Genomic DNA, 72089 nt, shown 5'->3' with positions numbered 1-72089 from the left:
GTTAGGGTTTTGGTTTTACGTTTTGTTTCGTTTTGTTCTCTGTAACAGTGACCTACTGTCACGTGTTTGGTTATTCAATATAACGTGTTTACCTTATAGCTCGTGTTCATTGTTCGTGTATTCAATATATACAATATCTACGCTCGTATCTATATACGCAGGGATTCCGCACCTGCGTTGTTAGAGATTTCCCGTATACGATCCACGTCCAGGAACCTACAGCAACTATGACAGTGGCTAATTCTCTACTTAATAGAGTCCAAGTTCCTCTCCTCGGTGATAAAGACTGAATGACATGGTGGATTAAATATCTGTACAACAAGGGAACATTCCCTTCTGGAATTGTCCTTCATTTATGCCCCCTTGGTACCCTAGCATGTCTTGAAAGATCCTCAATAATCTTTGAGTGGAATAAAGAAGCTGCTCTTGATGATTGTCGTTTAATTATAGTGCTTCTCTTATTGATGCTTCTGTAACTTCAATATCTTGCTCGAGTACGGATGCTTCAATTCTTCTGCCATTAATGTCATCCATGTACTCCGCAGAACCCCAGAAATTAGTGATGTGATTTCTATATATAATCGGGTTCTTTGTCAGTGCAACCCGTAGATTTGAGTTATTCAAGAAGTTGATTATAAACTCAAGTTCCCTGTTTTCATCATCTACCACCAAATGGGCGCACATATTGTGCTTTGGTTCGAATTTCATCACCATTAGTTCTACAAAATAAAAGAAATTGTAAGTATCTGTAATAGCAGAGTAATAGCAGTTTATAGTTATAGAAGAAAGTCATATTCCGTAACCTGTTCCGTAACAATTTGCAAACCTGCACAATTTAAGTAAACAGTTAGTAACTGTTTATAGAAACCCTAATTCCGACACTCGGAAAGACGATAATCGATAATCAATTTCTTACTAAGTTGGAATCAGAGCTACTGGCTATAATCAAAAAAGTATTCAAGCAGAGTCGAGTGTTCGATAGAGCAAGGGGGGCACGAGCAGAAGGGTTTTTGTTAAGAGAGGGAAAAAGTGTTTGGAAAATTTTCTAAGTCCCCCTTTTATACTTAACGATTGGATAGTACAACCCAGATTTGTCGTTTAGTACTCACCAGATGTCATTTAATTTGAAATTAATGAAAAACCTCTACTCGAGCATACAACCAAAAACAGCTGTCTCCCATTGTGCTCGAATACCCTTTCCAAAGCATGCTCGACTTGCCTTTATAAGAAAATGGTTAAGTATTTGAGAATGTTCATTAATAGGTTTGCTCGAAACCAAGTATACTCGAGGGAAAAACTTAGAATTTCTTAACTTTTTGAGATATTTCAAAACTGTGCTCGATTCCTTGCCTTAACCAAAATGTTAGTTTTAAGTAACACACAAACAATCACTCATGCTCGTTTACAAAACCATACTCGAGAGCATTACTAATAAACACTTAACACAATCAGTTCAAGTAAGATAGTCAATATGCTCGAGAACACTTAGTCAAATTTTCAAACACAACATCACTCTTATATGCTCAACATACTTAGAAAAATACTCAGTCAACAAATCATGCTCGAAACACATTCAAAGCATTAACTCTACTCGAACATACTTATACAAATTATTATTTAGTCACTTATGCTCGTAGAGGAAACTTACGCATCTATCACTCACTCATGCTCTAAACATTTGGTAAAATTTATCATTCCATAACATTGTGCTTGTGAAGTCAAAATCACAAATCATGTAAGAATCTATGCTCGAAAGACTTAAAAAAGTTTTCAATACACATTTTTGTGCTCGAAGAGCATAATCATGTTATCTTTGCTCAAAATACTTAGAAAAAATTTGAAGACATGTCTTTGTGCTCGAAGAGCAACAAAATTAATTTTAAGCATAGATTCATGTTCGAAGCACTTTGAGAGCAGTTCTAATAATAGAATATGCTCGAAAAGACTTGTAACATTTCAGATCACACATTTGAAATAAATCATCACTTGTCTAACAAACTAGACAACTTCACACATAAACTTGTACTCAAATCATCAAAGTTTGTTATTTTAGACACTGCATTGACTCAAGCATAAGCTTAAGGTGAATAAGAGATTAAACTTCAGTTGTTGGTCACTTCAGAACATTTTATAGAGAGATCTCAACATAGGATCATACTACTTAATCACTTCACAACATTTCATGGTTGGCATTATTATGACTTGAGTCAGGTTGATAGCAGGTATTAACACTTAGCTTGATTATCATTACTTTTAGTGATATGCTTAAGGTTCAATTAAGTGCATAAGGTATGAATGGTTAACACTATGGATTTAGGTTGTCCCTAATATATTCTCAAGGCTTATTTAGCTTTCTCCAAGTCACTCCAATTTGACTTCAACCCCTTTATGTATGGTCAAAATAGTTTTGATTATATGAACAGTATTTAGAAAAGGCAGACTTTAAGGTTGAACGTTGGACTTACAAGCCATCCGAACATAATTACATGCCTTACATTTAGGGTGTTAAGGACTTATTTGTATGCCCCACCCCTGTAGTTACCTTGAGGCCCCTTTAAGTCTGATTATTTTTAGAGAATATAATATTTATAATAAGCAGATAGATTTTTTATACTACATTAGCTATTACATATACAACTGTTCAAATATTAATAAAAGAATATTTTTGGTGACCATAGCATCAACAGGCTTGTGTATGACAGGATAATTACCTTTCTGCATATCATTGGGAGAGATGTGTAAGAGAACATACCTTAATCTTCAAATGTACCACCACATCAGACTTAGCAAGATCATTATATTTATATTACTTAGGCAACTACACACCATGAAAAGCTACCATACAGTGTCAATGACTATACTTCAAGCCTTTTAAGCCAATAATCACTGCTAGAAAAAAGGCCTTTTAATGACATGAGTCGATTTATGATGCGCAAATGTGCGTGTCATTAAAAAAACGTCATAAATTTTAAAAATTAGAGGATTTATGACACTTATTTTTGTGCGTCATTAAATCAGTGTGATAATTTAAAAAAATAACCTATGCATGTGCATGTTTGAGTGTCATCTTGCATCCTAGATAAAATACATAAACACCCACCTAAATTCCCATATCAGACTCTGCTTCTCCCTAAATTCTATCTGTCTCCCTTCTCCCCCAAAGCTAGGGTTTCTCCTTCAAGACTATCATATTAGTGATAGTTCAGTCTCCACCACCACCACCACCCATTAGAATACGCTCAGTCTCCACCACCGCCCACGACGAAGACGGCCTTTCTCCACCACAACGCAACACCACAGCTAGGGTTTCGAGTTAATTGAAGGATTATTGGCAAGAGTTCATCTACAGTTAGGTATGTGCCTTCAAATTTACTTTGTTATTCTGCTAATTGTGGATTTCATAATTTGTTAGGGTTTAATGTTGTTAATTAGTTGTTATACTGTTAATTGCTGGTACCATATTCATAAGTCACTATTCACAAAGGCACACACATCAACTGTCGGTAACTTTTTTTTAACTTTTCTATTACATTCTTCGACTTAAAGTGTGTAGCACTGTTGCAGACTTGCAGCACTAACCTTAAAGTGGGATTTAGTGTTTTACTATTTGTGAAAATTAGTACCAACTAGTGCCTAGTTTTTAAACCTCACTAGATTTTAGGACCCCACGCAATGCGCCGGGTGTAAAAAGATCATCAAAATAAACATCAAGTAAAATCAATAGGTCATTTTCCAAAATATAAACGAAAAGATGATCTTATCCACGAAATGGACACATAAAAGCTTGAGATTATCCAGAGTGTAATATGAATCTCAATGTTAATATACTTAAAAAAATGATCTTAGAAAGGTCAAAACTATATATAAATGATCTCCATATTCAGTTGCAGAAATTCATTAGGAAGGTCACTTTAAATCTTATGGACACTTTTACTTCATGTTGTTATTAATTAATTAGGCCTGTAAATAACCGGAACAAACACGAATGGAGCATGTTCGTGTTTGTTTGTTTACCTTTAACAGAATAAATGACCAGGCATGAACAATTAAACTAATTTTTTTTGTTCGTGTTCGTTTATGTCTATCCGTTCGTTAACAATATAAACAAACGGTTCATGAACTTAAACGAACGAACATAACTAATCATAGATAAACGAATATAACTAACCAAAAGTGGATTTATTTTGCCTTTTGGTCATATAATATAATGACTTATTTTGCCTTTCGTTTTATCAATCCTTTTCCAGCAGCTCAAGGTGAGACATCAGTTGTATGGTCATTGTTGTCTGTCCAACTCTTATATTGAAGGGTCAAAAGTGGATTTAAAGTAATGCATGTGTTGCTCAGTATGGTGCACAAGTATGGTGCACAGAACTTTTGTAAGTCATGCAATGCTCAGATAGTTGTGAGAGGATCAAAAACTGTCAAATTAATCATCATGCCATGTATGTTACAATGAGTTATTATTATTTTTTTTTTGGTGAAATTATGTTTTGGGTTATATTTTTTTTGGTCAAATTAATCATTATGTTTTGGGTAACTTGTATTTAAATGTGATTATCCTAATATTTTTAGTATGTATAAATTTTTTAACTATATGAGCTTTGAACTTTGCAGAAGTGATACAAATGAAGAAATTAGGGTGTCCAGAAGTCGTGGAGCAGATTTAGATAGCAACCAACCCGGTGATATTTTTGCTACTACTAAGGTGATTTGAAGCAACACTAAAACTAACTAATTTAGACAGTTTCTTATTTTGTGTATTTAAAGACATGAATTGTTGCAGGTGGCTACTTGGCAATGCTTTCAAATGGAGCAGAAACATAGAAAGATACTTGTAATGGGAGCATTTTTAAACTGCATTGACTCGATATTGACCAATGTAGCTGGCTTTAGTGTAAGGTATCACTCTACCTCATATTAAGGTAATTTGTTTATGCATTTTCTTCATAATTTCCATTGTCTTTGAAAGTCTAAGTTAAGGTTTAGGTCACATGAATCTTTCAGATAAATTTCGCAGTAAAAGAAGCAATAGAGAATTTGTAAAGTGGGAACCTTGAGTTGTAAAAAGACAAGTCACTAAATTTTGGTTAGTTAATGGTAACAAGTATTGTTGAATAACAAAGTAAACCATGTATAGGTGGTAGGGCACAAGATGATCTTCTAAAATGTATATTTTACTTTTAAAATAAATATATTAACAGTAAAATCCAAAGTCTTCAATTAAGTTTGGGTTGGGTGGGTTAGGCAAAGGGTTGAATTGAGTTGAAACAAGCCAAATTGGACACATGATCTGAATGCATTTAGAGTACTTTCTAAAACGAGGTTACTTGCCATTTTGTACAAGGTAAGTTGATAAGATGTTTTCAATTATTTTCTTTCAAGGTGAAAGAATAATGTACTTTTCTATATTACTTTACCAAAAACGGGTTTCGGTTAGTTTTATATTTAATGATTATTATTTATTTAATTATATGTTGGAACATGCTTCAGAAAGTGTTTAATTTATGTTTTCTATTGTAGGGTGTAACTGGAGTAACCTGACACGACACAAGCTTAACACGAAAATCGCAGCTTCGGGTTTGCTATAAATAGGTTCGGGTTAGTTTTCGGATTGAACCAGCAAACCCGTTTAACTAAACAGATCATGTTTCATTGAATTTGGCGGGTTTGCGGGTTGACTGGTTTAACCCATTTATTTTTTTATTTTTTATTTTTTCTACAATGTGTTTTATGTAATCAACTAAATCGCTTGGGTGCGTTATGGTAAAATTTATAGCTCAAAAGGAAATCAACAAAAGATTTTATAATTAAAATTATTTTTTTATATAAAATTATACTTTTTGTTGTAAAAATGTAAAATTAAAGTATTATTAATAAAAAATTAATAAAAAGTAAAGAACTTTCGGATCAACCTGTGAATGTGGATGCCGTCTTCGGTTCACGTGTCTGACACGACTTTCGGGTTTAGTTTGCGTATGGGTTCTAGTCAAATCTTTTGTATTCTCATATTGCCCCTTGATACAATCATCTTTTATTGTCAAATTGAAATATAGATAGGATTGGAAGGGCTGTTTAACCATCGTAACTATCTGTAACTTTTTTTAACCATCGGAAACCAAAATAATTAATTTATGAACATAACCGTTATTAATGGTTTACTTTAGGTGCGTAACAGTTTTATAATTAAAAATGAAAAGATGCACAAGTCGGTTCCTGATGCCTATGAATCTGGTTCCTGAATCCTGATGCCTATGAATCTTAGTAAATTCTACTTTTCTTTAAGATTTAAAAAAGTTTGTTTATTATGTATGGTTTCACGTTTAAAAATTTTAAATTTGCAGGCGATAATGAAAAGTTTTGTGGCGGGCACTTCGAATTAAGCTAAACCGGTCAAATTTTTAGCTTATATGGTTGTTTCAGTTAGTGAGGTAAATTACATACAATTTTATTTTGTTTAGATGTAGCTTATGTGGTTATTATACCTTAAATTTCATGAAAGAGATCGTTCATGAAAGACTTCAAACACTCGTCAATAACAATGTAAGTATAATTTAGATGTTTAATTATGCTTAATAACTCGACCAAATTTTGAAGCTTTTTGTTTGTTTAATTTTCTTAGGTTGGGGGGAGGCAAAACCGAGTACACGGATGCGGATATTGATGTTGTTTGAGAGGAATGGTCAAGTCATACCTCATAGTTTATTTTCTGGTAGTGATATATGTGTATGCTTTTGAATATTAACAAATATATTTGTTAATTAACTTCGGAATATTTGTAACATTTTGACTTACGGTGTCTAATATACATATAATTTTGATGCTATATTTGTGTAGTTGTGTAATTAATGTGAAAATTAGTAATTATGTAATATATATATATATATATATAATAAGTTTTTTTTAAAAAAAAGTATACGATGACATGTATAAATGCTTGTCGTAAATTGGTGTCATAAGTGTGAATACCGAAAGCGTGTTATACATGTACGTCATAAACGTGTGTCATAAATGAGTGTCATTAAAGCGTGTCATATAATATGACACGCAGGTGCATGTCATATTTCGTTTTTGACAAGGGCTTCAACGACGCGCATTGCCTGTCATCTGTACCCGTCATGACACGCAATGCGTGTCATTAAAGGCCTTTTTTCTGGTGGTGAATTCATGTGTTAGGAGACTAAACAATTTTCTATCATTTCCCATAGGTTGGATACTATCTCTATCTCAAAAAAATTTTAAGCTTCTTTAAAGTTTATAACTGAATAATCTTATCATTTCTCTAATGAGATCACCAAAAACAGTTTACTTAGTCAAAAACCATTTACAAATGATCTGTTTTAACTTACAAACTTTTTCAAAACTTCATATATGATTCATTCAAGCAGATACATTCATCCAAGATTAATGATTGTTCACTCAAGCACATATTAATCAAAGATTACATGAATCAGATGACATCAGCATGTATCATTTCAAAGCAATTTATTCAATCAGTTTTCAATTTCAAACAGCAAATTAATCATGCAGATACTTTCTAGTAGATAATCACAACAAGCAAAGCAAAGTATAATCAGTAAGCACGTTTCAGACATTCATGCATTCAGAAATAGTGAGCAATAATCAGATAGTCAATTAAGCATCTCAACTAAGCACATTTCATCAATCAAACTTCATCAGCAATTATCATTCCTAGCCATTTTTAACAGAAAGTGAAACCTGGTTTTATCTAAAGGTTTGGTGAATAAATCAGTCAAATTGTCAGTAGTTTCAACCCTTTTCATTTCTATCAGCCCTTTTTCATTGCATTCCCTAAAGAAATGATGCCTAATTTATATGTGCTTAGTTTTAGAATGATGAACTGAATTTTTCACAATAAACATAGCAGCAGTCTTATCTATGAAAATAGAAGCGAGTAAGAAATTCAGACCATAATCCAGCAACTAATTTTGGATCCATAAAACCTATGCACAACAAGCAGATGCAGCAATGTACTCAGCTTCAGCAGTTGGGATTGACACTATGGTTTGTTTCTTGCATTGCCATGACACCAGCCTATTTCCTAGAAATTGGCATCCTCTTGAGGTTGACTTTCTGCTCATGTTGCAACCATCACAGTCACTGTCTGTGTAAGCTGTCAAGTCAAATGAGCTGTTCTTTGGATACCAGATGCCCAAATTTGGTTTACCCTTTATGTATATGAAAATCCTCTTCACTGCAAGCACGTGGGACATCTTCGGATTTTCCTGAAATCTTATGCGCGCACAAACACACACACACACACACTGCAAACATGATATCTGGCATTGATGCTGCCAAATACATGAGTGATCCAATCTTGGCCCTATATTCATGCTGTTCCACTGACTCTCCCTTTTCATCAGCTACCATTTTCTTATGTGTGTCCATTGGTGTGGACACTGTCTTTAAGTCATGGCACTTGAATTTGGTGAGAATCTCTTGCACATACTTGGATTGATTTATGAATATTCCTTCACTCTTCTACTGCACTTGCAATCCAAGAAAGAAATTCATCTCACCCATGGAGCTCATCTTATACTTTGATTTCATCACAGTTTCAAAGTCCTTGCACATTTGCTCATCGGTTGAACCAAAAATAATGTCATCTGCATACACTTGTACCAACAGCAGATCCTTCTTCATTCTTTTATAAAACAGAGTCTTGTCAATTGCACCTCTGTAGAATCTATTATCCAGAAGGTGATTTGAGAGCTCATCATACCAAGCTCTAGGAGCTTGATGTAGTCCATACAAAGCTTTACCCAATTTGTGCACTCTCTTTGGATAATTTGGATCTTCAAAGCCAGGAGGCTGTGTGACATATACCTCTTTTATCAATCCTTCCATTTAAGAATGCAGATTTGACATCCAATTGATATACTCTTATTTTCATTGATGCTTCATAGGCTAAGAAAATTCTGATGGCTTCCAATCTGGCAACTGAAGCAAAGACTTCTTTAAAATCCACTCCTTCTTTCTGTAAGCATCCCAAAGCCACCAGTCTTACCTTATTCTTGATCACAATTCCCCTTTCATCCTTCTTATTCCTGAAAACCCATTTGGTGCCACATGCATACTTTCCCCTGGGCTTATCCACTAAGTCCCATACTTGTAAGTCTCTGAATTGAGCTAACTCTTCTTGCATTGCTTCTACCCAACTGTTGTCCTTTAGTGCTTGATTGATGTTCTTTGGTTCAATTTGAGAGAGAAAGCAAGCATAAAGACAAATATTTGCCCTTTCAGATGAACTTCTAGTCACTTTTCATGCAAGTCCCCAATGATGTTTTTAGCAGGATAATTTCTTTGAACTGAGGAAGTCTGAACAATCTGATCTGTCACAATTTCAGCATCTAAGTTTGAAACGTTTACATCAAGAAAATCAACCTATGTTTCTTTTTCATTCTCAGCAGGCTCTTGGTTGTTGGCATGTCCAGATGTAGATGCTTCATTACTTCCAATTTGCAATGACTCAAATAGTAATTGGAACCTGTCTTCATTCATATTTGTCTTTTTAGATTGACTTTGCACTGGTTCACTCTCCACTACACTTGGACCATCATTTTGAGCTTCAACTTAAGTTTCAAGTCAGTAGACCCAATTTCATCTGATCTTCTCTCATTCTTCACAAACTCAAATTCTCTTTCACCAGCAGCTACCTTTGACCATAATCTGTCAGATCAATTTTTTTATGTTTTCACTTTTCTTCCACACTTGTTCTGAACAGACTTTTTATCCATGCCTTCACTGTAGATCTTGAAGGATTTGATCAACTTCTATAGGTCAAATAACCAAGTTGGACCATCAACATCATTGAAATGATTCTCATTGAAAACAATGTCTGATGATTCAATGACACACATATGCTCATTGACATAAACTCTATAAGCTTTTGACTGTGATGAATAGCCCACAAAGAAGCATTCCAATGACTTGGATTGGAACTTGTTCAGATAGTCTTTTGTGTTCAAGAGTGAGGCTTTACATCTAAAGGGCTTCAAGAACTTCACATAAGGCTTTCTTTTGAAAAGAATTTCATATTGTGTCTTGTTTTAAGCCTTGTTCAAGTGGACCCTGTTCTGCACATAGCATGCAGTGTTGATAGCTTCTGCCCGAAATGCAACTGGTAGGTATGCATTTACTGTCATGGTTCTTGCAGCCTCTATAAATGTTATATTTCTTCTCTCTGCAACACCATTTTGTTCAGGAGTCCGTGGAGCACTAAACTGCTGAAATATTTCATTAGATGCAGAATTCATACATCATTCCATCCTTAAATTCTGTCCCATTATCACTTCTAATAACTTTCACCTTCTTGTTAAGCATATTTTCCATTCTTAGCACACAACCTTTGATTAATTCAGTAGTTTCATCCTTGGTTCCCAAAAAGAACACCCATGTGAATCTTGAAAAGTCATCAGTAATCACAAGATAGAATCTTTTCTTTCCAATACTTGGAACACTCACAGGACCAAAAAGATCCATGTGAAACAATTCCAGCACCTCCATCACTTGTGTTAATTAGTTTGTTCTTGTGAGAGGACTTGTGTTACTTCCTTTTGATACATGAAGAGCATTTTTCTTCCATCTTAAATTCTTTTGTGGGAAGTCCAATGACATGCTCTCCCTTCACAAGTCTATTCATACTCTTCAGATTCACATGAAACATCTTTTTATAACACATCTTTGTCTCATTTTCAGTAGCTCTTGACACAAAGCATGATCCACTTCTAGAAGTTCCATTCTTCATTCTTAGCTCATAGAGGTTTCCATTCCTTGGAGCCATCATCATGATCATTTTAGGTGGGATCACAAATTTAGGCTTCAGGATAAAACAGTGTGCATAATCAATCCAATCTTGTATCCTTTGTCACAGACTACAGAAATGCTTAGAAAATGGTATTGAAGACCTTCAACATGCAGTAAATTCTCAAAGGATACCTTGCCATTTGTCAGTGTGCCTCTTCCAACAATCTTCCCTCCATTTTCATCACTTCCAAATGCAATAGGTCCTTCATATTTTTGTTCATAATTGACAAGTGAATCTTTGTCACATGTCATGTGCCTGGAACACCCACTGTCCATATATCATATACCATATATCATTTCCATCAGTGGACTGTCCCTTAGAATTTGAGGATTCTCCAGCTTCTTTCACTATGACCATGTATGCAACATTAGCCTTCTCCATTTCAGCTGCATGGTTGCTCCAGTCAAAGTCACCATCCTGTGGAACCATGGTTACAACGACATTCCCTTGATCCCTGTTTTGATTTGCTGCATTAACAACTCCCCTATTTTGATTCCCCTGCATTTGCAATTGGTTATTTCTTTGCTGAGGTTGGATTTGTTGTTGGGCCCTGTTTTATTGTTAGAGATTTTGGTTCATAGGTTGAATTCTCTGCTGATAACCTTGTTGATTTTGATTATGGTAAAACTGAGTTTGGTTCACTTGATTTCCATATTGCTTGGGAAGATTACATTCTCTTGCAAAATGACTAGGTTGCTGACAATTGTAACATATAGCCTTGGATTTATCAAATCCAATTATGTCATTTGGACCCGCAAATGTCGACCTTCCAGTCCTGTTAAACAATATTTTGCTACTCACAGCTAACAGGCAGCTTGCCACTTCAAATCCATATCTTCCAACTCATCAGCATCTATTTGTTCCAAGTCTTCTTGAACCACACTGGTATGAATGATGTTCTGGGCAACAAATGCATTATATGACTCTGTAAACATTGAAAACAGTGCTTGGTACTCATTCCCCTGACTAGGAGATTGAACATATGGTGCATGTCCACTAGCAGTTGATGTATTATCATCTTTAGTCATTGAATATTAAACCTTGACTGACTTGCTCCAAAAATTGAACCAGTATCAGATGGTTCTTCTACAATTGGGTGCATTTGCTGAGAGATTTCCCATGGGTGCAACTAGTGCATTTGTCACTAGGAAACTTGACTTTTCTTCCTTCAACATATGATTCTCAATCATTTAATGCTCTGCTGCTTGTAAGAATGAAATCACATCATCCAACTTTAAGTTGGGAAAATTCACTTTCTCTCTGATCAATTTGCTGGCTGTATACCATTCACCAGATAGTGAAGTGAGTAGTTTCTTGTTCAAATCGAAATATGAGATCTGAAGATCAGTGGTTCTGATTTCATTGACAATTGCCATGAATCTTTGCAAAACATATTTTAATCTCTCTTCATCCTTGAACTTGAACCTGTCAAGTTGTTGTTTCAAACGATCCTTCTTTATGTCCCTTAACTCGATATTTCCTTCAAACATTTCGACAACCGCATCATACATATCTTTAGCATTAGTGTGATGATTCACACTTGTCAAGATCTCCCATGATAGTCCCAATTTCAGCACGGACAGGGCTTTGTCATCTCTTCTTCTCATTTGCCTTTCCAAAGTAGCATTATTGTTTGGAGATGCAGTTGGAACATAGGGTCCATTTCTGATGGAATTCCATAGTTTTGTGTCATTGTAGTTAACGGCAGCCTCAAACAGTACCTTCCACTTTATATAGTTTTCTTGACCAAGCAACCTTGGTATTTTGTTTGTCGACACCTCTTGTTCATCCATCTTTTCAGATCTGAACTCAGTCACACGTTAACCCTTCCAAGCTTCAACCTTTGACTCTAAACCTTCAATCCCGTGGCCTTCAGAGAGCTAACACAGCTCTGATACCACTTGTCAGGACCGAACCTGGTGCAAACCTTTGTAGGTTGACAAGAACACACCAGATCTAATAACCCAAAGGCCTCTTGAATACCCGACGGAAGTAGTATATTCAAGGGTTGGGAATGAAGGTTTGAATGACAATAAATATTCAGTAATAATGATAGAAGACAAAGATTCACTATTATTGAATAATTGTTAATGGAACAGTGATTTAACGCAAGGAATGTCTAGGGTTTCGTGACGGCGGATGTACGAGGTTACACAAAGAGAATATTCGCTCAGGTGATTGTGCTCTCATATTCCGTAAAATGCTCTTCCTATTCATTGTAAACCTAGGGCTCTATTTATAGGCCCAGACATTCCTTCTAGAAACCCTAATGATTACATTATGAGTGACATAAATAAATACAAGTGTATACAAGTCTTCGAGTATGATATATCTTAGTCGAGCAGACTTGATATGCATAGCATGCTCGATACAAGTCTTCGAGCAGACTTTACTTAGAATATTTTCAGATAGAAAATATTCTCTTCAAGCAAACTTCAATCTTCATGACATACTCTTGCTTTGCTCGAATAAGTCCTACGAGCAAGCATGTTCTTTTAGATCTCTTCAATCCTGCATTGTGACTTTTGTGAACAACCTTCAGCATATTCGGGTGTGAAGCTTGCTCGGGACTGAACCATGCTCGAAGTCTATACTTAGAACATTTGAGATCTATCTTTATTGTATCCATGATCGACCCACCAATGTGCTCGAAACACTTGGTTTAAGCTGGATAGATCAAGTTGTTTGCTCAATTGGCAATTTATACTCGATGAAGAACATCCTTGCTTGATGAAGTGTAGCTTGCTCGAAGCCTTCAACACTTAGAATAAATTCCAGAAGATAGTCTTATAGCCATAAGACATCATGCTCAAGGTAGTGAAACCATGCTCGAACGTCCATAATTAGCTATTTCTTTGAGGAGGTTGAGAAGATTCCAATCTTCCTTGTAAAATTCCGGCTCAATAACCTGCATATGCGTAGAAAATACAATAGAATTTGTCAACATAAAGTTGAGTGAGATTATCACCAGTTTTGCAATGATACAATATAGTATGAAAAATAAGCATAACGTAGTAAATTGCGGTAAACGAATCAAACCATAAGCAAGTAATGAGACCGTTGCCAAGCGAATCGGGTGTTGGTCAATAGCATGAGCACCCAATACATGGGAATATGTTGGACCCCTCCAAATAATACGAATGAATGAATATTAGCACAAATAAGCATGTAACACGTATATTTGATTAATTTACACATAATTATACGTTTGCTATTGTTTGAGATATATATATATACATACATACATACACACACACATATATATATAATATGAAATACAAATAGTATGCATATGTCCCCAAACGTTTAGAAAACTTAGTAAAATATGGGAATGATAAAACTCACCTTTGATTAAAGGCAAGTGAATACAAATATGAATAAACGAGTTAATGATTAAGCGAGTCGTCCACTATGCGTCAAACGAAACAAACCAACAGAACCTGAAACTTTGAGATATGATAATATAAGTAAAAACAAACTCTTTTCCGCTGGAATCAATCCAAACGAACGTTTAGAACTCAAGTTATGTTAGATTTAAGATTTAAGCGAGCTGGTACTGACCAGAATCCAAACAGCGAATCGGAAGTTGGGTTTGGTTAGTAACCTTAAAATTTCGTTACGAGAATAAAAGTCTTCTGGACCAAACGTTGAATCCGACCAGAAGTATGAGAAAACGTAAAGTCAAACTTGTTGACTGTTTTGCCCTTTAACGAGTTTTAAACGAATTGACCAGTCAACACCTTTCAACCACCGAAATTAATCGAAGTTTATTGACTAGGGAATATGTATGAACAATTTCTTAGTTTACAACTTACTCAAAAAGTGAAAGAATCAACCACAACAAAGAGTCAAAGGTCTATTATAAGCAAAGTCAAACGAACAAACTTGCATCTTCAACAAATAAGCAAAAACCAAAGAGTTTACGATGAACAGAGGCAAGTGACGGCTGGGGAATGATTATTTAGGGTTTAGGGAAGTTTGTGGCAGAGATTAGATAATTTGTTTATATAGAAAACACTAAAACAAACTAAATATAGTTAATTCACTCGTTTAGGAAACCGAATATATATTTAATGACTAAATCAATGAAATAAGCTGTGGATTTCGTGTTTACTCAAGGGGTTATGTATATGGACACGTATTTTAGTTATATTACTTTTCTTGGACCTTAATTTATTGCATTTATACCAAAAATAAGCGATTTGCATGCCAAAAACGAACTAGGAAAAGGATAATACTTAAACGACCTGATTAGGGACTCCACGGCGGCGCGTGCTGGCCAAGGTGTTCTCGGGCCGCGCGGCGCTCCAGTACAAAAAGGGACAATTTGACTTTTGACATGCTTAGTCCTTATACTTCCATAAATGTTTAAAAATTGATTATTTTAAAGTTAAGAAAAAGAATTAAGAACTTTAAAACATAAAGGGTATTAAATGAAAAATCTAAATCTTAAATACTTATAATTACTTGATTTTTGTAAATAATAAAGATCTAACAATGTTCCCGAGTCGGTTTAAACGTAAACGAATACGAGTTCGAAAAATCCGAGATGTTACACTAAATTACAAGTATTAATCACTAGGGGGTGGGGGGGAGGGGGTTTAAAAATATAGGGGTGTCGGAGTTAGTCAGAGAATGTAAGAACTCCCTTCCATTGTTAATAGAGGGACTGCAAAAGTATCTTCATTCCCTTTCTAATGGAGAGGAGTCTGGAAAAGTTATCTCCCCTCCATTTTGTAACGGCAGGGAGTCTACAAAATGTTTTTATATATTTGTAGAAAAGTTTTGGGGATTGACACTACTTTGTCATTTGAAGTTCTACAAAACTATTTTGTAACATTGTTTTTAAATTGCAGCCATCAAAATCTTGAACCACCTACTTTGAAGACAAATATATCTCATGTACGAGCCTCATTTTAAACCTCGTTTCATGCGTTGCAAAGTACTCTTGTAAAAGAAATTAGTCAAGAAAAAAGTAAGTTAAGAAAATCACGTATGGCGATTAAAGAAATACACACGAAGTTTACAAAAAACTGATTTGTAATATTATTTTTAAATTTTTATCTTTTAAAATCTTAAACCACAAACTTTGAAAGATTAATTTTAAGTTGACATTAAAAATCCTTTTGCAAACTCCCTGCCGTTACAAATTATCTCTCATTCGTTAGAATGGGAGGGGAGATACTTTTGTAGTCCCCGCCGTTAAAAATGGAGGAGAGATGCATCGTACATGTAAAAGTTCTTAAATTCTCTGACTAATTTTATATTTTTAAAACTCCCCGCCATTACAAATGAAGGTAACCCCCCTTTTAAAAAAAATATTTTTCCAAGCCCCCAAGTAATTAACCCTTGTAACTTAGCCCTCTCTTTCCAAAAAAAAAAAAATTGTATAAAACATCGAATCTTGCAAAACTCCAAGGGACGGTAATCAAATTTGTACATTAACATGCAATACAATTTAATCTTTGATTATACCAATATCAGGCAACAAATACGTCAAAATTATATGAGCTCCACATATGTATAAAACTTGTGAGGGGAAACAAAGAGGAAATTAAGGAATTCAGGTAATTGTAGAGATAAATCATTTACTGATGTTTGAGCTTCGACGTCTAAGATGATTCATCATTGAAAGTATTTTACGATAAATCATTATCAAATAATAAAATCAACCACGTTGCATCAATCTGTTGATATTTTTTTATGTGGTGAGGCCGTGAGTGTTCAATTCCCTAGTGATAAAAGAAAATGTGTAATTTAAGTTGTTAAAAAGAGAAAAATCACACATAAGGTAAACCAACACGATGAGATCTTGAAGGAATTAATATTTGATATAATTATTAACTTCTAACACGGAGAATAAATTGAAAATGTCATTGTTTGATGCTGATGTCATTTGACAAGTTGGCGAATCAAACGTCGATGGTCTACAACAACCACCTAGACCTACTGTTTCAAAGACAACGATATAACAGCAAGTTGACTTTCTTTTATTACGTTAGCCCGCGTCTAACAATTATCCTCTTGATATAAGCATTTAGATATTATTATTAACTTCGTATTTTAATTGGTGCTTGCTTTCATGGTTGCCACTTAGTTGCATTAAAGAATGTCTCAAACATCATTTTCTTACCCCCTTCTTCTCTGGTCCTTTGAGTTTGAAAACTTCTCATTGAATGTCAACTTGGAAGCATGTGCCTATTGGCAACTTTAATATTTATCCCATGCAATTGAAACATATATATAATGCACACACATACATGGTTGCAATTCAAATCGTGGTTTCTTTTTAGCTTGTCATCAGCATCGAAATGTCTAACTCTAAGGTAATACTAGGAGATTCGCTCAAATCAGGTTTGTCGGAAAATTGTGGCTATAAACTATTTCCCATAATTTTGCTACAACAACTAACGTCGCAAATTGAGCTGTGTTTCTAGAAGCGTCATTAATAGTGTCATGGGCAAGTTTTTTATATTTTTATTTGTCTCATATTAGTTTTATAACTTATAACTTCGATATCTGGTATGAGAATATCATTCTTAGCTAGCAGAAACAATACATTCTATTTACAAAATATGGATATTATGTCGTGAATCCCCACATCTTCGGTCGTTCATTTAGATTATACTGATCATCAAATGCAATTAACGCATGCTGGCGTTATTGCTTCTAGATGAGACCAAAACTCCACAGTTTAAACATGTTAATTAAGTAACACCAACTTCGAAAATGGATGACCTCATATATAAGTTAATATTACAGTTGAGATGTCACATTGCAAGCACCATATGTGCTTTCATATTATAAATACTCAAGTTATAGTAAAAATGCCAGCATACAAAAGAAATACATGTTTAAAATATCATGGTAATTACTAATTAGCACATCTAATTCACACTAAAGTTTGTTGTTATTTCTTCTTCTTCTTCTTCTTTTATTTATTTATTTTTTTCTTACAAACAGCTAATAAAACCTTACTTTAATGTATCAGCAAATTGAGATATATGTGAATGTGCACTGCGAAAAGTGCAGGACCGAAGTTCTAAAGTCCGTGACAAATCTTTCAGGCATCGATAAAATATCACTTGATCTCGAAAAACAGACGTTGGTCGTTGTTGGAGATGTTGATCCGGTGAGTGTCGTAAAACGTGTTATGAAAATTGGAAAAATAGCTAAAATGGTTTACGTTGGATCACCCAAAAATCAAGATCCAGCCAGTAGTTCTACATCTGAAGGTATCAAGATAGAGTACCCTTCTCCCGTCTGGCCAGATGTATATTGTCCGAATGTATGTCCTGTCTGTCCGAATGTAAGTCCTGCAGTTGTTGTCGAATATTCACACCCATGTGAAACTGGAGGGTGCGTGATTCTTTGAAACGATACTGAAGCTGTATGTGTGTTGGATCATGTCTTTACTTTTTAACCTGTTTGAAGTATTGAGTTTGTAGTATTATATATACTTGAAAAATGTGTTATAATATTTGAAGATTTTAAAACCCTATATTAATAAGTAAATAATAACTTATTTGAGTGTTTATATGAACTTGAAATAACAATTTGTTAGAAGTTCGATAAATGAAACTTCAGTATTTTCAAGTTAAAAAGGGAAACGTAGGAAAAATTTTAGTGAAAATGAGTTTCCATTAATTCTGAATATTCAAAATATTAGGGGTGCAAACGAGCCGAGCCGAGCCAAGCCCGAGTTCGACTAGGCTCGAGCTCGGCTCGTTTAACTTGTACAGGGCTCGAGCTCGAGCTCGGCTCGTTTCGAGCTCTATTTTCAAAGCTCGAGCTCGGCTCGTGAATAGATTTTCAAGCTCGAGCTCGGCTCGTTTACTATATATCATTTATTTTTTATATAATTTATATATAAATTTTTATTATAAATTTATGTATAAAATAATATATATTATTTAGTTATTTCTAATTATTTTTTCATAACCTTATGTATATTAATTAATAATTATTAAATATATATTTTAAAAAATTACATAAATGGCAAGCTCGTTTAGACTCGCGAGCCGACCTCCGACATGTCAAGATCAAAATTCGAAAGGTAGATCATTTCCGTAACGTTTTCGCAGAAAGGTTTGGTCTTTAATCTATATTAATAGCAAACCAAACGAATCGCTGCCTTTAAGGGGGGGTACTGCTTATGGCTTTGTATAGGTAAAAGGCAGTATTCCAGTCATGAGGGCTAAGCTTGTCATAATGTATCGAATTGGGTATTTCAGGGGATGGTGAGTAATCTAAGGGATTTGGCATTTGAACAAGAACCTTTGAGCATTTCCCTATCAATAGAAGTTCATATTTGAGTATTTGCTGACTGAATGCCTTATTAAGGTGACAGGATTCGAACCTATGGCCCTCTGTACCCAAAACAGATGCGTTGACCAGACTGCGCTACATCTCGTCTCACCACCCTGGAGCATATAGATCCACCCGATCGATGAACACTCAAACCGAACTCACCCTTCCTTTTGGGCACAGGGACGCAAGAACCTAAGAAACCTTTTTTATTTTCTTTCTATTCATTTTCTTTCTTTTTCTTTTTTGATATATTTTCTAGAATTTCATTTTAAATATATAAATATTTTGAAAACGCCTCCAGCAAGATAGGGCGACGCGGACGCAAGCAGAGTGGGACCTTCTCCGATAGTCTCTTTCATCATAATATTGAAAGCTTCCCCGCCCGATGCTTTGTTAATGTTAGAGTTGATACCAATTGTAGGTTCCCTGGACGGATCACACGAGATATCCCGATATACACAGGTGCGGAATCCCTATGTAGATCGTTACGGACGTAGAACACAATCACACGAACACACGAATACGATACGAACAAACTCACGTTATATTAATAACTCAAACCGTGATACTTACAGACTCTCGACCTCACGTCACTTGACTCACTGAATTACACGTAACTTGACCAACCTCAACTCTTACGTAAACAGTAACCGTAACCTATATAAATACACGACAACTTCGCCTCAGCCGAAGTTGTCCATAACTTCGCTTGTTCAACAAGTTCGCCTAGGCGAACTTGTCAACAACTTCGCTTGGTTAACAAGTTCGCCTAAGCGAACTTGTCAACAATTTCGCTTTAAACAAACAAATACATAAACAATATTACAGACTCGATTACAGACATTAGACATATGAACTACTGACATTTATGCACCAATAGACTCCCCCTTGGCAGTAGCTTCATATCTTTGATCTTTCAGCTCTTGTCTCGTAATCCTGTATCTTCACGCGTGCACTCCTTCTCTAACACACACCGTGACTACTCGCTGATATTTCCTTGCTTCATCCTTCCAAGCAGGAATATAGAATATCTTCTTTTCATTCAACACTTGCAGATCAGCTTTCGATAAGTTAACAAGATGCATCGGATCATACACCCTCAGCACTTCTTGTTTGTCTTCGTCTTCCATCACGGCTTCAGCAGTCTGGCAATCAACGTACCACCATTTTAGATTCTTCAACACATCTTGAGGCATAGTCTTCATAGGAACCTCCTTGATGCATCGGATCGGTTTGTACTTCATCACCATCCATGGCTTGCCATCTACTCTCATTCCCCTTTCTGTATCCTCCATGAGCTTTCCCTTCTGTGGCTTTAATAATTCAAACTTCTTCTCTTTTATGCTTTCTTTCCACACTATCTTCCCAATCACTCTTGCCATGTTGTCGTCACTTCTATTTATCAGGCCCAACCTGGCCAAATCCTTCACCTCACATTCCGGCAACGTATTGAGAGATCTCAGGGTTCTTTTGAAGTATTGAATACCATCATAACGCTTCACCACAAACAACTTCATCTGTTCATCATATATCCAACAGATAATTCCCTTCTTCGACTCAGCATAGCCTTTGATGTTATAACTCTTCTTGAACATGGCTGGAACAGCAGGCTTCTTGGTCTTAATAAACCAATGAGCACAGCCTTCCTTCCACCTAGGCTGCTCCTCCCACTCAGTCTCATCCATCTCAGTACCCATGTCGACTTTCTCAACATCAGGGATCTCGTGTTCAACGTCTTCTACTACTATCTCTCCTTCCTCAATCTCACTCTCAATCTCAATCTGCTCACCGATCTTCTCAATCACATCACTCGGCAGCACATCTTCATCAAACAACACATCATCGCTGAACATATCATCGTCAAGTTCCTTCAACGCATCAATCACGTCATCCTCAACCAACACCACATCATCACCACCAGAACCACCAGCCGCGTCGGCAGACTCCCCCTCAGCTGTGGAAGTACCAAGAGCTTGAGAAGTTCTTGGCAGCTCACCACCTGCATCTTTCGATGCATTGGGATAATCGTCTCGGTCATTTCTTCTTTTCGTCCTGAGCTCGTCGCCCTTACAGCTCATCTCCCCTTGAGATGCCAAGAACTCCTTCAAGGCATCTATGATTTTCCCATGCTCAACCAGGAGGGATGACTGTAGTTGATTTGCTTCCACTATGCGTTGAATAGTCTTCGATTGCTCTGCCACGATCCGCTCTAGTGAAGCTATTCTCTCTGAGTCTGACATAGGCGTAGGCGAGACATCAGAAGCAGGCGTAACCGCAGGTGGTACCATACCTGATAACCCTGCAGCAGTGATGACCGTTGACTCTACAAATCGTGCAGCTACCACCGACTGAGTAAGCGTTGGAGGTGGTAGAGACACAATCTCCGGAGTCGACGTCTGGATAGCAGTGATGGATGGAATGCCAGCAGATGATGTAGCCACCACGGGAACATCCGCAGCGCTTGTACTTGTAACCTGTACAGAAGAAGGAACGATAGACATACCAGACAGTGCGGCCGGAGCAAAACGTACCATCCTTGAAGTCTCTCCAGCTCCCATGCCAGCACCTGTCCTTTCCCGTCTTGATCTTCTTATCAGCTTATGTATATCTTCTTCCTCTTCTGACTCTTCATCATCCTCCGTTCTTTTTCTCTTCCCAAAAGTTCTCTCTCGAGACACCATCAACCGTCTCCCCTCATTCATGATCTCATCCAAATCTGAGTCAGCCATCGATGTAGCTGCTCTAGTAGCACTCACACCCGAACCTTGTGCAGCAGAGACCTGCACCTCTTCCACTTGATCCATATCAAAATAGCCTTGACCTCCAAAAATAGCATCAAGATCTATATCCTCTGCAGCCGACACAACAGGCACAGCAGGAGCAGGAACAACTTGAGTTGCTCTTGCCTGTCGCGGTTGAGGATCTCTGAACTCGTCCCCACCAGCAGGAACATACTCTGGGTTAATTAAAAACCCAAACAGTGGAGTATGCCTGGGACGACGTTCAGGGTTGCTCCTCGCACTTGAAGTGCGGCATTGAGCAAAGATACGTTTGCTCACAGATTCCACGTATCTTATCGGGCGTCTCTGAGGTAGATTCGGAGCCACATGGTTCAATATCATCTGGATAAAACGTGGGTACATAATGAACCGCTCCCGAGACATCTCCCTTCTTTGTCTGTCTATCTCGTAAAAGACCATCTGACTGAAACTGTAGCGTTTATTGTAAGTCAGTGCAGTCATTACAGACTGCATGGTCGCACCCATACCGTCAGTGCCCGCCTTCCTCCCAGACATGCAAACTATCATAACGTGCATGAGGAAGCGCCACTGATCTAGAAGGAAACCCTTCCTCCTCTGGGTATCACCTAATGGACCAGAGTAGCCCATTCGGAGAAACGCTCCATCACGGAACGGAGCCACAAACTCTGTAGGGTCATCCCTAGTCTCTTCACCGAATCGTAAAGCCACCCGTATCTGTTCAGAATTGAACTGAACTTGCTGATTGTTCACAGTCGCTCGCATGACCGGGGGCTCAACACGACAATCATATTCTACCGTCTGCCAAAAGTCTTCGATATTTGGTAGAGATATCGGCAGAGTGTTTGTGATGGCATGAAAAATCCTCGAGCGTAGGAGGAAAGTTATGATCTCGCGATAATCGTCCACACCGCTCGCCTCCGGGTCAAGGGTGATGTACATATTGTGACCCGGGAAAAATTGACGTTGGTTATCACCATCGTCTCCTCCTGCACCTCCAGCACCAGCTACCGCAGCCATATCTGCAACAAACTAACCAAGTTAGATAAACGTTAATGAATAACACAATTTCGCTGGTTACCATGAGCGAAGTTGTGATAAACTCTGTATAGGCGAAGTTAAAGTTGAGGCGAAGTTGGGAACAACTTCGCTTCAGCTTTAAGTTCGTCTAATTAATATTAAGTAAAAATGATCTAGGCGAAGTTAATGTTAACTTCGCCTCATCACAACATCGCCTCGGGCGAATTTAAGTTTCAGGCGAAGTTACGGATAACTTCGCCTCAGGCGAACTTAAGCTTCAGGCGAAGTTACGGATAACTTCGCCTCAGGCGAACTTAAGCTTCAGGCGAAGTTACGGATAACTTCGCCTAAACCCTAACTTCGCTTGAATATGAAACAGCGACAGTAAGGTTAATGCAAACATCGAAAATCCGATGTTTCGGCTAGTTTAGACGATTAAGGACCCTTAAACCAAGCTTTTTAAGGACATGTTGACGATCAGTATGGTTATTAACACGTAACAACGAGTTTTGAAAAAACCGATTGTTAAAGGTCGATCGACCGAGGACACGAAACAGGTCGAAACGACCTCAGATTAACATCTATGAACATCGAATATCAGATATAGGAACCCAAACAACCTTTAAATCGGTTTGAAATCGAAGAACAAGTGAACAAGTATGGATACGTAATGACAAGTTCGCTGTGAAAATTCGATGGGTATAAGTTCGCTGAATAATGAGCTGTTTGACTCTAAGAATTCCTATATAGGGGAGAAGTTATACAGGCGAAGTTACAGAATTAAACCTTATAATTTGAACATTTTTCAATTAACTCTTTAAAACTTCCCTTTAAGAAATAAATGACATGATCAATTCTAAGTAACCAGTTAAAAAATCATAAAACTATCTAAGTACAAAAACTTAAAAAATTTAAAGTATAAGGGATCAAATTTCAGTCTCGATAGGGACTGCTACGTTTTAGAAAAGATCCGAACAGGAATCATACTAATTACGTGACTGTCACATAGATCCGTGTTTAGCTGTATTATGACATATAGAGACAGGTTGTAAGCAGGTATAACTTAAAGTGGTTTTCATCGTTTCTGTGATACGAGTTAGGTTCGATTAAGCCTCAAAATTTAAGTGGGCAACAACTCAGAAATATTGATGCCTCCTATCTATCCTCAAAGCGTATTTGACTTTCCCCAAGTCACCCCGAATTGACCTTGACCCATAGTGTCTGATTAAGTTGTAAGTATTCTTGATCTGCTTCCCGTTCTTCTCTCTTACTCAATGATTGTGAAGTCTTGATTTTGTCATCACTAATATGTTTCAATAACTCCAAATAAAAATTTATTTATTTATTTATTTTTTTTTTATTTTTTTTTAACATAGACTTCAAAGTAGAAATTTAGCTGAAAGTCCCGAATCTGGATCACTGCAGTATCTTGAGACGCTATCTTCACGGGAATCAGAACACACATGGGCTCGTGTATGACTGTGTAATCGCTTTTCTGCCTATCATTCGGAAAGATATATATGAAGACATGCAAAACTCTTAAAGAGTTTCCACGTAAAATCAAGTAGATTTAGTTTGTATCACGTTTACTTTTACGCACCATAAAAAGTTACCATGATATACAATGACTGTCCTAAAGCCTTTTAAGCCTAATAACTTCACTAGTTAAGCACACAAAGTTAGTATATCTATTATTTTCCAAGGTTGGATCAATTTTCTGTTAAACATAGCTAACGAACTTCTTACGAAGTAACAAACTTGAAAAATAATTTCATTTCCCTCTTTCTTTCAAAATTTTAACATTAATCGCCCCGACAAAACAAAGTCTTCAGGTAAACGGCTATCCCGAAGATCCAATGGATCAGCTGGACCGACCACATACTAGTATGAGTCCTTCTAACTAAGTATGATCGACTAATTTTAAGCGAAAGAATGAAAAACCCATCATAAACCGCCCCGGTCACTATCAGTAATCTGGTTAATGGCTACCCTCAAAATCTACAAGTAGAAAATGAGGACCAAAACATATCCGAAGACAAGTCCTTCTAACTGATGTAACCGACATATTTTTAAGCGATTAGTGACGGTTTTTTTTTTTTTTTTTTTCGAAATCACAAGAAAAGCATGGTTACTCGGGATTGATCATCCCATTCAGTTCAATAAGGTTTTGAAATCTGGATTTGTCAAACGCTTTAGTGTATAAATCAGCGAAATTATCAAGCGTATCCACCTTTTCAAGCACTATCAGTTTCTTCTCAGCACAATCCCGTATGAAATGATGACGTATGTCAATGTGTTTGGTTTTACTATGTTTCACGGGATTGTTAGTTACTGAGATAGCAGCTGTGTTATCAATGCAAATAGGAGTAAGTAAGAAATTCAGACCATAATCGCGCAACTGTTGTTGTATCCAAAGAACCTGAGAGTAGCAGTTGGATGCTGCCATGTATTCTGCCTCACAGGTTGAAATTGCGACTGAAGTCTGCTTCTTGCATTGCCACGACACCAATCTGCCACCAAGAAACTGACATCCTCCAGTTGTTGACTTCCGACTCTGATTGCACCCTCCATAATCAGAATCTGTGTAAGCGACCAACTCCAAGTCTCCTCCTCTTTGGTACCACAACCCCAGCTTCGGCTTGCCCTTGAGATACCGCAGTATCCTCTTTGCACCTTTCAAATGAGATTCTTTTGGATTTGCCTGAAAACGTGCACAAAGACAAACATCAAACATTATATCAGGCCTAGATGCAGTTAAGTACATTAAAGAACCTATTATTGCCCGATATTGAGTTGGGTCCACATCTGCATCACCGTCTACTTCAGCACCCAATTTGTGATTGACGCAGATTGGAGTTTCATATGGAGAACTGTCCTCCATCTTGAAGCGCTTGAGCACATCATGAACATACTTCGTCTGATGAATGAACATCCCGTCATTCTTCTGATCAACCTGCAATCCTAGAAAGAAAGTTAGTTCACCCATAGCACTCATTTCAAACCTTTTCTTCATGACAGCTTCAAACTCCTGACACATGGAGACTTTTGACGCAGCAAATATAATGTCATCCACGTAGACTTGTACCAGCAGGAAGTCGCTTCCATCTCTTTTGAAGAACAACGTGCTATCAATTTTCTCTCTTTCAAAACCATTCTCGAGCAAGTAATCCGATAAAGTTGAATACCAGGCACGAGGTGCCTGATGTAATCCATACAACGCCTTGCTCAACCTGTACACGTGATCTGGAAAGTCTGGGTCAGGAAAACCCGGAGGTTGCTCAACATACACAACCTCATCAACTTTTCCATTCAAAAACGCACTCTTAACATCTAGCTGAAACACCTTCATCTTTTCATAAGCAGCAAACGCTAAAAACAATCTTATGGCTTCCAACCTGGCGACAGGAGCGAACACTTCGTTATAATCAATCCCCTCTTGTTGATTAAAACCTTTAACGACTAGCCTCGCCTTGTTTCTTATAATAATCCCCTTATCATCTCTCTTGTACTTAAACACCCATTTTGTGCCTATCGCATGCACATTCTTTGGTTTTTCAACCAAAGTCCAAACTTCCATCTTCTCGAATTGAGCCAACTCTTCTTGCATGCCTTCGACCCACGAGCTGTCCTTTAAAGCCATTTGATAATTCTTCGGTTCAATCTGGCTTATAAAGCAGGTATACAGGCATTCATTGATTATTCCTGTCTCCTTAATGCTTGTATAAACACAGGTGTGTTCATTCAAGCTACTTCTCGTTTGTACACCTGAGGACACATCACCAATCACATTATCCAAAGGGTAATCTTTATGAATTCTCGTGGTCGGAACAGAACCGACATGCAAATTATCTTCCAAATTAGAAGAGATCTCGTCAATGGTTGTTTCTGGCTGAGAGTGAAATGGATTGATAAATTCTTCTTCAGTTGAGGCAGCAGGGGTACCGATAGTGTTTGATGAGGAAAGTTGACATTTATCAATCAGCTGTCTTTGCAATAGATTTTCTTCCTCATCGAGTATCATCTTCGTCGCAACTCTTTCTTCTTCTTCAGAAATTTCCAAATCCGGTATGTTAAACGACTTAAAAAGCTTAACATAGTCGAAAAGCTCAGCAGGTCCATTGCTTGGTTTTGGCGGTTGGTAACTTGTGATGTCGGTCTTACATACCACCTCCACCTTGCAAGTCGAAGTATTGAAGACACGTCTGTTGGGAGTACCAACAACATAACCGACTAATATTCCTTCATCGGCTACTTCGCCAAATTTAGAATTTGTCTTCAAGATCGAACAAGGGGACCCGAATGGTTCAAGACCACTCAAGTTGGGCTTCCTTCCATGCATAAGCTCGTAACACGTTTTACCAAGTCTCTTAACGGTTAACACTCTATTCAGAACATAGCAGGCTGTAGCAACTGCTTCAGCCCAGAACATCACAGGAAGCTTCGAATCTGCCAGCATAGTTCTGGCTCCTTCAATTAAAGTTTGGTTCTTCCTTTCAGCCACTCCATTCTGTTGCGGAGTATACGGAGCGCTGTATTGATGTTCAATTCCTTTCTGAAGACAGAAGATCTCCATTTCAAAATTCTTGAACTCCGTCCCATTGTCACTTCTGATGAACTTAACTGTTTTACTCATGACGTTCTCAACTTTGGTAATCAAATTCTTCACCATTTGAGCCGTCTCATCTTTCGATTTCAGAAAATATACCCACTAATATCGCGAGTAGTCATCAGTGATCACCAAGCAGTAAGAAGTACCTCCTAGACTTTTTACATTCACGGGACCGAAGAGATTCATGTGAAGCAGTTCTAGAGTACTGGCAATAGAGTTGACCTTCTTGGTGAGATGGGATTTCTTGTGTTGCTTTCCCTTCTTGCATGCAATACATTTGTCTACAAAGTTAAAACTTTTCAAGGGAACGCCCATCACAAGTCCATTCCTGACAATGTGGTTCATCTTCCGAAGATGAATGTGCCCCATCCTCCTGTGCCACAGTTCGGATTTCGATTCGCTTGCTTTCGTCATTAAACATGATTCTTCCGTGGCCATTTCAGTAGACCTCATATCCATCACATAAGTATTTGTATCACGTGGAGCTTTCATCACTATCCACTCGTCTGGTATCTGAAAACCAGGCTTCAACACGATCGCCTCATTCTTCGTGAAATGAACAGTGTACTCCTTATCACAAATCTGCGACACACTCAGCAGATTGTGCTTCAACTCTTCTACAAAGTTCACATTCTCAAGAGTCATTTTCCCATTTGACACCGTTCCTCTTCCAGTAATTCTTCCTCCACTTTCACCGGCAAAGCTAACTCTCGCTCCTTGAACAGGTTTTAAGTCATGCAACAAGTATTTGTTACCCGTCATGTGCCGGGAACAGCCGCTATCTACAATCCAAAGACTGTGGGCAGCCCTGTTCAACTGTTCCTGCACAATAAAGCAAAGGATTAGAATCTAGGGACCCAAGACCAATTGGTCTTGGATCTATACATCCCGTACTTCTGTTTTCCAAAGTTAGCATCTGGATAATTCCTGTCAGTCCTATTAGGAAATCTCCTTGGAAATTGAGTGTGAGGCCTTACAAACCTATGTATATTGAAAGTATTATATCTTGTGGTTTGGTTATTAGCATTTTTAAACTGAGGTTTGTTTCTGTGAAAACCTGAATTAGTTACATTTCGAAACTTTGAAGGGTTTTCATTTTTAGCAGTATTAAAATTACCATTAGCCTTACTCTCAGTTTTAATAGGCCTCACACCTCTGAATTTCGGCGTCAGAGGGCAATCTGCAACAAGATGTCCTAACTTATTACACCTAAAACAACACCTATGCTCCATTTTCTTTTCAAAGGTTGTTTTGGATGTCGAGGCTGTGTTACCGGCCGTTCGTCTCACATAAGGTGGAACGTACGGGTTGAGTGGAGTACTCTTTTTATAAGTTTTATCTTTTTCTCCACCAGTGGGTAACACTACCTTCTCTTTTGTCTTACCCGATTCGGACATCTTATCCGAATCTGATGAGATTGGACTTGTAACAGAAATTTTCACACTTGAAACAGGCGAACTCGTTTCGCCACTACTAACACTTGGTTCTTTACTCGTAACCTTGATTGGAACTGTCTGAGGAACTTCAAAATCAACAGATTTCTGAACACTAGGGTTAAAAGTGTAATTGTGGTTATAAAGTGGTGGAACCTCGTGATAACCAATTCCTCCTCTCTTTGTAGAGGTACCTTGATCACTAACAAGGTGATCAAGAATAGCTGAGGAATTTCTGAACTGTTCAAGTTTTCGGTTCAGTTCCACCACTTTCACCTGGTGGTCAGCAATCTGCTTTTCTCGTTCAGCAATCAGTTTAGTCTTTTCTTCTAAAACCTCATAACTTAGATCAATTACTTCAATTTTTTCAGCAAGTTTTGTTTTTAAGCTTTTAACATCTTTTTCACACGCTTTTATTTTAACTTTGTAACTGTTTTCTCTTGCTTTCACAAAGTGATGATCTTCTTTAAGAGTTTTAAATTCAGCATCTAAACGAACATACTGATCAGTTATGGTAGCAAGTTGCTCAGACAAATTCTCACATTTAGTACAAATAGATTTAGAACTTACCTCGGAGAGTTGATCCTTGTTATCTGCCATGAAAGCTTTTTCCTTACCAGTAGCTTTCTCTTCTCCGGTAATCTTCTCACATTCTTCATTCTCAACCTTAGCCATATTTGCCTGTTCACTAGTTTCATTCGAATGCAGGTTCCAGTTGTATTCACCTGCTTCTCTGGACATCATGGCATTGACTTCTTTACTACTCCCAGTGTGTTGTGTAGACCGGCCATGACCACGTTCAACTCGCTCGTTTCTGCACTCTTTGGCAAAGTGCCCGTTTTGTTGACAGTTATAGCACCTCACCTTAGTGTCGAACCCTGGCCTGCCACCAACAAACTTTCTCCCCGTCTTTCTCATAAACTTCTTCACTCTCCTCACTATCATGGCCATCTGCCATTGTAAATCCATTTCCTCCAGATCATCAGCATCGATCTGGTCATAGTCTTCATCCAGCATCGCTGGATCAACAACCTTTCCTTGAATATAGTTTTCATATGAAGCAATAAACGAAGCATAGAGGCCAAACTGCTCTTCAGCAGATTTGACGCTCATTGGCATCTTAGTGTAATTATTGCTTGAGGAACTTGAAGATCCACTACTCTTGCTTGCTGTCTGTTGAGTACCACTTGATCCACCCGCAACAAAGCAGACATCCCCATTTGAGTTTACTGACACATGCCCCTCCTGTGAAGAATTGGCACCCGACTCACCCTTCGAGTAGTAGGCGGCAGAATCAGTCTTTGAACTTGTATTGGAGTTTACTTTAGCACCGTACATGCCTGGATCTTCAACCTGATCCATAGATGTTTCTTTTCTTACCATATTAAGCTCAAAAGATCTGAGCTTGTTGACAGTGGTTTCAAGATCATAAGTAGGGAAGTCCTTGTCTTCCCTCATTAGCACAGTATACATCTCCCATTTTGGTGGGAGGGCATCGAGAAGCTTTTCCACAATCTCTTCTTCTCAGTAGGAAATGGAGTAGTTACTCAATTCAGTCATTAGATGATAATATCGAGTGATAATATCATCAAGAGATTCGTTCTTTAAGTGCTTAAAGACTGAAAATTGAGTTTTAAGTAGCTTTATCTTTGAGGCCCGAATGCCTACATTTCCTTCGAATCTGCTCTCAAGAGCTTCCCAAAGCTCTCTAGCTTATGTATACTTTCTGAAAGTATGGAGGATCTCCTGTGGAAGAGCCATTGTGATTGCAGCATGAGCCTTGCTTTCGGCTTCATACATCTTTTTCTCCTCCTCCTCCATTTTACTGTATTTCTTGATTTGGTCTCGACCCTCATACTCCATGACTGGTGGAATATATCCATCTTGGATGCATACCCACATTTTCGCATCCTGGTACTTAACGTATTGTATGAACCGATCCTTCCACGCGACAAAATCGGTTCCCTTCAGCAACCTTGGGGCCTTTGTAGCTGACCCCGCTTCAACTTCCATCTTTACAAGCTCCGAAATGTTGATCGAAGACATTCTTCTTGAAGACTAAGAAACCCGAAAAAATTCTGAGTAGGCGAAGTTAAACAAAAATTCCTCTGAACAGTACTGTAGGCGAAGTTAAGGATAACTTCGCTTAAGTAATAACTTCGCTGGATTCTTCTTAAATTCGCGTGACTGGGCGAAGTTGAGAATAACTTCGCTTAGGGTAAGCGAACTTAGAGAGTAGGCGAACTTGATGAGAACTTCGCTGAGCTAGGCGAAGTTGATGAGAACTTCGCTGAGTTAGGCGAAGTTAAGGAGGTAGGCGAAGTTGTAAATAACTTCGCTTCTCCTTATATCTTCGCTGAAACCCTACGTATCCTGACGGCAACTTCGCCTGTTGAACAGCAACTTCGCCTGACGAACTTAAACTTTCTGCAGATCTGAAAATCGGATTTTAACGACGTTTTTAACGGTTTAAAGGCTTGAATACACTGGTAGGAGGCTAGAATGAGCAAAAACACCAAAAACTCGTCCCGTGAATAGTCGAAACGGGACAAATTCTACACCCGCGTGAATATCCCGAACCACACAATCAAGCAAAAGCTCTGATACCAATTGTAGGTTCCCTGGACGGATCACACGAGATATCCCGATATACACAGTTGCGGAATCCCTGTGTAGATCGTTACGGACGTAAAACACAATCACACGAACACACGAATACGATACGAACAAACTCACGTTATATTAATAACTCAAACCGTGATACTTACAGACTCTCGACCTCACGTCACTTGACTCACTGAATTACACGTAACTTGACCAACCTCAACTCTTACGTAAACAGTAACCGTAACCTATATAAATACACGACAACTTCGCCTCAGGCGAAGTTGTCCATAACTTCGCTTGTTCAACAAGTTCGCCTAGGCGAACTTGTCAACAACTTCGCTTGGTTAACAAGTTCGCCTAAGCGAACTTGTCAACAACTTCGCTTTAAACAAACAAATACATAAACAATATTACAGACTCGATTACAGACATTAGACATATGAACTACTGACATTTATGCACCAACACTTGTAACTCTTGATGTAGCCACGTATAGTTGTCCGTGTGACAAATAAGGTTCGTTCAAGTGCATGCCAACCCTAAATAATGATAAATATATACATGAAACTAACAAAAAAAAATATTCATACACATAAAATATCATATCTTTTAAACACTTTAATTATATACTAACCAACATAACCCCAATTCGTTGTATTTATATAAAAATAAAATTAATAAGTTAATATAATATTGAAATTATGTAAAAATCTAACGAAAACGATATTATATGAATCTAGGTTTCAATATCCTAAATGATTTTTGGAAAACGAAAATAGTGGGTGGGATTGAAATAGATTTTTTGGTATAAAATTTTGAATTTGAATGCTTTTAATTAAGTAATTTATCTTATAACGCATTTTAAATTAAATATATAAAAAAGTTATAAATCAAGTCATAAAATATATGTTTTGAAGCATTTTGGTCTGAGCTATAGAAGAAAATATTGAAAACTGAATATTGATCTTCTTATTACTAAAATCCTTCATATTACATAAAAAGTTAAGTAAACAAATGACATGTAGTTCATATAGTAAATCGTTATGCATATGGATTGTAATTAATGCTTAAATGAATTAATTAAAGCTAAATATCAAGATTTATGTAATAGGTATTCTCCATATTTGTAATATTTATACAAAATGTTTATAGAAAACTAAGAAAATACACATTTTCCTGAGTTCAAATGCATATGAGAAAATTACATTACACTGGGTGAGTTCTAGTTAATCAATTAACATACATTACATTCATACCATACTCATACGTGTCCAGAGATACGTATTTATACCTTATTTACTATCACTTCTTTCGTACATACTTTACATATATGCATAAGTTCTTACATACTTTCTTTCATGAAACCCTATGGTATACCATAAGCTATTCTATCTTAAACATCACATATATTATAAGGGTCTGGTCCCTAACATCACAGATATTATAAGGGTCTGGTCCCTTCTGTCTCGAATAACCATACCTTTATCATGCGTGCATACTTTACATATCTTCTATTTATAAATATATATGCGTACTCGTTCATACAATCATTATGTAACAATACATTCAATACACAATCATACACGTATCATACACTTACCAATCAAGTAAGTGTATTATCTACTACATAGGAGTATGCACACAGCCCCGGAAATATAACAGATATAGGGGGGGCTAGAACTCACCTGGAGTTGGTTTCTCTCGCTGTTAATGGTAATGCCCTTCCTTAGTTGCGCATGGCTTACTTTACAACACATTACGCATGTCAATTATCCATTACTACTACTTCCTACATCTAAGTTAGTGAAACCCTCAACTAATGGGGGTCTAGGGGCAGCGCCCCTGGTAGCGAGGTCTAGGGGCAGCAGACCCTAGCAGGGTCCAAGGGGCAGAGCCCCTGGCTGGGGTCGAGCTGCCAGGTCAACTTGGAAAAATTTTATTTTCACTAACAGTCCTTCAACAAAAATGCATCAGAAAATGAATTTCATGAAATTTTGCATGGAAGAATTTCGCTTCGCATGGAATTTCGCTTCGCATGACTTTTTCGCTTCGCATGGAATTTCGCTTCGCATGACTTTTTCGCTTCGCATGGCTGTGCGATGCGAAATTATTGATTTCGCTTCGCATGGCTGTGCGATGCGAAATTCCTGCTTTTCGTCGTTTTTACCATTTTAAAGCCATTTTTCTCCTTATTTCCTCCTTAGGACCCGATTCTACTCTTTTTATGGGTTTTGGGTTGTACCAACTTTGTATACCGTGTTTCTCATAGTCCAGACGTCACCTTTTTTGTTCTATAATACACCCGTGAGGCTAAAACTCACCAAGTTCATGTTTTCTTACATTTCACAACCCGATCTATCATTACATCGGTTTGCATGTCGATTCTAACCATAAAACTTAACCCTTTGGCCGAAGCTTACCTATTTGCTCCGGGTTCGGTTCAAATCTGGACAACCCCGAAGATCTGGACGTTTTCTTGATGTTTGAGATACTCGAACACCAAGATCTTCCTTGCTTTAGCCCGGATTCGGATTCGGGTCTTGAGAGAAAATGTGTGTGTTCTTGAGTGTGTGTGTGTGTGGTGGAAGGGAAGAAAGTGATGAAAGGAAGGAGGGGTTGGGTTTATATAGGGGACTATGGGCCCCACAACCCACTCACACTTCTAATTCCATTTATTATCCAAACATTAACACACCCAATTAAGTTAACGACACACAGTTAATTATAGAACTTTCTGTTATTTATAATTCTCAGAAAAGCGGATGTTACATGAAAAATTTATTCTAATACGCCTGCAACTTCAATGTTGAAATTTCCTTATTTTCTTATTTCACCATTAATGTTAATTAGTGAATGAATTGGTTAGGATTTATCTTTAATAAAAGTAAACTTGAATTCATATATTGAAATGGCTTAAAGATAAGGAGCCATATATTAAAATAGGTTGAAAGAAAAAGATTAGGAGGGCTATGAGATTGACAAGTGGCAAAATTAAGTATTCTTTTATAAGAATAGTTAGATGAGGCTCCTTTCTAATAGGTAAAATTACCAAAGTACAAGGAGGAGCGTATGATCATACTTATTGAGGATAACGATGAGGCCAACCAACAAAAGCAATAAATATTTAGCAATTATTCACATAAGACATATAACACACAATCGGACAATTATTCTAAGTAACACATAAACTAGAGTTTGTGAAGGATCCAAGTCATCTTTTTTTTAGTAAGTATGCAAGCTACCCCCCCCCCCCCCCAAATATAAAAGAGAAAACGAGGATTAAATTACTCACTTAGAATAAGTGACTTTCATGAATAAATACTTAGCATAAAAACATCAAGAAAACGAGTCTAACAGTTTAACGTGCACGCCCTAGATTGAAAGATCTTGAGTTAATATTGAGTCTTGAAGATGGAATATAAATGGTAAAATAGTTCATACAAACAAGGCTTGGGTTTACGGGATTTTAAGTTATATTTTACAAAATGCGGTTAATAAATTATGCATAAAATAATATGAGTTTGACATGAAACCGGGTCTTTGTTAACTTTTACATAGTGGAGTTGGTTTAGTGCTAGTGTGCACGATCCCTCTAATGTAAGCATCAAGATCCGACTTTTAAAGATTTGTTTAGTTTAGTCGGTTCGGGACTTGATAAAGCACCAAATCCTAATCCAACTTACCAAACTATTTAAACATATGAATTACTTCAATAAAATCAGTATCTTCAAAAAGTTTGAGAATTTATTAATTAAAGTCTCAAACTCGGTTTTAAGCAAGTGTAACTCAGCCCGATCTTAGTATAATACAAAGTTTGGTTCCGATATACCATGATCTTAAAATATAAATAATTTAAAGCGAGACATAAGTTAAAAAGGTTAGGAATTATTTTTGGTGGTTTGAACGAAGACTAGCTTGTTAAGGTGAGTAGTTCGGTTTTTACTCGGTTTTTACCTGAAACTTGGTTTAAGCCATTTGTTCCAACCCTTCCAAAATCTGAAGTAATATGAGAAATATAAAATAAAACATAACTAAAAAGGTAGGTTGAACTTTTGGTGGTTTGGACATTGCCTAACTTGTTAAAACAAGTGTTCGGTTTTACTTGATTTTTACCCGAAACTTGGATTCAAGACAAGATTTGCTCTACACTTCAATAACAACCATATAATAACTAAAATATAAATAACAGTTCAGGTCTAAAGTGTTTGATGCAACATGGTAGATAAAAGTTAATTAAAATGCTTAAACCAGTGTTTGGTTTGGTTCGGTCCTTGACTCGGTATGAACCCAAGGATGGTTACCACATGTCCAACGCCATAGAAATAAAATATAAAGGAAAACTCAGATCTAGAATGTTTCATGCAACATGGTTCCTTAAAATTTAATTAAAGTGTTCAAACGAGTGTTCGGTTTTGGGTAGGTCCTTGACTCGGTATGAGACAAAGGATGGTTACCACATGTCCAAAACCATAGAACTAAAATACCGTAACATTTCTAGATCTAAACTCAAACAAGAAAGTTAAGCGAGTAAACTCCCCAAAAACGACCCAAACGGGCCTAAAATGCATAAATATGTGGAGGGTTTCTTTCGATGCCTTCTTTCTAACTCACCAAATAATCTTTTGATTTCTTCCCCTTCTTTTAGTATCAAGTCTCCAATTCTTGCACCTCTTCTGCAAAATACACTGATCATGTCAGCCTTTTGTTGTTCAGTGACTGTCTTGTATGGCCGATCAGTTCTACTTTCAGTCATCATTTTCTCTTTTCTTTTCTGTTCTTCCAACATCTTTCTTTCTTCCTCCAAGTACATCCTCTGCCCTCTATGATATATCTCTAATAGTTCTTCATGAGACGGAGTGGTGAACTCACTTTCTTTCATCCCTTTCTTCAGTAAGATGTCTATCAAGGTTTTCACCCTTTCTGGGTCATTGAACCATTCAACGGCTTCATTCTTCTTTCTTTCAGCCTCTAGCCTCTCCTTCTTTTCCCTTTCCTTTTTTTTTCTCTCTTATTTTCCATTTCAATTCTCTCCCGTTTGTGTGATTCTTTAACCATTTTAACTTTTCTGAGCAATTCTTCTTTTGATAAGTTTTTAATTGAATCATTATTATATCCATTTACTTCCAAGAATTTTATTTCTTTGTTCTTCTTTTTCATTTCTTCATACTCTTCCTTTCCTCTTCACTTCCTTTACATATTGAGCAGCATCATCAACTCTTGTCTAAACATTCTGTCAAATTCGATGAATGGTTGATGGTTCAGATAGGAAGCCACATGACCAGCTCGTAGTAGGAAACTTCTTTGTGTTTCTCTCCTTCTCCATTCCTCTGTAGCCTCTGATCTCCCTTCTCTAGTCATATGATTAATATGTCTCTGTTCGTACCCCAGACTTAGGAGATATGCATTATCTTCCTTTTCTTTCTTTTCATTCTTTTCTTTCCTTTCTTTAGTCTCTTTTGCCTTCAATTATGCTAATTGTTCAATTTCGTTTTCAGTCATCTTTTTCAACTTTTCAAACTCATACCCATATTGTAAAAAAAAGATGATCTTTGGATCAGTCTTCAATCTGTCCTCATCTTCTTCAACTTCTATATTTTCATCCGGACCATGTAAAGCTTCTATTATTGGTTCTTCAGCCTCAATAATCTTTGGTTTCTCTCTCATTGTATAAACTTTCTTGGCCGTTTTTTGCCTTTTGGCACTAGGAGTCTTTGTCTCTAAAGTTTCTTTTCTCCTTTCATACTCTTTGGCCGCAGGCTCTTCTACTTCAATAGGTTCTGTCACCACTGGATTAACCAAGTTTTCTGTTTGAGGTTCATCAACAATTTCTTCTACCCTTGGTTCTAAGACATTCTTTGTTTGAGGCACACTGCTTTTCTTTTGTATTTCTCTTTGAAGTGCTTGTGGTTTCTTTGTAGCAGCTACAACATCATGTGAGCGTTTCTCCGGATTTTGCAAGATGTTATTATAGATTCTCATTACAGCCAATTTTGCAAGAAATCCAAAACTAAGTCCTTCACCATGATGTTCCTTTTATGTTGTTGGACTAGATTCGGTTTGAGGCTGTTCATATTGATTCTTTTTCAGCTCCTCCATGGCAGCCCTTATGCTTTCATCAGCCATCTTTTTCATCCTTTCATCTTCCTTTTCTTTCCTCTTTAAGTTTATCAGTGTTTCTAACACTTCCTAAGGTATTTCTTCTTCTTCTTCAGCTGTAGCCATTTCCGCATTCATCATCTCCATAACAGTCTTGACCGACTCCACCTCAGTCACATCTGTATCATTCACTTCATTCCTTTCTAGTATCTCATCCCCAGACACTATTCTTTGAGCAGCTTTAGGATGTAGATCCTTTTCAGAATGAGCTATCCCCTTACCTTTTAATTTTCTCCTTTGAACTTGCTCAGGGGTCTCTTCTTCCATTTCAAGCTCCCCCTCATGAAGTGCTTGTCTCCTGTTAACGTTTTCATCCACATCTTCTTCATCATATTCTTCATTGATCAAGTTCAAAGCATTTGATGTTCTTACTTCTACACTCACACTGCTGGTATCATCATAATACTTGCTAATCATATCAAGAGCATCTTCATCATCATGATTCTCCCCTGTTTTGGTGCATCTGAGGTCTTCTCAACCTCAATCTGCTCCAGGGCTTGAATTTTTTTTAGAGTGTGTTGAAGAGCATCTTCAAATGCCTTTTTCTTCAACTCTAAGAATGCATTTCTCTCTTTTAGCATTATATTTTCAAACTCCGAATCTGCATTTTCTGGCAGAATGTCCTCATTTATGTATGTAAGAGAGGATTAGGGTGTTTTCTGAGAAGGTTTGAATTCTGGGACAGATTCTGGTTGGCTGGATGAGATCTCAGGTGATGGTAGTTTGTATGCTTCAGATTAGCCTTGAATGTCTTGGGTTATGGGTGTGAATGTAACTTGAATAGGTTCTTGGATTGGTGATGTTGGAGATGTTGGGATTGTTGTGTCTTGCATTGGTGTAGGGCTTGTGTGTAAAGGTTCAGTATTGGCCAGGGATTCTTGAGCAGGACCCAAACCAGGTGATAATGGTTCTGTGCCTATTGAAGATTTATCATCTTGGTCTTCATTTGGATCAGGGGATTCAGGTTGTGTGATCTTGTGTATATTTTCAGTTACTTAAGTAATCACATTAGCAACAAAATCATCATCATCTATATGCTCATTTGCTTCTCCACTTATTCCCAAACCAGGTTCTTCAAATGTCTCATCACCTTGCACTACTGGTTCGACATGACCTTCAACAATTTCATCTTGCACATCTATCTCTGGATTTTCGAATAGCACCATTTCATGACCAATGGGTTCCACAACCGGTTCAACAACTTGCTTCATGACCAATTTGTGCAACAACAGGTTCAATCACCTCCCTGTTCTGCCTGTGGTTCAACAACTACAATCTCATCTCCTGCATCATGATCACCATCATTGTTTTCATCATCACTATCTTTAGAATCTTCATCACTTTCACTTTCTTCATAATCATCAACACTTTGCTCTGGGAAGGAGGTTCCATGATTTCAATGTTTGCATTTAACAACCAAGTCAGAATATCCCATTCTGCATTTTCATTAAACATACTCCTTGCTCCTTTAATTCTTGTAGATATTTGGATCTTGCAAGTGTAGATGCTCTCCAGCTAAGTTTAATCCGTGCAGTGCTCTATTAATCAAGACTTGTAAAAATCTTGGGTACATCAAAAATTTCTCATTGCAGCCTTCTGAGCATTACTGACCAAACCATTGAAAATGAATCTTGAAAAGTTGAATGGTTGGTTGAACAGTATGGCAACTATGACAGTGGCTAATTCTCTACTTAATAGAGTCCAAGTTCCTCTCCTCGGTGATAAAGACTGAATGACATGGTGGATTAAATATCTGTATAACAAGGGAACATTCCCTTCTAGAATTGTCCTTCATTTATGCCCCCTTGGTACCCTAGCATGTCTTGAAAGATCCTCAATAATCTTTGAGTGGAATAAAGAAGCTGCTCTTGATGATTGTCGTTTAATTATAGTGCTTCTCTTATTGATGCTTCTGTAACTTCAATATCTTGCTCGAGTACAGATGCTTCAATTCTTCTGCCATTAATGTCATCCATGTACTCCGCAGAACCCCAGAAATTAGTGATGTGATTTCTATATATAATCGGGTTCTTTGTCAGTGCAACCCGTAGATTTGAGTTATTCAAGAAGTTGATTATAAACTCAAGTTCCCTGTTTTCATCATCTACCACCAAATGGGTGCACATATTGTGCTTTGGTTCGAATTTCATCACCATTAGTTCTACAAAATAAAAGAAATTGTAAGTATCTGTAATAGCAGAGTAATAGCAGTTTATAGTTATAGAAGAAAGTCATATTCCGTAACCTGTTCCGTAACAATTTGCAAACCTGCACAATTTAAGTAAACAGTTAGTAACTGTTTATAGAAACCCTAATTCCGACACTCGGAAAGACGATAATCGATAATCAATTTCTTACTAAGTTGGAATCAGAGCTACTGGCTATAATCAAAAAAGTATTCAAGCAGAGTCGAGTGTTCGATAGAGCAAGGGGGGCACGAGCAGAAGGGTTTTTGTTAAGAGAGGGAAAAAGTGTTTGGAAAATTTTCTAAGTCCCCCTTTTATACTTAACGATTGGATAGTACAACCCAGATTTGTCGTTTAGTACTCACCAGATGTCATTTAATTTGAAATTAATGAAAAACCTCTACTCGAGCATACAACCAAAAACAGTTGTCTCCCATTGTGCTCGAATACCCTTTCCAAAGCATGCTCGACTTGCTTTTATAAGAAAATGGTTAAGTATTTGAGAATGTTCATTAATAGGTTTGCTCGAAACCAAGTATACTCGAGGGAAAAACTTAGAATTTCTTAACTTTTTGAGATATTTCAAAACTGTGCTCGATTCCTTGCCTTAACCAAAATGTCAGTTTTAAGTAACACACAAACAATCACTCATGCTCGTTTACAAAACCATACTCGAGAGCATTACTAATAAACACTTAACACAATCAGTTCAAGTAAGATAGTCAATATGCTCGAGAACACTTAGTCAAATTTTCAAACACAACATCACTCTTATATGCTCAACATACTTAGAAAAATACTCAGTCAACAAATCATGCTCGAAACACATTCAAAGCATTAACTCTACTCGAACATACTTATACAAATTATTATTTAGTCACTTATGCTCGTAGAGGAAACTTACGCATCTATCACTCACTCATGCTCTAAACATTTGGTAAAATTTATCATTCCATAACATTGTGCTTGTGAAGTCAAAATCACAAATCATGCAAGAATCTATGCTCGAAAGACTTAAAAAAGTTTTCAATACACATTTTTGTGCTCGAAGAGCATAATCATGTTATCTTTGCTCAAAATACTTAGAAAAAATTTGAAGACATGTCTTTGTGCTCGAAGAGCAACAAAATTAATTTTAAGCATAGATTCATGTTCGAAGCACTTTGAGAGCAGTTCTAATAATAGAATATGCTCGAAAAGACTTGTAACATTTCAGATCACACATTTGAAATAAATCATCACTTGTCTAACAAACTAGACAACTTCACACATAAACTTGTACTCAAATCATCAAAGTTTGTTATTTTAGACACTGCATTGACTCAAGCATAAGCTTAAGGTGAATAAGAGATTAAACTTCAGTTGTTGGTCACTTCAGAACATTTTATAGAGAGATCTCAACATAGGATCATACTACTTAATCACTTCACAACATTTCATGGTTGGCATTATTATGACTTGAGTCAGGTTGATAGCAGGTATTAACACTTAGCTTGATTATCATTACTTTTAGTGATATGCTTAAGGTTCAATTAAGTGCATAAGGTATGAATGGTTAACACTATGGATTTAGGTTGTCCCTAATATATTCTCAAGGCTTATTTAGCTTTCTCCAAGTCACTCCAATTTGACTTCAACCCCTTTATGTATGGTCAAAATAGTTTTGATTATATGAACAGTATTTAGAAAAGGCAGACTTTAAGGTTGAACGTTGGACTTACAAGCCATCCGAACATAATTACATGCCTAACATTTAGGGTGTTAAGGACTTATTTGTATGCCCCACCCCTGTAGTTACCTTGAGGCCCCTTTAAGTCTGATTATTTTTAGAGAATATAATATTTATAATAAGCAGATAGATTTTTTATACTACATTAGCTATTACATATACAACTGTTCAAATATTAATAAAAGAATATTTTTGGTGACCATAGCATCAACAGGCTTGTGTATGACAGGATAATTACCTTTCTGCATATCATTGGGAGAGATGTGTAAAAGAACATACCTTAATCTTCAAATGTACCACCACATCAGACTTAGCAAGATCATTATATTTATATTACTTAGGCAACTACACACCATGAAAAGCTACCATACAGTGTCAATGACTATACTTCAAGCCTTTTAAGCCAATAATCACTGCTAGAAAAAAGGCCTTTTAATGACATGCGTCGATTTATGATGCGCAAATGTGCGTGTTATTAAAAAAACGTCATAAATTTTAAAAATTAGAGGATTTATGACACTTATTTTTGTGCGTCATTAAATCAGTGTGATAATTTAAAAAAATAACCTATGCATGTGCATGTTTGAGTGTCATCTTGCATCCTAGATAAAATACATAAACACCCACCTAAATTCCCATATCAGACTCTGCTTCTCCCTAAATTCTATCTGTCTCCCTTCTCCCCCAAAGCTAGGGTTTCTCCTTCAAGACTATCATATTAGTGATAGTTCAGTCTCCACCACCACCACCACCCATTAGAATACGCTCAGTCTCCACCACCGCCCACGACGACGACGGCCTTTCTCCACCACAACGCAACACCACAGCTAGGGTTTCGAGTTAATCGAAGGATTATTGGCAAGAGTTCATCTACAGTTAGGTATGTGCCTTCAAATTTACTTTGTTATTCTGCTAATTGTGGGTTTCATAATTTGTTAGGGTTTAATGTTGTTAATTAGTTGTTATACTGTTAATTGCTGGTACCATATTCATAAGTCACTATTCACAAAGGCACACACATCAACTGTCTGTAACTTTTTTTTAACTTTTCTATTACATTCTTCGACTTAAAGTGTGTAGCACTGTTGCAGACTTGCAGCACTAACCTTAAAGTGGGATTTAGTGTTTTACTATTTGTGAAAATTAGTACCAACTAGTGCCTAGTTTTTAAACCTCACTAGATTTTAGGACCCCACGCAATGCGCCGGGTGTAAAAAGATCATCAAAATAAACATCAAGTAAAATCAATAGGTCATTTTCCAAAATATAAACGAAAAGATGATCTTATCCACGAAATGGACACATAAAAGCTTGAGATTATCCAGAGTGTAATATGAATCTCAATGTTAATATACTTAAAAAAATGATCTTAGAAAGGTCAAAACTATATATAAATGATCTCCATATTCAGTTGCAGAAATTCATTAGGAAGGTCACTTTAAATCTTATGGACACTTTTACTTCATGTTGTTATTAATTAATTAGGCCTGTAAATAACCGGAACAAACACGAATGGAGCATGTTCGTGTTTGTTTGTTTACCTTTAACAGAATAAATGACCAGGCATGAACAATTAAACTAATTTTTTTTGTTCGTGTTCGTTTATGTCTATCCGTTCGTTAACAATATAAACAAACGGTTCATGAACTTAAACGAACGAACATAACTAATCATAGATAAACGAATATAACTAACCAAAAGTGGATTTATTTTGCCTTTTGGTCATATAATATAATGACTTATTTTGCCTTTCGTTTTATCAATCCTTTTCCAGCAGCTCAAGGTGAGACATCAGTTGTATGGTCATTGTTGTCTGTCCAACTCTTATATTGAAGGGTCAAAAGTGGATTTAAAGTAATGCATGTGTTGCTCAGTATGGTGCACAAGTATGGTGCACAGAACTTTTGTAAGTCATGCAATGCTCAGATAGTTGTGAGAGGATCAAAAACTGTCAAATTAATCATCATGCCATGTATGTTACAATGAGTTATTATTATTTTTTTTTTGGTGAAATTATGTTTTGGGTTATATTTTTTTTGGTCAAATTAATCATTATGTTTTGGGTAACTTGTATTTAAATGTGATTATCCTAATATTTTTAGTATGTATAAATTTTTTAACTATATGAGCTTTGAACTTTGCAGAAGTGATACAAATGAAGAAATTAGGGTGTCCAGAAGTCGTGGAGCAGATTTAGATAGCAACCAACCCGGTGATATTTTTGCTACTACTAAGGTGATTTGAAGCAACACTAAAACTAACTAATTTAGACAGTTTCTTATTTTGTGTATTTAAAGACATGAATTGTTGCAGGTGGCTACTTGGCAATGCTTTCAAATGGAGCAGAAACATAGAAAGATACTTGTAATGGGAGCATTTTTAAACTGCATTGACTCGATATTGACCAATGTAGCTGGCTTTAGTGTAAGGTATCACTCTACCTCATATTAAGGTAATTTGTTTATGCATTTTCTTCATAATTTCCATTGTCTTTGAAAGTCTAAGTTAAGGTTTAGGTCACATGAATCTTTCAGATAAATTTCGCAGTAAAAGAAGCAATAGAGAATTTGTAAAGTGGGAACCTTGCGTTGTAAAAAGACAAGTCACTAAATTTTGGTTAGTTAATGGTAACAAGTATTGTTGAATAACAAAGTAAACCATGTATAGGTGGTAGGGCACAAGATGATCTTCTAAAATGTATATTTTACTTTTAAAATAAATATATTAACAGTAAAATCCAAAGTCTTCAATTAAGTTTGGGTTGGGTGGGTTAGGCAAAGGGTTGAATTGAGTTGAAACAAGCCAAATTGGACACATGATCTGAATGCATTTAGAGTACTTTCTAAAACGAGGTTACTTGCCATTTTGTACAAGGTAAGTTGATAAGATGTTTTCAATTATTTTCTTTCAAGGTGAAAGAATAATGTACTTTTCTATATTACTTTACCAAAAACGGGTTTCGGTTAGTTTTATATTTAATGATTATTATTTATTTAATTATATGTTGGAACATGCTTCAGAAAGTGTTTAATTTATGTTTTCTATTGTAGGGTGTAACTGGAGTAACCTGACATGACACAAGCGTAACACGAAAATCGCAGCTTCGGGTTTGCTATAAATAGGTTCGGGTTAGTTTTCGGATTGAACCAGCAAACCCGTTTAACTAAACAGATCATGTTTCATTGAATTTGGCGGGTTTGCGGGTTGACTGATTTAACCCATTTATTTTTTTATTTTTTATTTTTTCTACAATGTGTTTTATGTAATCAACTAAATCGCTTGGGTGCGTTATGGTAAAATTTATAGCTCAAAAGGAAATCAACAAAAGATTTTATAATTAAAATTATTTTTTTATATAAAATTATACTTTTTGTTGTAAAAATGTAAAATTAAAGTATTATTAATAAAAAATTAATAAAAAGTAAAGAACTTTCGGATCAACCTGTGAATGTGGATGCCGTCTTCGGTTCACGTGTCTGACACGACTTTCGGGTTTAGTTTGCGTATGGGTTCTAGTCAAATCTTTTGTATTCTCATATTGCCCCTTGATACAATCATCTTTTATTGTCAAATTGAAATATAGATAGGATTGGAAGGGCTGTTTAACCATCGTAACTATCTGTAACTTTTTTTAACCATCGGAAACCAAAATAATTAATTTATGAACAAAACCGTTATTAATGGTTTACTTTAGGTGCGTAACAGTTTTATAATTAAAAATGAAAAGATGCACAAGTCGGTTCCTGATGCCTATGAATCTGGTTCCTGAATCCTGATGCCTATGAATCTTAGTAAATTCTACTTTTCTTTAAGATTTAAAAAAGTTTGTTTATTATGTATGGTTTCACGTTTAAAAATTTTAAATTTGCAGGCGATAATGAAAAGTTTTGTGGCGGGCACTTCGAATTAAGCTAAACCGGTCAAATTTTTAGCTTATATGGTTGTTTCAGTTAGTGAGGTAAATTACATACAATTTTATTTTGTTTAGATGTAGCTTATGTGGTTATTATACCTTAAATTTCATGAAAGAGATCGTTCATGAAAGACTTCAAACACTCGTCAATAACAATGTAAGTATAATTTAGATGTTTAATTATGCTTAATAACTCGACAAAATTTTGAAGCGTTTTGTTTGTTTAATTTTCTTATAGGTTGGGGGGAGGCAAAACCGAGTACACGGATGCGGATATTGATGTTGTTTGAGAGGAATGGTCAAGTCATACCTCATAGTTTATTTTCTGGTAGTGATATATGTGTATGCTTTTGAATATTAACAAATATATTTGTTAATTAACTTCGGAATATTTGTAACATTTTGACTTACGGTGTCTAATATACATATAATTTTGATGCTATATTTGTGTAGTTGTGTAATTAATGTGAAAATTAGTAATTATGTAATATATATATATAATAAGTTTTTTTTAAAAAAAAGTATACGATGACATGTATAAATGCTTGTCGTAAATTGGTGTCATAAATGTGAATACCGAAAGCGTGTTATACATGTACGTCATAAACGTGTGTCATAAATGAGTGTCATTAAAGCGTGTCATATAATATGACACGCAGGTGCATGTCATATTTCGTTTTTGACAAGGGCTTCAATGACGCGCATTGCGTGTCATCTGTACCCGTCATGACACGCAATGCGTGTCATTAAAGGCCTTTTTTCTGGTGGTGAATTCATGTGTTAGGAGACTAAACAATTTTCTATCATTTCCCATAGGTTGGATACTATCTCTATCTCAAAAAAATTTTAAGCTTCTTTAAAGTTTATAACTGAATAATCTTATCATTTCTCTAATGAGATCACCAAAAACAGTTTACTTAGTCAAAAACCATTTACAAATGATCTGTTTTAACTTACAAACTTTTTCAAAACTTCATATATGATTCATTCAAGCAGATACATTCATCCAAGATTAATGATTGTTCACTCAAGCACATATTAATCAAAGATTACATGAATCAGATGACATCAGCATGTATCATTTCAAAGCAATTGATTCAATCAGTTTTCAATTTCAAACAGCAAATTAATCATGCAGATACTTTCTAGTAGATAATCACAACAAGCAAAGCAAAGTATAATCAGTAAGCACGTTTCAGACATTCATGCATTCAGAAATCGTGAGCAATAATCAGATAGTCAATTAAGCATCTCAACTAAGCACATTTCATCAATCAAACTTCATCAGCAATTATCATTCCTAGCCATTTTTAACATAAAGTGAAACCTGGTTTTGTCTAAAGGTTTGGTGAATAAATCAGCCAAATTGTCAGTAGTTTCAACCCTTTTCATTTCTATCAGCCCTTTTTCATTGCATTCCCTAAAGAAATGATGCCTAATTTATATGTGCTTAGTTTTAGAATGATGAACTGAATTTTTCACAATAAACATAGCAGCAGTATTATCTATGAAAATAGAAGGGAGTAAGAAATTCAGACCATAATCCAGCAACTAATTTTGGATCCATAAAACCTATGCACAACAAGCAGATGCAGCAATGTACTCAGCTTCAGCAGTTGGGATTGACACTATGGTTTGTTTCTTGCATTGCCATGACACCAGCCTATTTCCTAGAAATTGGCATCCTCTTGAGGTTGACTTTCTGCTCATGTTGCAACCATCACAGTCACTGTCTGTGTAAGCTGTCAAGTCAAAGGAGCTGTTCTTTGGATACCAGATGCCCAAATTTGGTTTACCCTTTATGTATATGAAAATCCTCTTCACTGCAAGCACGTGGGACATCTTCGGATTTTCCTGAAATCTTATGCGCGCACAAACACACACACACACACACACTGCAAACATGATATCTGGCCTTGATGCTGCCAAATACATGAGTGATCCAATCTTGGCCCTATATTCATGCTGTTCCACTGACTCTCCCTTTTCATCAGCTACCATTTTCTTATGTGTGTCCATTGGTGTGGACACTGTCTTTAAGTCATGGCACTTGAATTTGGTGAGAATCTCTTGCACATACTTGGATTGATTTATGAATATTCCTTCACTCTTCTACTGCACTTGCAATCCAAGAAAGAAATTCATCTCACCCATGGAGCTCATCTTATACTTTGATTTCATCACAGTTTCAAAGTCCTTGCACATTTGCTCATCGGTTGAACCAAAAATAATGTCATCTGCATGCACTTGTACCAACAGCAGATCCTTCTTCATTCTTTTATAAAACAGAGTCTTGTCAATTGCACCTCTGTAGAATCTATTATCCAGAAGGTGATTTGAGAGCTCATCATACCAAGCTCTAGGAGCTTGATGTAGTCCATACAAAGCTTTACCCAATTTGTGCACTCTCTTTGGATAATTTGGATCTTCAAAGCCAGGAGGCTGTGTGACATATACCTCTTCTATCAATCCTTCCATTTAAGAATGCAGATTTGACATCCAATTGATATACTCTTATTTTCATTGATGCTTCATAGGCTAAGAAAATTCTGATGGCTTCCAATCTGGCAACTGAAGCAAAGACTTCTTTAAAATCCACTCCTTCTTTCTGTAAGCATCCCAAAGCCACCAGTTTTACCTTATTCTTGATCACAATTCCCCTTTCATCCTTCTTATTCCTGAAAACCCATTTGGTGCCACATGCATACTTTCCCCTGGGCTTATCCACTAAGTCCCATACTTGTAAGTCTCTGAATTGAGCTAACTCTTCTTGCATTGCTTCTACCCAACTGTTGTCCTTTAGTGCTTGATTGATGTTCTTTGGTTCAATTTGAGAGAGAAAGCAAGCATAAAGACAAATATTTGCCCTTTCAGATGAACTTATAGTCACTTTTCATGCAAGTCCCCAATGATGTTTTTAGCAGGATAATTTCTTTGAACTGAGGAAGTCTGAACAATCTGATCTGTCACAATTTCAGCATCTAAGTTTGAAACGTTTACATCAAGAAAATCAACCTATGTTTCTTTTTCATTCTCAGCAGGCTCTTGGTTGTTGGCATGTCCAGATGTAGATGCTTCATTACTTCCAATTTGCAATGACTCAAATAGTAATTGGAACCTGTCTTCATTCATATTTGTCTTTTTAGATTGACTTTGCACTGGTTCACTCTCCACTACACTTGGACCATCATTTTGAGCTTCAACTTAAGTTTCAAGTCAGTAGACCCAATTTCATCTGATCTTCTCTCATTCTTCACAAACTCAAATTCTCTTTCACCAGCAGCTACCTTTGACCATAATCTGTCCAGATCAATTTTTTTATGTTTTCACTTTTCTTCCACACTTGTTCTGAACAGACTTTTTATCCATGTCTTCACTGTAGATCTTGAAGGATTTGATCAACTTCTATAGGTCAAATAACCAAGTTGGACCATCAACATCATTGAAATGATTCTCATTGAAAACAATGTCTGATGATTCAATGACACACATATGCTCCTTGACATAAACTCTATAAGCTTTTGACTGTGATGAATAGCCCACAAAGAAGCATTCCAATGACTTGGATTGGAACTTGTTCAGATAGTCTTTTGTGTTCAAGAGTGAGGCTTTACATCCAAAGGGCTTCAAGAACTTCACATAAGGCTTTCTTTTGAAAAGAATTTCATATTGTGTCTTGTTTTGAGCCTTGTTCAAGTGGACCCTGTTCTGCACATAGCATGCAGTGTTGATAGCTTCTGCCCGAAATGCAACTGGTAGGTATGCATTTACTGTCATGGTTCTTGCAGCCTCTATAAATGTTATATTTCTTCTCTCTGCAACACCATTTTGTTCAGGAGTCCGTGGAGCACTAAACTGCTGAAATATTTCATTAGAAGTGCAGAATTCATACATCATTCCATCCTTAAATTCTGTCCCATTATCACTTCTAATAACTTTCACCTTCTTGTTAAGCATATTTTCCATTCTTAGCACACAACCTTTGATTAATTCAGTAGTTTCATCCTTGGTTCCCAAAAAGAACACCCATGTGAATCTTGAAAAGTCATCAGTAATCACAAGATAGAATCTTTTCTTTCCAATACTTGGAACACTCACAGGACCAAAAAGATCCATGTGAAACAATTCCAGCACCTCCATCACTTGTGTTAATTAGTTTGTTCTTGTGAGAGGACTTGTGTTACTTCCTTTTGATACATGAAGAGCATTTTTCTTCCATCTTAAATTCTTTTGTGGGAAGTCCAATGACATGCTCTCCCTTCACAAGTCTATTCATATTCTTCAGATTCACATGAAACATCTTTTTATAACACATCTTTGTCTCATTTTCAGTAGCTCTTGACACAAAGCATGATCCACCTCTAGAAGTTCCATTCTTCATTCTTAGCTCATAGAGGTTTCCATTCCTTGGAGCCATCATCATGATCATTTTAGGTGGGATCACAAATTTAGGCTTCAGGATAAAACAGTGTGCATAATCAATCCAATCTTGTATCCTTTGTCACAGACTTCAGAAATGCTTAGAAAATGGTATTGAAGACCTTCAACATGCAGTAAATTCTCAAAGGATACCTTGCCATTTGTCAGTGTGCCTCTTCCAACAATCTTCCCTCCATTTTCATCACTTCCAAATGCAACAGGTCCTTCATATTTTTGTTCATAATTGACAAGTGAATCTCTGTCACATGTCATGTGCCTAGAACACCCACTGTCCATATACCATATACCATATATCATTTCCATCAGTGGACTGTCCCTTAGAATTTGAGGATTCTCCAGCTTCTTTCACTATGACCATGTATGCAACATTAGCCTTCTCCATTTCAGCTGCATGGTTGCTCCAGTCAAAGTCACCATCCTGTGGAACCATGGTTACAGCGACATTCCCTTGATCCCTGTTTTGATTTGCTGCATTGACAACTCCCCTATTTTGATTCCCCTGCATTTGCAATTGGTTATTTCTTTGCTGAGGCTGGATTTGTTGTGGGGCCTGTTTTGTTGTTAGAGATTTTGGTTCATAGGTTGAATTCTCTGCTGATAACCTTGTTGATTTTGATTATGGTAAAACTGAGTTTGGTTCACTTGATTTCCATATTGCTTGGGAAGATTACATTCTCTTGCAAAATGACTAGGTTGCTGACAATTGTAACATATAGCCTTGGATTTATCAAATCCAATTATGTCATTTGGACCCGCAAATGTCGACCTTCCAGTCCTGTTAAACAATATTTTGCTACTCACAGCTAACATGGCAGCTTGCCACTTCAAATCCATATCTTCCAACTCATCAGCATCTATTTGTTCCAAGTCTTCTTGAACCACACTGGTATGAATGATGTTCTGGGCAACAAATGCATTATATGACTCTGTAAACATTGAAAACAGTGCTTGGTACTCATTCCCCTGACTAGGAGATTGAACATATGATGCATGTCCACTAGCAGTTGATGTATTATCAACTTTAGTCATTGAATATTAAACCTTGACTGACTTGCTCCAAAAATTGAACCAGTATCAGATGGTTCTTCTACAATTGGGTGCATTTGCTGAGAGATTTCCCATGGGTGCAACTAGTGCATTTGTCACTAGGAAACTTGACTTTTCTTCCTTCAACATATGATTCTCAATCATTTAATGCTCTGCTGCTTGTAAGAATGAAATCACATCATCCAACTTTAAGTTGGGAAAATTCACTTTCTCTCTGATCAATTTGCTGGCTGTATACCATTCACCAGATAGTGAAGTGAGTAGTTTCTTGTTCAAATCGAAATATGAGATCTGAAGATCAGTGGTTCTGATTTCATTGACAATTGCCATGAATCTTTGCAAAACATATTTTAATCTCTCTTCATCCTTGAACTTGAACCTGTCAAGTTGTTGTTTCAAACGATCCTTCTTTATGTCCCTTAACTCGACATTTCCTTCAAACATTTCGACAACCGCATCATACATATCTTTAGCATTAGTGTGATGATTCACACTTGTCAAGATCTCCCATGATAGTCCCAATTTCAGCACGGACAGGGCTTTGTCATCTCTTCTTCTCATTTGCCTTTCCAAAGTAGGATTATTGTTTGGAGATGCAGTTGGAACATAGGGTCCATTTCTGATGGAATTCCATAGTTTTGTGTCATTGTAGTTAACGGCAGCCTCAAACAGTACCTTCCACTTTATATAGTTTTCTTGACCAAGCAACCTTGGTATTTTGTTTGTCGACACCTCTTGTTCATCCATCTTTTCAGATCTGAACTCAGTCACACGTTAACCCTTCCAAGCTTCAACCTTTGACTCTAAACCTTCAATCCCGTGGCCTTCAGAGAGCTAACACAGCTCTGATACCACTTGTCAGGACCGAACCTGGTGCAAACCTTTGTAGGTTGACAAGAACACACCAGATCTAATAACCCAAAGGCCTCTTGAATATCCCGACGGAAGTAGTATATTCAAGGGTTGGGAATGAAGGTTTGAATGACAATAAATATTCAGTAATAATGATAGAAGACAAAGATTCACTATTATTGAATAATTGTTAATGGAACAGTGATTTAACGCAAGGAATGTCTAGGGTTTCGTGACGGCGGATGTACGAGGTTACACAAAGAGAATATTCGCTCAGGTGATTGTGCTCTCATATTCCGTAAAATGCTCTTCCTATTCATTGTAAACCTAGGACTCTATTTATAGGCCCAGACATTCCTTCTAGAAACCCTAATGATTACATTATGAGTGACATAAATAAATACAAGTGTATACAAGTCTTCGAGTATGATATATCTTAGTCGAGCAGACTTGATATGCATAGCATGCTCGATACAAGTCTTCGAGCAGACTTTACTTAGAATATTTTCAGATAGAAAATATTCTCTTCAAGCAAACTTCAATCTTCATGACATACTCTTGCTTTGCTCGAATAAGTCCTACGAGCAAGCATGTTCTTTTAGATCTCTTCAATCCTGCATTGTGACTTTTGTGAACAACCTTCAGCATATTCGGGTGTGAAGCTTGCTCGGGACTGAACCATGCTCGAAGTCTATACTTAGAACATTTGAGATCTATCTTTATTGCATCCATGATCAACCCACCAATGTGCTCGAAACACTTGGTTTAAGCTGGATAGATCAAGTTGTTTGCTCAATTGGCAATTTATACTCGATGAAGAACATCCTTGCTTGATGAAGTGTAGCTTGCTCGAAGCCTTCAACACTTAGAATAAATTCCAGAAGATAGTCTTATAGCCATAAGACATCATGCTCAAGGTAGTGAAACCATGCTCGAACGTCCATAATTAGCTATTTCTTTGAGGAGGTTGAGAAGATTCCAATCTTCCTTGTAAAATTCCGACTCAATAACCTGCATATGCGTAGAAAATACAATAGAATTTGTCAACATAAAGTTGAGTGAGATTATCACCAGTTTTGCAATGATACAATATAGTATGAAAAATAAGCATAACGTAGTAAATTGCGGTAAACGAATCAAACCATAAGCAAGTAATGACACCGTTGCCAAGCGAATCGGGTGTTGGTCAATAGCATGAGCACCCAATACATGGGAATATGTTGGACCCCTCCAAATAATACGAATGAATGAATATTAGCACAAATAAGCATGTAACACGTATATTTGATTAATTTACACATAATTATACGTTTGCTATTGTTTGAGATATATATATATACATACATACATACACACACACACATATATATATAATATGAAATACAAATAGTACGCATATGTCCCCAAACGTTTAGAAAACTTAGTAAAATATGGGAATGATAAAACTCACCTTTGATTAAAGGCAAGTGAATACAAATATGAATAAACGAGTTAATGATTAAGCGAGTCGTCCACTATGCGTCAAACGAAACAAACCAACAGAACCTGAAACTTTGAGATATGATAATATAAGTAAAAACAAACTCTTTTCCGCTGGAATCAATCCAAACGAACGTTTAGAACTCAAGTTATGTTAGATTTAAGATTTAAGCGAGCTGGTACTGACCAGAATCCAAACAGCGAATCGGAAGTTGGGTTTGGTTAGTAACCTTAAAATTTCGTTACAAGAATAAAAGTCTTCTGGACCAAACGTTGAATCCGACCAGAAGTATGAGAAAACGTAAAGTCAAACTTGTTGACTGTTTTGCCCTTTAACGAGTTTTAAACGAATTGACCAGTCAACACCTTTCAACCACCGAAATTAATCGAAGTTTATTGACTAGGGAATATGTATGAACAATTTCTTAGTTTACAACTTACTCAAAAAGTGAAAGAATCAACCACAACAAAGAGTCAAAGGTCTATTATAAGCAAAGTCAAACGAACAAACTTGGATCTTCAACAAATAAGCAAAAACCAAAGAGTTTACGATGAACAGAGGCAAGTGACGGCTGGGGAATGATTATTTAGGGTTTAGGGAAGTTTGTGGCAGAGATTAGATAATTTGTTTATATAGAAAACACTAAAACAAACTAAATATAGTTAATTCACTCGTTTAGGAAACCGAATATATATTTAATGACTAAATCAATGAAATAAGCTGTGGATTTCGTGTTTACTCAAGGGGTTATGTATATGGACACGTATTTTAGTTATATTACTTTTCTTGGACCTTAATTTATTGCATTTATACCAAAAATAAGCGATTTGCATGCCAAAAACGAACTAGGAAAAGGATAATACTTAAACGACCTGATTAGGGACTCCACGGCGGCGCGTGCTGGCCAAGGTGTTCTCGGGCCGCGCGGCGCTCCAGTACAAAAAGGGACAATTTGACTTTTGACATGCTTAGGCCTTATACTTCCATAAATGTTTAAAAATTGATTATTTTAAAGTTAAGACAAAGAATTAAGAACTTTAAAACATAAAGGGTATTAAATGAAAAATCTAAATCTTAAATACTTATAATTACTTGATTTTTGTAAATAATAAAGATCTAACAATGTTCCCGAGTCGGTTTAAACGTAAACGAATACGAGTTCGAAAAATCCGAGATGTTACACTAAATTACAAGTATTAATCACTAGGGGGTGGGGGGGAGGGGGTTTAAAAATATAGGGGTGTCGGAGTTAGTCAGAGAATGTAAGAACTCCCTTCCATTGTTAATAGAGGGACTGCAAAAGTATCTTCATTCCCTTTCTAACGGAGAGGAGTCTGGAAAAGTTATCTCCCCTCCATTTTGTAACGGCAGGGAGTCTACAAAATGTTTTTATATATTTGTAGAAAAGTTTTGGGGATTGACACTACTTTGTCATTTGAAGTTCTACAAAACTATTTTGTAACATTGTTTTTAAATTGCAGCCATCAAAATCTTGAACCACCTACTTTGAAGACAAATATATCTCATGTACGAGCCTCATTTTAAACCTCGTTTCATGCGTTGCAAAGTACTCTTGTAAAAGAAATTAGTCAAGAAAAAAGTAAGTTAAGAAAATCACGTATGGCGATTAAAGAAATACACACGAAGTTTACAAAAAACTGATTTGTAATATTATTTTTAAATTTTTATCTTTTAAAATCTTAAACCACAAACTTTGAAAGATTAATTTTAAGTTGACATTAAAAAATCCTTTTGCAAACTCCCTGCCGTTACAAATTATCTCTCATTCGTTAGAAAGGGAGGGAAGATACTTTTGTAGTCCCCGCCGTTAAAAATGGAGGAGAGATGCATCGTACATGTAAAAGTTCTTAAATTCTCTGACTAATTTTATATTTTTAAAACTCCCCGCCATTACAAATGAAGGTAACCCCCCTTTTAAAAAAAATATTTTTCCAAGCCCCCAAGTAATTAACCCTTGTAACTTAGCCCTCTCTTTCCAAAAAAAAAAAAAATTGTATAAAACATCGAATCTTGCAAAACTCCAAGGGACGGTAATCAAATTTGTACATTAACATGCAATACAATTTAATCTTTGATTATACCAATATCAGGCAACAAATACGTCAAAATTATATGAGCTCCACATATGTATAAAACTTGTGAGGGGAAACAAAGAGGAAATTAAGGAATTCAGGTAATTGTAGAGATAAATCATTTACTGATGTTTGAGCTTCGACGTCTAAGATGATTCATCATTGAAAGTATTTTACGATAAATCATTATCAAATAATAAAATCAACCACGTTGCATCAATCTGTTGATATTTTTTTATGTGGTGAGGCCGTGAGTGTTCAATTCCCTAGTGATAAAAGAAAATGTGTAATTTAAGTTGTTAAAAAGAGAAAAATCACACATAAGGTAAACCAACACGATGAGATCTTGAAGGAATTAATATTTGATATAATTATTAACTTCTAACACGGAGAATAAATTGAAAATGTCATTGTTTGATGCTGATGTCATTTGACAAGTTGGCGAATCAAACGTCGATGGTCTACAACAACCACCTAGACCTACTGTTTCAAAGACAACGATATAACAGCAAGTTGACTTTCTTTTATTACGTTAGCCCGCGTCTAACAATTATCCTCTTGATATAAGCATTTAGATATTATTATTAACTTCGTATTTTAATTGGTGCTTGCTTTCATGGTTGCCACTTAGTTGCATTAAAGAATGTCTCAAACATCATTTTCTTACCCCCTTCTTCTCTGGTCCTTTGAGTTTGAAAACTTCTCATTGAATGTCAACTTGGAAGCATGTGCCTATTGGCAACTTTAATATTTATCCCATGCAATTGAAACATATATATAATGCACACACATACATGGTTGCAATTCAAATCGTGGTTTCTTTTTAGCTTGTCATCAGCATCGAAATGTCTAACTCTAAGGTAATACTAGGAGATTCGCACAAATCAGGTTTGTCGGAAAATTGTGGCTATAAACTATTTCCCATAATTTTGCTACAACAACTAACGTCGCAAATTGAGCTGTGTTTCTAGAAGCGTCATTAATAGTGTCATGGGCAAGTTTTTTATATTTTTATTTGTCTCATATTAGTTTTATAACTTATAACTTCGATATCTGGTATGAGAATATCATTCTTAGCTAGCAGAAACAATACATTCTATTTACAAAATATGGATATTATGTCGTGAATCCCCACATCTTCGGTCGTTCATTTTGATTATACTGATCATCAAATGCAATTAACGCATGCTGGCGTTATTGCTTCTAGATGAGACCAAAACTCCACAGTTTAAACATGTTAATTAAGTAACCCCAACTTCGAAAATGGATGACCTCATATATAAGTTAATATTACAGTTGAGATGTCACATTGCAAGCACCTTATGTGCTTTCATATTATAAATACTCAAGTTATAGTAAAAATGCCAGCATACAAAAGAAATACATGTTTAAAATATCATGGTAATTACTAATTAGCACATCTAATTCACACTAAAGTTTGTTGTTATTTCTTCTTCTTCTTCTTTTATTTATTTATTTTTTTTCTTACAAACAGCTAATAAAACCTTACTTTAATGTATTAGCAAATTGAGATATATGTGAATGTGCACTGCGAAAAGTGCAGGACCGAAGTTCTAAAGTCCGTGACAAATCTTTCAGGCATCGATAAAATATCACTTGATCTCGAAAAACAGACGTTGGTCGTTGTTGGAGATGTTGATCCGGTGAGTGTCGTAAAACGTGTTATGAAAATTGGAAAAATAGCTAAAATGGTTTACGTTGGATCACCCAAAAATCAAGATCCAGCCAGTAGTTCTACATCTGAAGGTATCAAGATAGAGTACCCTTCTCCCGTCTGGCCAGATGTATATTGTCCGAATGTATGTCCTGTCTGTCCGAATGTACGTCCTGCAGTTGTTGTCGAATATTCACACCCATGTGAAACTGGAGGGTGCGTGATTCTTTGAAACGATACTGAAGCTGTATGTGTGTTGGATCATGTCTTTACTTTTTAACCTGTTTGAAGTATTGAGTTGGTAGTATTATATATACTTGAAAAATGTGTTATAATATTTGAAGATTTTAAAACCCTATATTAATAAGTAAATAATAACTTATTTGAGGGTTTATATGAACTTGAAATAACAATTTGTTAGAAGTTTGATAAATGAAACTTCAGTATTTTCAAGTTAAAAAGGGAAATGTAGGAAAAATTTTAGTGAAAATGAGTTTCCATTAATTCTGAATATTCAAAATATTAGGGGTGCAAACGAGCCGAGCCGAGCCAAGCCCGAGTTCGACTAGGCTCGAGCTCTGCTCTTTAACTTGTACAGGGCTCGAGCTCGAGCTCGGCTCGTTTCGAGCTCTATTTTCAAAGCTCGAGCTCGGCTCGTGAATAGATTTTCAAGCTCGAGCTCGGCTCGTTTACTATATATCATTTATTTTTTATATAATTTATATATATTTTTTTATTATAAATTTATGTATAAAATAATATATATTATTTAGTTATTTCTAATTATTTTTTCATAGCCTTATGTATATTAATTAATAATTATTAAATATATATTTTAAAAAATTACATAAATGGCAAGCTCGTTTAGACTCGCGAGCCGACCACCGACATGTCAAGATCAAAATTCGAAAGGTAGATCATTTCCGTAACGTTTTCGCAGAAAGGTTTGGTCTTTAATCTATATTAATAGCAAACCAAACGAATCGCTGCCTTTAAGGGGGAGTACTGCTTATGGCTTTGTACAGGTAAAAGGCAGTATTCCAGTCATGGGGGCTAAGCTTGTCATAATGTATCGAATTGGGTATTTCAGGGGATGGTGAGTAATCTAAGGGATTTGGCATTTGAACAAGAACCTTTGAGCATTTCCCTATCAATAGGAGTTCATATTTGAGTATTTGCTGACTGAATGCCTCATTAAGGTGACAGGATTCGAACCTATGGCCCTCTGTACCCAAAACAGATGCGTTGACCAGACTGCGCTACATCTCGTCTCACCACCCTGGAGCATATAGATCCACCCGATCGATGAACACTCAAACCGAACTCACCTTTCCTTTTGGGCACAGGGACGCAAGAACCTAAGAAACCTTTTTTATTTTCTTTCTATTCATTTTCTTTCTTTTTCTTTTTTGATATATTTTCTAGAATTTCATTTTAAATATATAAATATTTTGAAAACGCCTCCAGCAAGATAAGGCGACGCGGACGCAAGCAGAGTGGGACCTTCTCCGATAGTCTCTTTCATCATAATATTGAAAGCTTCCCCGCCCGATGCTTTGTTAATGTTAGAGTTGATATCAAAATGAAAGGGAAAGACAATAAGAAATATTCAAGATAAAGACTAGAAGAAGGGTTTTAGCGAGCAGGGAAAACTACTGAATACGATAACGATACATTCACAGCGGAACAAGAAGAATAAATGTTGACTCAACTTTACTTCCAGAATGAGATAAGAAAAGCAGAGAAGGGGCTGTTGTTGATACTTGTTTGATTCGAAACTGGTGAGTAGTGGTTTTCTTTTTCTTTTTTCCCTTGGTTAACAACCAAGCAAAACTCTCTATATTTATTCACTACTCCTACTCCTACAGGCTTGACGGACTTAAGGAGGGAATTTCATTGTCTCAATCAATCCATATGAAAAACCAACGCATCTTTCGCTTTGATGAGGATAGTCTGAACTCAAGTTCCAGTGCTTATAGTAGAAATGAGAGTCAATCCACAACGAATATTAACGATTATAGTGTTCAATCGTCCGGTACTAAGGTTTCTTCTCCTTCTCATGGAATTTATGAGGATTATATGGGTCTTAACCCGTCCAGTGAACGTATAGTAGAGCTTCAGTCTAATATAAACAATCAATTAACAGAGTTGATGACTGACAAGAGTGCCCAAGATGTTATGGTTGCGACCGAAGTTTTACATGGCGAAAGCAACAATATTGGATTTTTAGAGTACCTGTAAGATGATATAACCCAAAACGGAGTAGCAGGTGAAGTCTTTAAGGAAGTCGTTGATCTATTTGCAAAAACAACAATATTCTAGTAGTCGTTTTTTTCTATTAGTTGCAATGCAAACAGGCCTTTGAAATAGAAAGGAAGGACAAGTTGGTTTGAGGACCCGTTGGTCAAAGGAAAGGGGTTGACTTCTGAATTCTTATCAATAGTTGAAGAAAATCAAATTAAAAGTATTCTATTTTTGTTTTGCGCCTTAAATGAAATCAACGGGCTATAATCGTTGATTCTATGAGATCCGAGAGTATGGTAAGTAAGAAATTGATTTCTTACTTATCATACTCTCTATTAGTGTTATAGCAGTGTATAAAATTGTTTCTAATAAAGTTGGTATACTATATTAGCTTCTATCTTCAATATATGTAGTTATTAATCCATATATGGAATTTACGTAGGACCCAATTCTATTTCTTTGATACATCTATTTATTCCAATGAATCTGAAATAATTGTTTTGTTTTACTGTTATAGAATACATTTATCCTCTATAATCCAATGGAATTTGGAAACGAAGATATTTTGATTTGAAAATGATTTCAATTCAAATAAAAAATGCGTTGCAGAACGATCTATAAAACAATTGATACCGTTTCATTCCTCAACTAAATTAGGAGTGCTTCTAAAGTCCACTTCTTCCCCATACTACGAGTGAAAGGGAAAATGTAAAGACTACCATTAAAGCAGCACAAGCGAGACTTACTATGTCCATGTGAATTATGCCCTTATCTCTATGATAGAATTATTCCATTATTGGTCACTAATAACAGTAGATGAATGGTCCAGAGTCAAAAAGGGATTCTAGGCGAACACCATTGATGAACCAATCAAAAAAATCCATTTCAAAAATTTCTATATGATTTCTAATTAGGAAAGACTAAACACAAGTAAAATCAAAAATTAAAACTACAAAGGAATGTTACTAATGGAACATCTAGTAATAAAATAAGAGGGTACATTCCTTTTTTTCTTGCCCTTCAAAGTTAAAATAAATCAATTGCTATCTATTACAAACTTTTTCCTATTTAATCTAATCTGTACCCTTTCCCGATTGTCTCTCTGAAGGAGTTGGGAGATAGTATATTATTCTTTTGACGAGAGGTTAAAAAAAAGAATCATTTTTTTTCATGTTTTTTTCTATAAATTATCCATCTCAATCTAATAGTGATTGAATGCCTGAACACTCAGAGATTCTCGCGAGTCTATATATGTAGATTACATTATACAAATAGAAAGAACTTCCCCCAACCAGTAGTTAAATTATCTCCAATCAAGACCAATAAGTAGATATTACATTAGTAGTAGTATATCCACCCATGTGGTACTTCATTATACCATATATATAAGATCCATCTGTATAGATATCACCATCTACATCCAGAAAGCCGTATGCTTTGGAAGAAGCTTGTACAGTTTGAGAAGGGGTTTTGATTGATAAAAAAGAAGAATCTACTTCAACCGATATGCCCTTAGGCACGGCCATACATAACATAGAAATCACACTTGGAAAGGGTGGACAATTAGCTAGAGCAGCGGGTGCTGTAGCGAAACTGATTGCAAAAGAAGGGAAATCGGCCACATTAAAATTACCTTCTGGGGAGGTCCGTTTGATATCCAAAAACTGCTCAGCAACAGTCGGACAAGTGGGGAATTCATGGGTTGAAAACGGGAATGGAACTCTTTGAGATCGAATCTCCCGTTGTTCCTCAGTAGCTCAGTGGTAGAGCGGTCGGCTGTTAACCAATTGGTCGTAGGTTCGAATCCTACTTGAGGAGATTTGAAAATCGCCGTCAACACCCCGGTGTAGGTCCGGGATACTCCTTTGTTCCATAGCCCTGGGGCTATTTACAACTATCCAATTAAGAATTCTTAGATGTACTAGTACTAGCAGGAGTTTGTCTTTGTATATTATAGGGATGATCCGAAGGTACGAAATGTATATCTAATATTCAATATGATTCCATAAGATCTAGTTTCGTTCAAGTAAGGGATTCTAGCCAATTGAAAGGATCTTCTGATCAATTCAGAGATCATTTTGATTCCATTAGTAATGAGGATTCGGAATATCACACATTGCTCAATCAAAGAGAGATTCAACAACTAAAAGAAAGATCGCTTCTTTGGGATCCTTTCTTTCTTCAAACGGAAGGAACAGAGATAGAATCAAACTGATTCCTGAAATGCCTTTCTGGATATTCCATACTAAATCTGACCAACTACCCATCCTACCTCCTCTACGTTCTTGACGTTCTTGACAGTCCGTCTTTGTCTCAGTAGAGTCTTTCAGTGGCATGTTTCGGTCCTCTTCCCCATTACTTAAAAAAAGTGAGCCACCGGTTCAGGTACAAGATACTATCATTACAGCCTGGGCAATTAGACATCTAACCCGTAATCGCAACGACCCAATTGCAAGATCGGAGCTCTACCAACTGAGCTATATCCCCCCGAGCCAAGTGTAGCATGCATGAAGGAGTCAGACGCTTCTTCTATTCTTTTCCCTGGCACAGCTAGGCCATCCTGGACTTGAACCAGAGACCTCGCCCGTGAAGTAAATCATCGCACCTATGGTCCAACCAATTGAGAGAGAATCAATAGATTCCTTTTTGGGAGCGATTCATCCTTCCCGAACGCAGATCTCCCTCTACACAAGCAAATTGTTGATAAAATTCCAAAATAGCATTTTCTTTTGACCCTATTTTTTTTATCATTCAGAAAAGACAAAAATAGTTCAGGATAGCAAATATTCTTTAGAATTTCTCTTATATTCAACCCCATTGCTGATAATAGAACTAGAATAGATAGTTTTTGTTGCCTACTCACTCGAACCCATATCATTGCTTTTCTATCAATTTCTAATTCTAATCTTCCTCCCCAATATGATATTATGGTGCCAGTATAGAGCTGAACCATTTATCTCTATGAAATTATGGACTATAAAGTGGCCTCACTTCGCTCGCCTCCCTTCCGGTCGCCTCAATATTTTGAAGGGTGTTTTTGAAGCTATCATGAAAGCTTTTCCCAATATTTTGTGCATTTGTTTTGATCTTCCTCGTGTTGTTGATGGTCTGGTTGGAAGTAAAAAATTTGAGTTATGTTGGTGGAGACATGTTTGAAGGCATTCCTAAAGCTCATGCAGTTGTGCTTAAGGTATTCTCAGTATTTCCAATTTTGATGTAATCATTAATTAGCTTGTTTTTGAAAATTTATTTCAATCCTTTTGAACAAAAGTTTTGATGATTATTTATTCATTTATTGTGTACAAGAATTTCTTATCATGAAATTATGGACTATAAAGTGGCCCCAACATCGACAATGGAATCCAACCCTTCAAAAACACCCCCACATTGTTCAAGAGCCACACTTGTAACTAGCCTTGAATCACTAGCTATAAATTCATTCACTAGCTTATTAAGCTTCGGCTCTTTGCTTGCCATATTCCAAAATGTTTCCCCATATGTTGTGTAAAATGTGGTGACATCGTCGCTTTGGAACCATTTGCTCGTGTGTTGCCATGGATCCAGTAGCATTGGATCCAACATGAGTAGCAAAAAGGGCCTGACACTGAATGGATCATCCTTTAGAAGCAATCGAGAAGCAGGTGCTAGCAAATATCCTTCTCCTCCCTCCTCATCATTGCCTCCAGGTGTGGTGGGTACTTGTTGTTTCACAAACAAACCAGAGTAAACAAGGATACGCATAAGCCGATAGATAAAAGGAACTTTCTCCTTGTTTATGGTGAGGGCTTCAACTAACTCAGAAAGCAACATTGGCGAACCATGACGATAGATTATATCAGGTATTTCTAGCTGAACTGCACATTTTAGTGACATGGATTTTATGAAGCTGAAAATATGGTTCCCTATGTGGGCTTGAGAATCAAGTAGCACTTTAGATTGCTCAATATCTTGGAGTGCCATCTCAGACACAATTTGACATGTTGTGAACATACCGACCTTATCAATATATAGGAAAATATGTGAAGATGGGCATGATCAGAACCTGAATATTAATTAAGAACCTGAATATGATAATTCTTGCAATCATTAATATTAGTCATCATGATAGTGCTTGTATAAAGTGACAGGGCTGCAATAAAAAATGCACGTATGCTATTATGCATTGATAATAAATCTATATACCCATGCATGAAGGGTGCAAATATCCTTTTCTTTTTCCTTTTCTTTTATTAGATATTTCTTGATTTTCCACAACCTCTAGAAGAAAAGAAGTGGATGTAAATACTAAAGGGTATTCAATTTACAAGAATTTTAAATGAAATTCCTATTGTATTCCTTTTCAGTTAGTTACAAACGGATATTAAATTTACTAGAATGTCATGGCCCATTTTTTTATCCATAGATGATTAAAATGGATGGACAAGATGGCTTCTTATTTTCTCACGTTAAAAGGCTAGCCTTTGCTTTTCTTTACTTTTAAACATAAACATGTGGTTGAAATATATTTTTAGAGTTTTCACAACTTACCTAGGTTTTGTTCTTATCTTAACCCTATATATATATATATATAGGGGAGGGTTATCCTAAAAACAAGTAACTTTCTAGGAAGGTAAGAAATAAATCATAGCTATTGGATCATGTTAACAAGTGATTGAGATTTAAAATCATCAAAAGCCGACATGGTTTCCGAGAATTATCCTTTCACTATTATAATCGTTATAGTTTTCTAGAATTGTTCTTTCACCATAATTTGTAATTTTTCACATGTCAAAAATCTATTGGTTATTACAATTCCTATAAAACTTGTTATTTTTATTTGAACCCTTTTATACACACACACACTAGGTATTGGCCCTTGTGTTACGGGTGTGTATTTAGGTACTTGTTTTTAATCCGTTTTGCTATTTTATTGTTTGTAGTGATCACTTGTTTTATTTCGTTTTGATTTAGTACAATTAGTTTTTAATGTTCATTATATTTTAATGTTTGAGCTATTTCAATTATGATGTGTAATTTTTTTAAGATTTTTAACAAACAAACATAAGTGAACACAAACACATCCATTTTTAAATGAACAAACATGAAAACAAATATTTGGCTTATGAAATGTATTTATCGTTTTTGTCCTTAATCACATGCTTTATCATTCATTTATTAACATAAACAATTTTGGTGTCACGTAATGAGTTGGAAGAGGTGGCGATCATTCCTGAGGTCTTCCCCGATGTTAAAACTTGGAATAAGCCCCCTTCATGAACGGCACAATAGCTCTATGACCACCAAACCCCTTAAAACTTGGAATAAGCCAAGTTTAAGCACAAGATAAAGACGATAAAAACTAATTATGAAAGGCTTGAAATGGCATAAATTATGTTACACAAAATACTCTCATAGCGTTGTTTTACATTATATGACATCGCCTTTTTAACAAAACAAATTAACTACCAAATTGTTGAGCAAGACTGCCAATATCATTATCTTGTCATTTGTTGCTACAGTTTGTTCCCGTCACAATATGAAGTGCATGAGTTTGTAAAATACTCATGTGCCGCGTTATGGGGTTTATTTAAATTAGATTTTTGTTTTAATCGTTTTGTTACTTTATATGTTGTAATGATTTGTATTACTTTTTAACGTAGTTTTGTTTTGATTTAATACATATATATTAGTTTGTTAGGTCCATTCTATTTTTTTTAACATTTGGACTCTTTCAATTGATATATGTAGTTTTTAGATTTTTAACGAACGAATATAAACGAACACCAACAAACATGAACAAAAATATTTGTCTTATGAAAAAGGAGCAGTTGATGTAGATGACGATGGTGGTTGATGCATGAGAGGGGAGGTTGACGATGATGGGTAGACGGGTGATGTAAAGGATAGACCAGCAACATTAATAAAGTTAAGGTTTCAAGCAAATCTTGTACTACTTAATTAGTGGAACACACATGTAAGTTATCTGTAAGATTATTTTCAATCTCTTTCTTCAAAAAAAAACATAAACTTTGTTCAATACGGATTTTCCTATATAGAAAATATAAAACAAAGGATAACAATTAGCCAAAAGATTAGCATTGACCATTATTTAAAGTTTTTCAATATTTTTTTATGGTTGGTAATTTCGTATAGAAAACATTAAAGACCTGAAAGAGAAGCAACATATAATCATTTAGCAACACAAGGATATTTCACTGTTCCAATTGGCTCACCAATCACAACCTATAACATTACATGTGTTTATATTGTCATACTATGATTCAAGAAAATCGTTATATATGAAAATTTAGATAAAAACAGTGGTTTTTTATTAAATAGAAAAAGAATTAAAAAGAAACATACATGTTCAAAACTTTCACCTCATCCTCCTTTGTAATTCCACTTGCTAGTGCCCTGCATATCTTTGTCATTTTTCCAACTTTGTTGACATCATTGTTGATTTTTCTGCCAACAAAAAGACTTTGTTACGTTCGGTCATCTATTTTTATTATTTTACTTCATAAACCCTTCGTTAATACTGGTAATGAACGAACATAAACGAAAATGTTAGTTTTCTTAACGAACGAACACAAAAAGAATCATGGGCGGATCTACGTAGTAGTGTACGGGTTCACGGGAACCCACTGAGTTTCGAAATTTATATAGAATATAGGTATAATTTATGATAGTGAACCCATATATATACTTTGAGAGTGAACTCATAAACAATATAAAACTTTGGCCTGGTGGTAATACTCAAGCTTTTCCATCTGCCAACCCAGGTTTGAGTCTGGCTTCCAGTGTCAGTTTTTGGTTTTTTTTCTTTCTATTTTTTTTTATGGAATCCAGTTTACCTAAGTTAGGGTTTTTTTTTTCAATCTAGTTTACTCTTTACCCCACCCCACATCCTCACATCGTTGTTACACAGAACATAACATCACACACCAATAGCCTCAAACCCTAACTGCTCACTGCCTCACCATCCAACATTCAAACTCAGAAATCAGAACTCCGACAATCCACCGGACCACCTCCGCGCGCCGCCTCTTTTTCCGTCACGCCGCCTTAAGCCCTCATCTTCATCTCTCCTTCACTTTAGTCTTCATGCTAAGGTATATTTTGATGTTTTGCTTCAACTATTTTTGTTTATTATTGAAATTACAATCAGAAAGAATGATTATGTAGAAGTTTGTTAATTGAATTAGAAACTTAGTGATGTTTAAATTTGATTTGTATGCATTATGAATATTAAAAGATATTTCCCAAGTGAACCATCAAACATTCAATCATCATCTTTAAGTAGTAAACAACCCTCAAGAATAGATTTGGATGATGGATTCTTGAATAATACTTGCATTTGTTACATTGAAAGAGAGTTCCTTCAACAAGTTTCGATTGAAGATGTAATGCAACGGTTCCAAAAGATGAAAACTCGTAGATAACAATTATAGGTAAGTTTTTTTTTAATTTAAAAAGACAATCGCATCTTTATTATGTATGTTATCCTTTCTATGACGATGTTTGTTTTTTGTTAATTTATCGTATTTATGTTATGTAATGAACCTTACTTCGACCCGAACCGTTGAACCGACCCGGAATTTTTTATGGTCAGTCGTATAAAATTAGAGCATTTAAAAACAGTGAACCCATTGGAAAAAATTCCTGGATCCGCCACTGAAAAGAATACCATGTTCATTTAGTTATTCACCATGGAATACGTCACAAAGGTGTCTACATATAACAACAAAAGACATGCTAAAACTAAAAGTCACAAATGTGTCTATATATGAAACCGAAAGTAAAGCAAAAAAAAGCCCACACCAAAATACAACAAATTAAGATATTTTAATAAAAAAAACTGATGTGAACACAAATGTGGATACTGGCGTTTCAGGTGAGCGGGTTCGGGTCATGAAGCCTGCTAATGAAGAAACTTTTGAGATGTTTACTTGATGGTCTGTTAAAGAACGCAATTAAGTGTTTAGTAGTCGTGTTAATGCATTCCTATACATATCCAAATCATGAACTTTCTTGTGAACAATTTTTGGTTGTGAAAATGGGGTTTAAATTTTGTTATCGTCTTGTTTGATCCCAATGGGTTGAACCATACACTCTAACCACTTGATATCTTTCTATATAATCACTTTTTTCTATCCCCTAACTATCATAAAAAACCCTATGATCAAATTACTTAGTCCGCACTCGTAACATGTCTTTTAAACAACAAACTTGACTACCAAATATGTGACAATAATAAGATTTATCAGAAGTAAAATATAAAGAAATAACAGTACCTGTCAGGGTCAACTACCTGATGTCCGCAACCAAAGGCCATGCTTTTTATGTTGGTGGAACTTTACACGTAAAAAAATTACAGAATTTTTTACGCACCGAGTCGACTTTTTACACATGTGTAACGGACGTAAAGTTAGTGTAATCAATTACATCTTTATTCTCTCTCTTACTTTGACTTTTTAGTCAGGTTTAATTTCAATCACATATTCCAATCTATTTACTTAAATGTGTGGCCAAGAATTAAGTTCTTAAGTTTTTGAAACTCAACATGGTTCTCAAAAAATCCCTCCCCTATATATATATGTGTGTGTGTGTGTGTGTAGAAAATGGTTAAAATAAAATAAGAAGTTTTCTAGGAATATGTAAGAACCAATAGATTTTTGACATGTAGCATTACAAATTATGGTGAAAGAACAATCCTAGGAAACTATGTCGGTTTTTAGTAATTTTAAATCTCAACCGTTGATTAACATGATCCAATGGCTATGATTTATTTTTAGCCTTCCTAAAAAACTAATTTTTATGATAACCCTCCCTCATATATATATATATATATATATATATATATAGGGTAAGGTTAAAATAAAAACCCATTGAGTCTTGAAAACCCTATGTAACATCGGTTTTTTTTTGTTACATGTAATATATGTTGTAACATTTAATACAAAATATCGAAACATCAAAAAAAAAATGTTTTGCTATTTTTTAACATTTTTTTACTAATTTTTATATATGTTTTCTAGAGAGAGAAAAAGTTATATTTATATTTACATTTTTTATTCACTTTAATTGTTGACCACAAGATTTAAACATTAATTAAAAACATGTGGTTGAAAATAGGTTTCTAGAGTTTTCACAACTCAAATAGGTTTTCATTTTATTCTTAGCCTATATATATATATATATATATATATATTTAAGCAACCAAATCACATGTTCTTCTTTCGGTTTCAAGCACACTCCTAACAATAAATATAAAACAGATAACAGCGTACGTATGTATTAGAATAATATGCATAGCTAATGAGAGCCGAGAAAGAAAATCTATTGTTTTTCCGACCGCTCTACAAAACTTTTGAATCTTTATAATTTCATTCCACCATTCATAAAGTTGAGTCTTATTCGATAACTGATCATAAAACAGTTACAAAATTTCATGTAAATTCAAACAAATCCCAGTGAGGCATTTCATCAAACACTTGGTGACCACACCAATATCAGGTGGATGCTTGCAGACATCAGTAGATTTCCCACCTTTCTTGTTCCTTATCATATTAACCATACAAAACACATGCATCTTAATCATCTACCCTCCTCAAAATCTCGACAACTAACAACGACGAACATGTTGGTGGTGTTGAACCATGACGACGCAGTAGTGGTTCACATACAACAGGAAGACGAAGATGTAGCAAAGTTGATGGAACATCGATTAGGGTTCGTCTTCACTGACTTTGTTCTTCCTCTTCGTAATCAGATAGAATAGTCATTGTAGGGTTAGGGTTTGAGGGTGAGACGAAGAAGAATGGGGGCAGATGAGGGCGGAGGTAAGAATTAGTTTTTTGAGGTTCTACGGATTTGAGAGGGTGGAAGCAGAAGCATTAGGAAGAGGACGTTAGAGAGAGAGAGAGAGAGAGAGAGAGAGAGAGGAGTTTTTGGATATGTTGTAAAGGAATTAGAGGTTCTAACTCGTTTTTTAACCCATTTTTCTAATCTGGGTACCAAGACACGTTGATACTTCTATAACTCGTGAATTTTTTCGATTTAAATCAATGAGAAGCCATCATTTTCAAATAGAGCAATCTGATAGCATGAGAGGGGGGGGGGCAACGTGATTGCTTCAAATATAGACAAATTATATATATATTGAAATATATATATGGGGCAGGATCAAATGAAATCTCCTTTTAAAAAAAAACTTAAAAACTTCTAAAGAATTGTTTTTAACATTTTATTAAAACTTTTTTGTAGTTTTTTTTCCAGTATTCTTATATGTTTGTTATTGTTACCAAAAAAAATTTCTGTAACCTCGTTGGTGTAATGCACATGAGTAATAGTGTGCATTGCATATATGCAAAGTGTTGTATTGCATAGAAGACTATTGTACGTATTTGATGCATATTATTGTATATATGTAATATAAGACTAATACACACATCGAATACACATTAGTACGTATGTGTAATATAATATTAACGCACATGTTCACTACATCGATTTTTTTATTATTTTTTTTTGCATATAATACAACACTACTGCACATATAAAATACACAAATATTGAATATACGCAATTAAACACTATTGAACATAAAAATAAATAGTAATACACATGTGTAATACAACAGTATCACATAGTAATATGTATGTGCATTACAAAGTTTTGTTTTTGTTTTTTCCTTTTATTTTTTTTCAAGTGAAGGATAACAAAATATAAGAATTATAGCAAAAACGAAAATTTAAAAATATTTTTTATTTTTAATTAAAAATAATTCTTTAAGAGTTTTAGTTTTCTCTCTAAGGATGAGTTTTCTCTTGATCCTCTCCATATATATATATATATATATATATATGTATCTTAAATTTTAAATGTATATAAACGAAACCTTTAAAAGCTCTTTGATTGTTCCCTACATTCTCTCAAGCCACCAGATTGCTTTATTTGTAAATAGAGGCTTCTTATACATTTGACCCGAATTCACGGGTATAGGTCTCACCAAACCTAGATAACCCTTAAACGGGCTATAACATCTCATTAAATTAAAAATTAATCTCATCAAATATTTGATATAAAAATCTTATAAAATAAGGATATACTAAAAATTAATATTCAAATTTTTTTTTGTTTCAAAGATATAATTTATAAATTAAAAAACAATTTTATAGAAAAAAATAAGCAGACCATGGGTCTCATCAAACCCATATAGCTTTCAAACCGGGTTATAATATCTTATTTATTTGTGAAACCCTTTCATTATCAAATTTTAAGTATATTATTAACTTTATTACAATAAATAAAATTAAAATCCAAATATATATATTTATGGTTAGTATCATTTAAGAACTCCTAATTTGTATAAGAAATTTAAGAACTCAACTATACTATTTAATTTCTAATCAAGGGCTAGGATCGTGGCATAATGGTAATTTCATAGAACAATAAGGACATTTATTAAATACAAAAGGTTCATGCTCTCTTCAGTAAATTCCAAATATTGCTCCCCACTAACTCCCATTTCATCATCGACGCAACAATAGAAAAATTCAAATAGAGGAATTCACTTTGTTTAATAATTCGTTTAGATCCAAAAAGAATAGATGAGGTTTGTTGTGATCTATATTTCCACTTGGCGTGAACTACTTCCAATGGTACATGCAAATTAACGCAGTTTCTTTTTTTCATTTGTTGTACGTTATCGATTTAATCATAGATATTTTCAATTAGTGCTAGATTAATTAATTGTTTTGGGAGAATACTTTTTCATTTTATTGTTGATTTACGATCTTACCCAACACCCGGTAATGTTCTTCCATATTACTTCTTCCCAGCAATTTTTAAGAATTTTTATCTGTATTTTGTTAGCGTTCATTTTATTTTTAATATTGATGATTTTAATTTGATTTTTTTAACGTTTTACACTAAACTCTCTCAAAACATGTTACTCTTTATAATGGGCATATTTTATTTTTAATATTGATGATTTTAATTTGATTTTTTTAACGTTTTACACTGAACTCTCTCAAAACATGTTACTCTTTTTATAATGCTACAAATTGAGCACTTTAAAAGCGGTTCAATTTTTACCTTAAAAGCGGTGATGAATGAAAACCGCTTCAAAGAAAATAATAGGTATTTGCGTGTACTTGTTAAAAGCGGTTCGGCAAGAGAACCGCTTCTAACCCACCATTTCAGTTCTAATATCATTGTTACCCCGCCATTCTCTTTTCCCAAATCTGTCAAACCCTAAACCCCAAATCTGTTATACCTGTAGGAATACCGTATGCCCGAGACACATAATTAGGTTAATGTGGCTAGTCATGTTTGATCCAAGTCGGGTCATACCCAATAACGAGTTAGACACACACCAATTGTGTATTTGTTAAGATAAGATCTATAAGACAAATACAGAACACGACACATTCAGAAAATCGGGTTTCTGAATATTTACTTGAAAGTGTTAAATAAATTAATTGGTTAATTTATTTATTCAAATAATTATTATTGGAATGATTATTTAACTATGTATTCTTTTATAAAATGGTTTATAAAAGATGGGGTGTTTATATATTTTATAAAGTATAAAATAAATAAAAAATAAAAAAAAAAAATAAAAATAAATAAATAATATTGGGGCCGGTTTTGGGTGGGCCCCACACCCCAAGATTATGATCTTTTTTGTCAAGGTTTTGGTAGAGGTTGAGTATACTCTACTTA

At 35.7% G+C, this 72089-nt stretch overlaps 3 protein-coding genes, 1 non-coding gene and 1 pseudogene across 4 annotated transcripts; 2 read left to right on the top strand and 3 right to left on the bottom strand.

Moving 5' to 3' along the window:
- Positions 1–12018: 12018 nt before the first annotated feature.
- On the bottom strand, positions 12019–12621 carry LOC143559912 (uncharacterized). The gene has a single exon (XM_077048341.1). It carries the CDS (start codon positions 12619–12621, stop codon positions 12019–12021), a length of 603 nt encoding a protein of 200 aa, XP_076904456.1.
- Positions 12622–17810: 5189 nt separating this feature from the next.
- Positions 17811–18203, top strand: LOC143559911 (heavy metal-associated isoprenylated plant protein 2-like). Its single transcript, XM_077048340.1, has one exon. It carries the CDS (start codon positions 17811–17813, stop codon positions 18201–18203), a length of 393 nt encoding a protein of 130 aa, XP_076904455.1.
- A 32978-nt stretch (positions 18204–51181) lies between these two features.
- On the bottom strand, positions 51182–51784 carry LOC143559909 (uncharacterized). The gene has a single exon (XM_077048339.1). The coding sequence runs from the start codon at positions 51782–51784 to the stop codon at positions 51182–51184; it is 603 nt and encodes a 200-aa protein (XP_076904454.1).
- Positions 51785–61127: 9343 nt separating this feature from the next.
- TRNAN-GUU (transfer RNA asparagine (anticodon GUU)) lies at positions 61128–61199 on the top strand. The gene has a single exon. It is a non-coding gene; the product is annotated as a tRNA-Asn (tRNA).
- Positions 61200–62711: 1512 nt separating this feature from the next.
- Positions 62712–63402, bottom strand: LOC143559908 (putative O-methyltransferase 3 pseudogene; annotated as a pseudogene).
- Positions 63403–72089: the final 8687 nt, after the last annotated feature.

Source organism: Bidens hawaiensis, unplaced genomic scaffold (genome assembly GCF_021521415.1).
Source record: "Bidens hawaiensis isolate Kalapana, Puna unplaced genomic scaffold, B.hawaiensis_p1.1 tig00020116_1, whole genome shotgun sequence".
NCBI lineage: Eukaryota > Viridiplantae > Streptophyta > Magnoliopsida > Asterales > Asteraceae > Bidens > Bidens hawaiensis.
This window is presented reverse-complemented; position numbering and strand designations above follow the sequence as displayed.

Bases quoted from the DNA above. Each gene is read 5' to 3' on its own strand.
- LOC143559912 (XM_077048341.1), bottom strand. From the start codon at position 12,621: ATGGATGAACAAGAGGTGTCGACAAACAAAATACCAAGGTTGCTTGGT.
- LOC143559911 (XM_077048340.1), top strand. From the start codon at position 17,811: ATGTATCAGCAAATTGAGATATATGTGAATGTGCACTGCGAAAAGTGC.
- LOC143559909 (XM_077048339.1), bottom strand. From the start codon at position 51,784: ATGGATGAACAAGAGGTGTCGACAAACAAAATACCAAGGTTGCTTGGT.